This window comes from Camellia sinensis, chromosome 10 (assembly GCF_055761805.1).
Source record: "Camellia sinensis isolate YWXY chromosome 10, ASM5576180v1, whole genome shotgun sequence".
Classification (NCBI taxonomy): Eukaryota; Viridiplantae; Streptophyta; class Magnoliopsida; order Ericales; family Theaceae; genus Camellia; species Camellia sinensis.
Genome location: NC_138970.1, coordinates 156,194,280 through 156,255,227, shown reverse-complemented (window position 1 = coordinate 156,255,227; position 60,948 = coordinate 156,194,280). Strand labels below are relative to the sequence as shown.

Genomic DNA, 60,948 nt, shown 5'->3' with positions numbered 1-60,948 from the left:
TTTCTTCCTTTTTCTCCCTGTTTTAGAGAGATAAGAGAGGAAAAAAAAAATCAAAACGATGTCGTTTTGAAATTCGGGCCAGTCGAGCCTCGAAAATTTCAAGTTACCAAACTTTATTCTATTCCAAATACGATTAATGGAAACTTTGGATGGTCTTTGAATTTTATGATTAGTTGATTATTGTATGAATTGTTAAATTGTTTTGATAGGTATAAATTTTGGAGTAGAATGTTGAATAAGCTAAGGCAGAGGCTTTCTTCACAATTCTTCACAGAGTAATTTGTGAAGAAAGCCAGAGAAATTCTCTGTAAACAAAATCAGAGAAATTTGTGAACAAAGCCAGAGAAATTTCAATTTTCTCTAGTTTGAACCCAGAGTAATTCTCTGCACGTAATGAGACAAATTTCTCTGTTTTGGAAAGAATTTCTCTGGTTTGGAGAGAATTTCTCTGAAAAATCTAGAGAAGTTCTGGGAATTTCTTTGTTGGATCGAATTTTTTCTAGATCGATTTGAGAAACCTTAGATATTATAAAAATATTGAATGTCCTTTATGTTATAAAATTTTTATACCAGAGATCCTAAAAAAAAATCCCCTTTAATGTATGAAATGAATAATAAAAAAAGATAAATATATACATTAAAAAAAGATGTGCACAAAAAAAATAAATGAAATGTAAAAATAAAATTATCCTAAGAAAGGGATAAGGACTGAATCAATTTGGCAAACAACATCAAGATGGTTGAATTAAAAGCTAATAATGACCCACCAAAGAAAAAGGGCTGAAGGAAAAAAGATAAAAAAAAGATAAAAGAAGAAAAGTTGATTTTTCAAACGATCCAACAAAAACCAAAGGGGACAAACATAAATGGGCAGTTGATAGTGGAAATGCTATACACGTGGCAAAACATAGACTACCTATACCAATCACCTCAGGCCGACTTGAATTTTAGATTTAGATTAATAATAAAAAAAAAACAGTAATAACAATATGGGCAAAACTGAGGGAAAATGAGATGAAAAATTATGTACTCCTTCGGTTTCAAAATAGTAGTTCTTTTTGAAAAATTTAATTTTTTTGATAGTATAAATATTGTATTTTAAAAAAATTAATTTTTTAAAATTATCCTTTAATAATATATTTTTTAAAAAATATCAATTGTCATAATTATACTCTTTATGTTGTTAATGAATTTAAAAGAAGGGTAAAATAGAAAATTTATATTATTTTTGTCCTTAATATTTGAAAAGGGACTAACATATTGGGACAATAAAAAATAAAATAACGGACTAATATTTTGTTCCTGTAAATATAACGACTTATTCTAAGTGTGTTTGGTTTGAGTTCTTTGAATTAAGTTTTTTGAAAATTGAGATTTTTGATTTTCTTGTTTTTTTTGTTTTTAGTGAATATTTTTAAAATTTCAAACATTTTTTTTACATTTTTAGATGCACCTTACTTGGATGTTTCTAAAAAGTAAAAAATTTGTGAAAAAATATTTTTAAAAATTAATAAATACATAAAAATATAAAAAATGTACTGAATTCTTGTATTTTTTTTTTGTATTTTTGGTATTTAGTAAATTTTTAAAAGGTTTTTTTTAATTTTTTTTTATACTTTTTAGGTATATTTATGTTAGGTATGTCTAAAAATTAAAAAAATTGCTCAAAATATTAAAAAAAATTTAGTAAAAACAAAAAAATATGAAAAATAAGAAAGTAAAATTTTCTGAAAAGTATTTTTGAAAAATAATAACCAAACATAGAGTCAAATCAATTCTACTCATTTTATGATTATTATTTTTATTAATTAAGAATGCCATTTTAATATATGCCAAGTTCAAACAATTTGGTGGATTGGAGACAAAATCAATTCCGTTTATCTCCATTTGGGTGGCCTCATTACCACACACATGTCATAGTGCTGCTTCAGTAATACTGAATTTTTCCCCCCTTAGATAGAAAGGTTTGAAATCAATATAGCAAATAGGCTACCATCAATATTATATATATATAAAAAATAATTATAAATACACTGGTTGAAATTTGTTTAAAATAAAAATTATCCTTTATGATTCTGAAAATTACATCCTCCCACCCATCACTTGAAGTTTTTAATTTTATAACAAATAGTCACTTTTATTAATAAATTGTCAAGTCATTTAACAAATTTTAATGATGTTAGAGATTTATTTAAATTAATAATTCAGTTAATTTTATTATTATATAATAGAATAGTTAAGAATTTTATTTTTAAATTAATTCTGTTAAATAAAAAATTTTGACAAAGAAATATTTATAATTTTTTAAATCACAAAAAACAATTTATAAATAAATTTCAAAAGATATATTTATAATTTACCCGATCAAAAAATATTCAAATAACTACTCAATAAATGAAATTTGTGGAACACATTCATTTAGGGATAACCCACCCAACGCTAAATTGAAACTATATATTTTTAGGGCACAGCTTTTTCTAGTAGGCCACATATTTGAGTGAGGTCAATAATGCTAGCACAAAGATGCAAATCATATTTACCAAAATAGTAATGCCCCTGAACATTATAAAGAAAACAATGCACTTTTGAGCAAATAATTGACTATATTTAAACCAAAAACCTTTACTCTTTTAAAGTAAATGCATTTTCATGATTCAAAGGCCTAATCTCCAACTGACTAAAAACATTTTTAGACAAGCTCGAAATAAAAATCATACATAATCCAAAATCAATTATATGCAACACATGGACTCCAATTTTGTTGATAAATTGTTTCCATATAATAATAAATCAAATCAAACCAAGCCTTAAGTCTCATTAAATGAGGTCGGCTATATGAATCTTTCTTCTCCATGCGACTTTATCAAATAATATTTCGTTAGTCAAATTAAATAGATTCATATCTCTAAATAATAATAATAATAAATAGTTGGATATTGTCATCCACATTCAACCACACATTGGTGTGATGGACATCAAGCACATTCAACCACATGTTTTTGGGCTTTAATTCCATCGATCCATCTTCATAACAAAATCGTCAAAACATTCATCCATAGTTCGAAAAGTTTCATCTGGATAGAGATTGCTCACTTCAACTTCATTTGGACCATCAATTGAAAAATTAACTTGACAACCCTTGATGAAAATGTCGTGTGTGAATGATGCAACGATACTTTGTGGTATGATATTCTCTGCAATATAATTATGAAAAGATAATAACAATGAGGCAAAATAAATTCACAATTATATATCACACCAAAGAAAAAATAGAATTTGTAAAAAATTGGTTTTCGTTGCTTGAAATGTTATTTATTTATTAATTTGCATGTATTATTTTTATCTTGTATAAAAAAGGATAGGCGGGGTGGCCAACGTGTAGCAATATTATTTTGGCGTGATGGTAGAAGTCTCTATTGCGAGGAAGTTGGAAATGAGGAATCACGATCCTCTCCTCGATTTCTTTCTTTAACTTCTTACTTATTAGGCTATTGGATCTACTTTTGAGCCTCATTTTAATAATCCGAACCGTTCACATTTTAAGATTTGTTGAGTATATCATACTTGTAAAAAATTAAGTTGATCAGATATCAGAAACTATGTATTCGGATATCGAACTACAAACCATTTTTTAAAAAAAATTTAATAAATAGTTTTCTGAACACAAGTTTTTGGATATCCGATCAACTTGATTTTTTACAGATATGATATACTCAACAAATCTTAAAATGTGAACGGTTCTAATTATCAAAATTGAGCCCAAAAGTAGGCCCAATGACTCAGTAAACAAGAAATTAAGGAGAGAGATCAAAGAGAGGATCCTGATTCGGAAATGGGGGGTTTAGAGAGACTTGACAACAAATTTTGCAAATGTGGGTAATGTTAGGGATTATGAAAAAACATATAATAAAGATGATTATGAAAGATCCTTCACATTTAGATTACACATATAATAAAATACTACACTTTAATTAAAGAATGAGAAATTTTCATGATACATTTTATAATATTTTTTTCATAATTCTTAATATTATTCTATAGTTTTCGTAAAAGTTAATTATAGGTCTGACTTCTCTCAAATTAAACAAGACATGTAGTGTGGTTTTTGTGAGTGAGCCCATAAATCTCACAATGGACCCCAATGTAGGACTCAACTCATCGTATCACAAAAATTGAATTGGATACCTAGTTCAACGGGAGAGAATCCTATTCCATTGTAATTAGAAACATGCGGTTATATTTTTGTTGTAATTAATAGTAAGAAATGGAACCTGCAGCTGCAGCAAGGAGGTCATCTTCAGTGACAGTGAGCCTGGGGAGCATATATCCAATCTTCTTCTCCCACAAAGAGGAAAGCTCATTCATGTTCAGAAAATTGCAAGATGGTCGGAAATGAACCGACTTGTTTAGGGTACGAATGTCGTCCACAACTTTCATTGTGAATTTTCCAATATCAGACCCATCAACAAAGTAAGCTACATATACATATAATACAAATATCACGAAACTTGAATTAAAACAGACTCAAACATTGCTAGTAAAATAAGTGGGCATATATATGGGTAACAATATTGTTGATATTTCCTTAAAACGTGGTAGGTTCAATTTTGGTCTCACTAATCTCGCGTTGTAATTTTATCAAAAATGTTTTGTATCTCGAATTTGTGTGTCCCGAATTATCCGAATGTATTACAACGTCGTCGTTTTATCTCAAAACGATATTATTTTGAGACATTCAGATAATGAAATAGACTACCAACCATGATTGTAATTTTATTATGTGGGTACTTTTTGTAAAAAATTTATGACCATCTGTATCAAGGACAGAGTACACAAAGGGGAAAAAAACAGGAAAAAAGAAAAGAGAGAAGGACGTGTTTTCTTTCTACCCAAAAGAGTGCTATAAATTACATCTTTCTTCTTGCATATTCTTGTGCTAGGATAAAAATTTAAAGATAAAATCACTTTATAGGAATAAAATATTTTTATTGTAAAAGTGTTATTATTATTTTTTTAGTAATGAAATCAGGCATTTAGTGATGAATAACTATTCTTTTGGATACAATTTTTTTGTCTCAAAAAAATAAACCTTTTTGGACAAAATTATTTTGTATTTATTGGCGACATTTTTAAAATTGTCACTAAAAGTTATTTTTTGGACAAATTACAAAATAGTCCAGAGTTTGAGCTGTGTAACAAAATAAATCATGAATTTTCAATTTTGTTAATTTAAACCTTATACTTTGAGTTTGTTTTCAATTTAAACTATTTGCCTATTTTTGTTAAGTAAAATCAATAGAATGATAGATATTTTAGTCATTAAATTCATAAAAAGGTTACTTTAGACATTTTATTTATACCTACATTGAGTTTAATGAGAAAAATAAGCGAGTGGTTTAGATTGAAAACAAATAAAAATATTAATGTTTAAATTGATAAAACTAAAAACCCAGGGTTTATTTTATTATGAGCTCAAACTTTGGAATATTTTTTTTTGTTGTTGTAATTATCTCTTTTCTATTTTTTTTTTTTGAGATAATCTTTTAGTGACCATTCTTGCGACTACAATAATTGGTCCTCAAATATTTTTTACAACAAAAATTTTACTTTTGGACACAAAAATGGTTTTCCCTAAATTTCTCATTTGTTGTAATGGCTTTATCTTGGTTGTGTTTAGATTTTAAATTTGTAGAGAGATAAAAAAAGATGAAAAAGTGAACACTAAAATTAACAAAAAAAATAAAAAATTAAGATCCAAACCCAGAGAAAAAAGGTTAAAGGAATAATAAATCAAAGGAAAGTAATTTTGAGAGTCCTAATCAATTTTACCATATTATATTATTTATGAAACTTTATATGATACAGTCGTGAAAAGGACCCTATGTCTTATTTATTGGATTAGGTACGATATGAAAATTGTAGCAAAAATAAATAAATATTTATTGTGAATAACAAATGAAGAATATTAAACGATAACATATCACTTTAGCGTAGGAAATTTGGTCGGTAATGCTTATGAACATATATTATTATGATGGTTTTTTTTGGGAAGAGTAAAAAAAAGAAATTAAAAATCAGTTTTTTTTTTTAAAATATTATTTCTTATATTTTTTATATGTTTTTAAAAAAAAAATTAAAAAATTATTTTTTGACCATTCCTAAAATTGACCGATGTTGTGGCTCTCATTCAGGTTTGGATTCTTTGAGTCTGAATACTCAAAATATGTCAAATTTGCAGTTTGACACGTCAATTAATGTGGATTCAATGTATGCTATTAGTGACATTCACTTCAAAAGTCTAGACCACCACATAAATGGGAAAATTATGTTTAGTTAAAATATAATAAATTTTAAAATTATGACTAAGTTAAATTATCTTATTTAGGTCCCGTTTGTTTTGAGAGATGGAGGTGGGACCTACTATACGTTGTATTTGTTTTGAAAGATAGAGAAGGGATTCATAATTTGATAGGATTAGGATAAGCCTTCGTGTTGAGATTGAGATGGAGAAAGAAAATGTGGTATTAGAAGATTAGTCATCTAGCTTAGTTGTTGTTGTTGTTGTTGTTTTTATTATTTATTTATTTATTTTTACATATTGGGCATTTTTTTTAATAACGTTAATGTTTAATATTTTTGTATTTTTTGTTAAGTAAAAATCATAATTTTATTTGTTTTAATATTTTATATTTTTTTATAAGGTAATAATCTAACAATCCCTACACTAATAACTATCATCAAAACAAACACAATTTTATTTAATCCCCTCGCTATCACTCCCCTCATTATCAATTCCCTAAATTCTATCTCTGAAAACAAACGGGCCTTAGTTCAGTGGGTTTAGAAAGTGAATTAGTGTATCTTTTTGTGATTTTTTGACTTTTTTTTGTCCTTTCGTAATTTTTTAGCCCAACTCAAAAACTAAACAATCCTTTAGTTCAATTTTATCAATAATTCGTTAGTCATATAGATGAAAAAATGATAGCATCATTTTTTTTACATTACATTTAAATGTATATTTTATCTTATCTATCATTGTGATTTCATAATATTTATATTAATTTCAATCACTTTAGCCTTAGGAAAAGAAAAGTCTATGTAATTATAGGAAAAGAAAATGGTGTGTATACTTCTTATAATTAAAGAAAAAATTGACATAATTTCATATTTTTTGAGTCATAAATATATATAATAAAAAAAGAAGAAGAAGTCATAACTAAACATCACATGAGGTATAATTAAAAATTTCACGAGTCATAACTAAAATAGTATCATAATTAAAGAAGAAAATAGCAAACTAAAGGTGCATATGGTACAATTCTTTTCAAGGGATGTGTATAGTAGAATTTCCCCTAATTATATGAAAACTGTTGGGTTAGAGGGGAGGTTAGTGTAATTTATCCTACATATAATAACAATAATGTCCCTTTAATTTCATATTTTTGATAAAATTTTTATTTTGTTGATAAAAAATATATATAATAATACAAAAATTTAACCAAAAACTTTATTATATCCATGAATTTCACAATTGATTCCAAGATAAAGACATAGGATTGGATTGTTAATCCTATTAAATTTATATTTTTACCTTTGGATCACATAAATGACATCGGCTTAATTATATGTAGGACTCTTAATCTTACAAAATTATAATATATTTAATAGCAAATGAGAGTAGATATTAATAATCTTATACATAATTATCCTATGAAATTATTTATCCCATCACTAATAGTATAAGGAATCAAACAGGGCCTAACTGAATGTCACCGACGCATATTCAAACAGGGCCTAACTTGGCAAAACTACGAACAAAATTATAAGCATACTTTCAGGGCCCTTTAACTTTTCTGACATAATAAAGTGAATCAAAAAGTGTATAATCTTTCGGCTAAAGCAAATTGTCCATAATGAGCCTAATGTGAGGGTGTGGTTGTTAATGTGATGAAATATCAGAGTATGAGTTTGAATAATTCATGAATTTTTATTAGTCTAGTGTGAGGGAGTGGTTATTAATGTGATTGAAATATTAGAGTTTGGCTTGTCATTGCATCATTAGTTTACCACATTCTAAAATATGACTACAAGATTATTGGGCCAAATCCAAGTCACTATTTGCTATTTGTTATGTATTATCTTGTGATACTTGCACTTTATTATGTTTATTCTCTCAAAATTTGGAGACTTTTTACATATACACAAAAGGTTTACTTGTTACTAATATAGTCTAGTCTTTGCTCTTCTTTAGATCCTGTGTTTCACTTCGATAGTATCATAGATCTTGTCAATGCATAGGAAATAAATACATTTTCATATTATTCAATCTTAAATAAGTGAAATAGACATAATCATATTACTTCAAAGACACATAAAATAGGAAAATTTTCACTTCAGGATTATTTTGGAAAAATAATTATAAATAAATGATAAATTTTATATTGAAATAGTAATAAATTTTGGAAACAACCCTTGGTTGGTAATTGTTTTTCTGTAAAACAAAAGCTTGTTTGGTTTCGTTTTTCTGAAAACAGTTTTCAAAAAATTATACTTTCTTATTTTTCGTATTTTTTGCTTTTAATGAATTTTTTTAATATTTTAAGCAATTTTTTTACTTTTTAGGTATATTTATGTTAGGTATATCTAAAAATTAAAAAATTTATGGAAAAAATCTTTTAAAAATTCACTAAATACCAAAAATATAAAAAAAATACGAGAATTGAGTACATTTTTTTTTGTATTTTTATGTATTTATTAATTTTTTAAAATATTTTTTCATAAATTTTTTTCTTTTTAGACACATCTAAGTAAGGTGCATCCAAAAAACTAAAAAAAATGTTTAAAATTTTAAAAATATTCACTAAAAACAAAAAAACTCAATTTTAAAAAAACTTAATCTAAAAAACTCAAACCAAACACACTGATTTTTATGCCTGGAGAGAGAATTGTCTTGGATTGGTCACACCTCCTAGCCTTTTTGATTGAGAAAAAGAATAGATAAAAACTATTTTGAGAGAATAAGAAAATACTATACATAATTACTGTCACAATTTATATTAGAAAGGAAAGAAGTCTTGTCCTCGCTTAATTATTTTGAGAGAATAAGAAAATACTATACATAATTTGATTTTATTATAAAATATTTTTATTAGTACACACATATTAAGTAATAAGTTTCACATATATTTATTAATGTTGATCCTTTTATTTTCATGTCTAATGGTAAGAAAACAGATAAAAACTACTTATATAAGCATTAATTACACCTACAAATTAACATTAATGTTGAAAAAGAAAAAGGAAAACAACATAAAATTGTTATCCTTTTGCATGAAACAATTTGGATTGTGATGAAAAAAGGGAAAAATAAAATGGGAAGTTTGGAAGTTTTTGGATTTGAAGTTTGAATCTCGAGGGGTAGGTTATTGTTTGAAAATTCTTTACTCTCATTTGAGGCACCCTAATAACTTGAACCTAATAAATACTTGGTTTATATGAGATGCGACATTACAAATACGTTGTCACTCAACTACATAGAAAGAGGGTAAGGTTTCATTTGGTGGAGGCAAAAAAGCTAATTTATTAGTTAAAAAAGTTTATTTTGTTAAAAAATCTTAACATATTTGCTAAACTCAGTTTTTATAAAATAAAAAATTCAAATTAGTCAAATTTACTTGTGCTAAAAAGCTATTAGAAAAAGTCAATTTTTTTTTTTATAAAAAAATATACCAAATAAACATTTTTTTTAAATTAACCTTTTTATAAGTTAGTTTTTAACTAACAAATTAATTATTTTACTTGCTAACTCCGAACTAGAAGAGCATTTTAAAAATTTGAGTTATCACATGTAATAAAGATGAATTCTCATTCATATAGTAATGTCCTTATCTTAGAAATTAAAGCAGGTTCAAATCCCTTGTCCTATCACATTTATCGAATTTCAAACTGTCGTATACCCACCATGGACATTATTGGTTTGAAAATTCCAAGTAATTATTGGAATGATAAAAAAAAAGTTATCTAAAAGTAAAAGTTCACAAATCCTAGTAATATTATTTGAGATCCCACTTTTCTTGGTCATTTTTGTCACTACTTTCTTCTTCCATACGTACCGAAGTGGCAAAACAGCCACATAAAAGCATTGAAAGTATATCATATTAAATATAATAATATTACAGTCCTCCAAAAAGATTTTATCAAAATCATTTAGAAATCGCTGCTTATCGACCCACCGGTCAATTTAAGAGGTTGTTTGGAATAACTTAAATAAATGTATTTTTTATCTTTTTATAAAAAGATGTACAGAAAAGTAAAGAGATGATGTGATGAAAAAAAGATAAAAAGATAGATTATTCACAACTTCCCAAACTTGACCTCTAAATCTTTTTTGACTGGCCGGTTAGTCAATTGCCCACGATTTTCATAAAATATTTTTTTGCAATCTGTATCATTTTTCTAATATAAATATATGGCTGTATTCTTACCTTTGACAGTGCCATCACCATAAATTTGGAAGCGATCCAAAGGAGGAATGACCTCAGAAGGGTGGGTGTTATCATAGTAGGGCCAAGAAGCAATGGAGTTGCAGCATATATAAGTGTAGGGCACCCCTGACTCCTCTATCAACCTCCGGACCATCCTCTTCTCTTTGTACATGGCTAACCCTGGTTCCACCGGATTCGCCCTGTCCACGTCATGTCCAAACTCTGATGGCAAAAATCTCTGCGCAACATAAATTTAAGAGTGCTGTTAACCTGTGTACACTAAATTAAATCACAAAAAAGTAATCAAAATATTTATATGTGGTGGGACTCGGAAATCCACACTCGTGCGAGCATTCTAGATAAGATATACAAAAATATTTAAGTGTGAGACTCACAAAAAAATTCAAATCAAATTGAGTACAGCAATGCTAGGTATCATGAAAAATCTTTCATGAAAATGATCATGAAAGATTTGTGACCTTTAGATTACACTTAGAATAAAGCACCACACACTAATCAAGGTAATCTAAGGGTCACAAATCTTTCATGATCATTTTCATGAGAGATTTTTCATGATCCCTAACATTTCTCAATTGAGTATTGTGGATATTTTTCAAGGTAAATTGTGTGTAATTAATTTTTCTTTCCCACACACATTAATAAAATAATAAGGGTAAATTATATTTTGCGTCCCTACACTTGCACCAAATCTCACTTTGATCCCTACACATGAAATAATGACAGTCAACTCAATGCGCTTCTGCTTAAATCCCACTTTGACTCTCCCGTATGAAATTATGACAATCAACCCCTTGTACTTTTGGTCAAATATCACTTTGATCTCTACACAAGTATCAGTGTTCCATTTTTGTTACTCAATTATTTAAATGTTTAACAGAATCTAGTTATATGATAAGAATGTGATTACGATATGAGAGTAAAAAAGAAAAATCATTTACATTTTCCACCAATACACTTTATGCTAAAATTTACATTAAAATGTGACTGTAGTAGGTTAAAACAAAACGCAAATTGTGAACAATTAAAAAGATGAATTAGGATTTTGCATAAATTGAAATCATGAAATTATGTCTTTTATGGTAATACAATCTTCTGTGTATTCATCTTTCTTTCTCTTTGATTTCTTTGTCGCATTTTTTATATTTTAAAAGCTTTATTTTCTTGCTTTTTCATCTCAAATTTTACCATACGAACATATATATATATATATATATATAGTATTATATAACTCTCATGTGCTCATTATGTAGTAAAAAGTTTATTGGTGAAAAATATGAATGATTTTTCTCTTTTACTCTCATTTTGTAATCACATTTTTGTCACATGACTAGATTTTGTTATAGATTTAAAAATGAAGTAACAGAAGAAAAGACCAAAGTGGGATTTGATTAGAAGTGTAGGAGGTTAAATGTCATGATTTCATATGTAAAGATTAAAGTGAAATTTGATGTAAAATACAAGAGTGTAAAGTATAATTTACTCAAAAAAAAAAAAAAAATGTTAGATACACTACCAATTATATCAATATATATATATATATATATATAATTAGATACTATGTTGAGTAGACAACACGTCAAGTGATAGAAGCTAAGAAAAATTGCATTTCAATGGGAAAAATACTTCGGACCCTCACTGGGGGTCGACCCCCAGTGAGGTGGCAGTCTGTGATTGGGCAAAAAAAAATTGTTTTTTTTTTTTTTTTTTTTTTGGGTTTCGGCCAGTGGGGGCGCGACACCTCACTGGGGGTGCGACCCCCACTGGGGGTCTGTAGCGGAATTGTTTCAATGGAAATTTCTTAAAATAATCTCAATTGATGGAAAATTTATAAATTTATTTTTTAATGTTGCAAAATTTTCCACTAATATGCAATTATTTTTCCCAAATTTCACTGAAATGTAATTTTTCCTAGAATTAGGTGTAAGTCTTGTGTCTTGATTCATATATTTATTGATATATTGTTAGTATTTCTGATACTACTGTTAATAAAATGGACTTCAGTGATGATAAATTGATTAAGGGTAAATTACATTGACACTTCCTGATATTTATATTTGTTACAATTCTTCCTTCACCTTTTGAAAATTATATCTTCCTTCCTGAGATTTAAAGTTTCATTACAGATTGTTTCCTGAGGTTTAAAGTTTTATTACAGTTTCCTCTTCACTGTAATGATCATCATACATAAAATTAAATTAACAAGAGGATCAGTGTAATTTTCCAAATGTAAGGAAGAAAACTGTAATAAACATAAATCTTATGGGGTGTCAGTGTAATTTCCCCATTGATTAATTATAGCACTTGCATGGAGGAGCCCTTGATAGAGGTGTTTTTGTTTTTTTTCTATTTTTATTATTATTATTATTTATAATAATAAATATTTCAAAAAAATTTCACCTTGATAGTTCCGACAGCTTTGATGGCTTTGACAATGGTGAGCTGGTTCAATATATTAGCACCACCCACAGCTGATATTACTATATCTATCTTATGATCCTTCAGTATCCCCTCCACGAATTCTTGATCTTCAATAACACCCTGCTATTAAATCACAACCCAATTAGAGACAGTCAGGTGTTAGTGCATTGAGACAGAAAAATAATTTAAATACGAAAACCACGTATGATAGTGTATTGAGGGGAAATTATTCAATAATTTTGGAATACTATCTGGTCATATTCTAAATCAATCACTAATTATTTAGTCTCATATTGTTCTCCATCCCCACATAAATCGTGGGTCATTACTCTTTTCTACTAATCAAAAGGGTAATGATAGGGATACCAAATTTTCTACCAAACAAATGACCAAATGTCTCACATGGGTGTGGGGTCCGCAATTTTGTGGACCCCACACCCATGTGAGACATTTGGTCATTTATTTGGTAGAAAATTTGAGACCTCTAGCATTTTCCTAATCAAAATCTTATGGAGCATTACGTGTCCATACTTCGAGAATAATAAATAATCATTCTTAATGGAGATATATAGAAAAATAAAAAGGCATGTGGTTGCCGTTATTATGAGGTTTTGTGTGGATTTGTTTTCATTTTATTTTAATGATTTGAATCATTTATATTGTAAGATTCACTGAATAGATCATTCATAAAAAAAAAAAATTAAACTGATGAAAAATTTATAACCACATGATCATATTCTGATTGTTTTCAAAAATAAAAAAAGATAGTGATCTTGTTATGTAGTTTCAAATGTTTAATTAACTTAATTTTTCTAATGAATGATCTCCTTAAATCAAATAAACTCAAGATAAGCACATCAGGGACAACGTAGCAAGCAACAACCCCTCTTTCATAATAGAGACATTTGAAGATAGAGAATCTCGGACTGATTGGTTGATTGATTGATTGAGAGAGAGATAGAGAGAGAGAGTACATGTATTAGGATAGCCCCTTTGTCATGGAGAGAATTGATGGTTTTGGACTTGGAAGGGATAGCCCCTTTGTCAAGTGAGCGGACGAGAAGAAAGGTGGTTCGACCGGAATCAAGGCTGGCTTGAGCAATGAACTCGCCAATGAAACCACTGGCTCCGATGATCAGCACTCTGCCCTGTCCTTCTCCAACACAAGGGCTTGACACGGTCATCTTTCCTAACTATTGTTTGTTTACACTTCTTTAAAATTTGTGTGTGTAGGTTTTTTTTTTTTTTTGACAATTCAGAACCAGTGTTGAAATATGTATTTATATAGGGATGCCAAGGCCCAAATTATGGGGATGCTGAAAAAAAAAAGTACCAAGTATGGTGATTAAAAAACTAATAAATACATTTCCTCCTAACCTTCAAAAGAAGGGATTCCAACATTCTTGTAATGTTGATGTTTTTTTTTGTTTTTGGGTGGGTATTGTGTTGATGTTGTTTGTATTTGACAACAAAATTTTATTAAAATTTGTAAAAAAATACCGTTAGTTTTATATTTTTAATATAAATACATCAGTTTTAACTGATGTCTTAATTAATTCACATAAAATTTAAGTTACTTTTTATTAATAATTCATGTGTTGTACAGATCAAAAAATGATTGCTATATATTTTTTTAACTAAAATGTATGTTTATTTTCATTTATTTTAACGGCGATCCACCATTTGCATTAGTTTTGATCGTTTTAGCTTTAAAAAAGAAGTCAATATAATTATGTCAAACTTGTGGGACTAACTATATTTTTCTCAAATCTTAGGGCATTCGTTAATAACTAAATAGTGTTTAAAAAAAATTAGAGGTAATCACATTTTTGGTCCCTGAGAGGGTGATTTATGATCTGGAGTTGGGCCGAGATATCGACCGATCAGGTTGAGAGCCCAGCAGTGCATTGGGCCGAGATGATCCACTGTTCGCCCAGAGAAGGGCTGCCAAAACTTGGGCCGGGCAGAGTTTGGACCGAGTGTGTGCCACCCCGGACCGTACAGAAATTGCTCGGCCAGGAAGTGACCGGTCAGACCAGGATGCTCGGTCCGAGGATGGTCGAAGCCAGACAGGCTGAGAGACCGGCGCCCGGAAAGGCGCGGTCAGCCGAGGTAGTTGATTGACCGGCAGGAAGGCCAACCAAAGGAGGTGCCCGGGCTAGGCTTTGCCGAGATGCCGCCTAGCCCGGTCATCCACGTGTTTGTCCGGCTAGGCGCATGAGTATGAAGCATGACATGGCCGAGGAAGAGCAGCTCGGCTGCCGAGCTCCAGCTGCGAAGTCAGGCAGTTGAGGTTAGGTGGTGAATGACATGGTTTATGCTGACAGATGGGATAGCAGAGCCACGTGTCAGGAGATGACTGGGAGTGGATATGGGGCTCAGAAGGTATAAAAGCATGCCTGCGCCCCCCATACGCAAAAAAAAAAAAAAACACATCTGTAAGGATTTCTTACACTCAAACACTCTCTCCCTTCTCTCTATTCCCTCTAAGGTGTGTGCTAACTTGACCGTCGGAGGGTTTTTCCGGCCACACACCGCCGGGTAGCTCACCGTTATTTGCTCGTAGGTGATCGGATATCGACGGAGCTAGGAAGAAAGGAATACGGGCACGTCGGAATATTTGCACCCCGTACAGTCCCTAAAGTGTGGCTTTTGTCTCATTTTAGTTCTCAATATTTAAATAAATTATGTTAATTTGGTTCATAATGTATATAAAGTGTTTCAATTTTTGCTTAATGTTTAAATTGCGTCACTTAATTAATCCCTAATGTGTAAAAGTGTTTCAATTTAATTTTTCAATCTAATGTTGTTAATAGATGCCGTTAAAGTAAGTGATAAATTGAAAATCACTTAAAAATTATACTTTTACCCCTATAAATATGTTATATGTGTCATTTAAGTGAAAACTCACTTTAAAAAAAAAAAAATACACATTATGCATATTTTTATTCATATAATTTTACATATTTATATATTTCAATATACTTTTACACATATATTCAACGTTAATATTATTATAATTGCATTTTTTTTTATCATATTTTACTTATAATCACATACATTAATATTGTATTAATTTAATAAGTCTCATAATTTATATTTATTATTAATATAAAATAATAAGCAAAAACATGATAAAAGTGATGATCATGAGATTATTGTTATTATAACACGCGGGTTACAAGTTAAATTTTAAAATTTTAGGTCAACATGCCATCTTTTAATCGTGGGAAGCAAGTAAGAAAGATATTTATTTATCCAAATTCTACCTATGTTTATTTATTTATCTAATATCATCTATTTATATATAATTGTATAAATATTCCCTTTACAACCACCAACTACCACGATTAACAACTTTTCAAATCAATATATAATGACTTTCTGATGCCGACACTTTTAAGCATGTCCTTATTATTAAAACAAATTAATTCTTAAATTTATCGTATTTGGTGGTTTCGTTTTTTCCTTTTTTGGGCCTTGACTGGTGGCTGAGAAAGTCCTATACATGTGAGAGAGAGGAAGAGAGAGAATAGTAGTGGTGGGTTGATTAGAAAAACATAGAAATAAAATGAATTGGGGACTGTGAAAGACAGATGTTCCTACCACGTAACACGTGCATTTTTGCATATGTAGTCAACACAATCCTCGTACGATAATTTTGGCCTCTCTCTCGTCAGCATATATATATATATATATATAAATATACTGCTGTGTGTCATTATGTAATGTGTGTATAATTTAGATAAATAAACGTATAAATAAATAATAATAAATTAATATCAAAATATGTATTGTCTAAATAGTAAGAGTGTTATTAATGAAATTGAAAGTTTTGGATTTAAATTTTACTCACATTTTTTAAAAATATTTTTTAATTTTAGGATAGAAAAATTTGTCACATGATAAAAGGAGAAATCACCATACTAGTAGACACTAAGGGATTGTTTGGGATGACCTAAATAAGTGGACTTTTTGTCTTTTTACAAAAAGATGTGCAAAAAAATAGAGAGATGATGTGATGAAAAAAAGATAAAAAGTGTGTACTTATTTTGAATTGCCAAACTTGACCTAAGTCATATACTTTGATATATGATAGTATATATATATATATATATATATATATATCCTATACATGTGTAAGAGAGAGAAAGAGAATAGTGTTTTAATTTTAGTGGTGTGTTGATTAGAAAAACATATATCTCTTTTGAGAAGTGGGTTAAAAATTATTTTCTAGTTTTTAACTTATTTTGAATTACAATAGTGTGTTTGGTTTGACTTTTTTAAATTAAGTTTTTTAAAAATTGAGTTTTTTATTTTTCGTATTTTTGTTTTTAGTAAAATTTTTAAAATTTTAAGCATTTTTTTAAAACTTTTTTAGATGCATTTTACTTAAATGTGTCTAAAAAGTAAAATATTTATGAAAAAATATTTTAAAAAATTAATAAATACATAAAAATATTTTTGATATTTAGTGAATTTTTTAAGGATTATTTTCACAAAAATTATACTTTTTAAGTGTATTTATGTTAGGTGTGTCTAAAAATTAAAACAATTGTTTAAAATATTAAAAAAATAAGTAAAAACAAAAAAATACGAAAAATAAGAAGGTACAATTTTCTGAAAAGTGTTTTTAAAAAATTCAAACCAAACAAAGTGAAATCTCCACATTTTATATATATATTTTTTAAAGAAGATTAAAAAATTAACTTTCAACTATTTTCTCAAGCATTCAGCGTGTCTCTGGTTGGAGATAAAAATTGGACCGTCCAGTCCGGTCCGTGGGTCCATTTTGGGCCCTGTTTTGACAATCCGAACCATTAAATGTGTAGAACTCGTCGAATACTGTATTCTTGTAAAAAATCACATTGATTGGATATCGATAGCTATTTGATCAGATCAGATTTCTGTCAACCGTTTATTTTTTTACCGTATTCATTTTTTTTTATACAAAACTGATCTAATCAAATAGCCATCGATATTCGATCAATATGATTTTTTTACAAGGATATAGTACTTGACGAGTTTTACATATTGAACGGTTTAGATTATCAAAAAGAGACCCAAAAATGAGTCCACGGATCGGACTGGACAGTTTAATCTTGATTTTTAAGTGGAGACAAGCTAGACTGTTTCCCAAAACACTCGATGGAAATAACAAAAATGCTTGAGAGCTCGAAACTCCTCAGGCTCGAATGGCCCGAAATTCAAAACGTCGTTTTGAATTCTCCCCCCCCTCTTTTATCTGTGAAACGAAATAGAGTGAGGGAGGGAGAAAGAGTGACAGAGAGAGAAAAGGGAGAAAGGAAGCTGATCTTCCTTTTCCACTCCGTCGCCACCGTGTGTGTGTGTGTGTTTCATCGATTTGGCTTCTAGATCTGTATATGTGTGTGGAAGGGGGAAGGGGGTTTGATTTATGGGTGGCTTTTGATTTTCCAGATCTTTGTGTGTGTGGGGGGGTTTGATTTGTTGATGATGATGTGTTGATGTTGATGATGATGTTGTTGTGTTGATGATGATTTGTTGGTTATTGATGATGATGATGCTGTGCTGATGATGTGTTGATGATAATGATACTGTCTTCTTATTTCTTCTTCTTCTTCTTCTTTCTTCTTTTCTTTTGTGAGTCAGAAACGAGGAAGAAAAGAAAAAAAAAAAAAAAAGAAGCCAAAACAATGTCATTTTTGGATTTCGAGCTATTCGAACCATGAAAAATTCGAGTCACGTAATGGAATTGTAGAAATAAAATGGGTTGGGGACTTTGAAAGACACATGTTCCTACCTCATAATACGTGCACTTTTGTATTTGTAGTGAACACAATCCTTGTATGATAATTTTGGCCTATCTCTCGCCATCATATATATATATATATATATATTATTAAAAGTGGTCACTATTGTGGGAGCCAAAAAAATATATACATATCCACTTATTGGGGTTAACCCAAACAAGGCCTATAATGGGTCCTTCCCAGACAAATATCACACCTTCTCATTTATATAAAGGGGGGGTATCCCAGAAGAAAAGTATGTTCTCTTTCCCTACACTACAAACCAAGCACTCGACACTTTCTAGACTTACATTCTGCTTATCAGGTGACTGACTTCATCATCGGAGTGCCTCCGGCCGGCAACCTCGGTTGGGTGGCGCCGATCATGCTCATCTTTGCAGGTCTACCAGGACCAAGTTCATCTCTTCGTTGGATTTCTACAATCCATGTGAGAGGATATTTCATGGTCTCACAATTGGTACGGTCTGTGGGAAACGACTGAACGAGATCAACGAAGAACACAGCAAACATGTTACTGTAAGTAAACATTCAACATCAACAACACTTTGATGGTTGAGCCACATCTAAGCTTTGAATTTTCTCTCTGAAAAAATTTATTATAAAATTATTGTAAAATCGATTCTTGAATTGTATACATATATCTGTGTATACTGACAAACTCCATAGAAACTCTTTTCTTTTTTCATGGTAAATCTTGATGAAAAGTGTTACAATAAAACAAGTGCTCATGGATTTACTTTTGCATCTTTACTTTCTCTCTTTAAAAATGGGTTTCAGATTATGTTTGTGGGAGCCTCTTTTCGGCATTATTAAAAGGGTTGCTCGGCCAAACCCACTCCCAGGATTGTTTATTTAGTTTTTGCCTCAAAGGAGTTTATTTTATAATTAATTCTTGAGATATACATATATCTATACTAACAATTTTTATGGAATCCACGGCTGGGTCTTTAGGGTTTCTCTCTCTAGAATTATTCCCAGCAAGAAACATTGCCATAGGATAGACCATGAGTTATGATAAAAGAAAAAAAAAAAATTATTATTTAATTAATTGTGGTAGCTGGCAGGCTATATATATATATATATATATATTTATATATATCTGTATATAAATTCAAACAGAGGCAACTTCAATTGTCATGAATGGGTCATGTTAATGCCGACCAAAATCTCGACAAAACTGAAGATATCTAAATTCACCCCTCACTACAACAAAAATAGTCTTTAGAGACGAAAACTAATGACGAAAATAAATTTTGTCACAAAATACGTATCTTTTAGTGACGAAAATAATATTTCGTCTCCAAATGTACAACTTTTAGAGACAAAAATAAAATTTTGTCACCAATCTAAATACATAATAAAAAAATTAGGTGACGAAATTATTTTTCGTCATTATTTATATTTTTTTGTCACTGAAGATTTTCCCGCTGTTTTTCGGAGGGTATCAAAATTTTGAGACTTTTGGTGACGAAACAATTGGTCACCAATTATAAAATTATTAATGACGAATATATTTTTGTCACCAATAATTTTTAATATTTTAATATCATTTAGTAACAAAACTATTTTTGTGGCCAATATTTTTATCTTTGGTGAAGAAATAATTTTGTCACCAATAAATGATTTAGTTGCTAAATATTTTAGAGGGAAATGAAAATATATTGGCGTCTATGGAAGCAGATCTAAAAAAAAAAACTACTGTTATGCTTGGTTGTACACACAGACCTCACAGACACACACACACACAGACACACACAATAATTTCTTCATCAAACCTAATTTCACACACACACACACACACCTTATACTCATTCACGGGATTGAGTTTCCTCACTGCCGCTGCTAACATTTCATCGATTCACACACATCGCCGGTGTGTCGATCGGCTCACCGCCGACAGCCTTTCACTATAAAATTGATTTGATCACATAACTATTGATATCCGATCAATGTGATATTTTATAGGTTATATAGTACTCGACGAATTTTACAAATTAACGGTTCGAATTATCAAAACGAGATCCGTGGTGGGTCCCCACGAACCTAACAGTACACTCCAATCCTAAAGCCTCATCCTATTTTTTTCGTTTTTGTTAATTTGCGACGACCTTTCAAACCGTTGCAAAAAATTAACCTGCTAATATTCCACCAGTACTACAATAATACATATAGGTAACACCTAAAAATTTAAAACCATCCCACTTTTAATTCAATGTGTCATTAAAAAAAAAAAAAATGTGTAAAGTATCTTTTTTATTTTTTATTTATCCCCCCCCCCTTAACAAAGAAACAAATCATTTTTTATTTTATTTTATTTTTGAGATTCCAAACATATCTCTCAATCCTCTCTCCCTCTCTCTCTCTCTCTCCAAGCGCTAACCCTAGTCTTCTGCATATCCTTGATCGCCCGGCACCCGTTCGACCAGCTGAGAGTGACCAGCGGCAGCGATCGGCGAGCGGCGGCAATGGCAGCAATCGGCGAGCAACAGCGGCGACTGAGGTATTTTCTTCTCTTCTATTTTCTTCTTCTCTTATCTTCTTCTATTCTTCTACTATTTTGCTAATTCGATTTTTGTTGAAATCAATCCTTGATTTTCGATTTTTGTTGAAACTAGCCCTTGATTTTTGTTGAAATCAACCCTTGATTTTTGCTCTATATAAATTTGACAGAACCCCCTTCTATTTGAATGTTCTGTTTCCTAATGATGGCATTGCAATTAAACATGTAGGATTCACATTGGAATTACCCAAGTATTTAAATGTTTCCTAATGTTTTGTTTCCTATGCAACGATCAGAAAATTGGTAATGAGATCACTTCGGATGCCCATCTACTTCCAGCAACCAATGTCAATTACATAGATGGTCTTGCTATTTTTGAGACCCCTATTTTACATAGAACATGGTTTGATTGCACATGGTTTGCTTTTTAATTTTTTTTTCTTTGATTGCGTTAAGTATAACTCTTTGTGAGAAGCTTGATTTTGAACTATTTTCTGGGAGACTTTTTCTTCATTAAAATCCATGGATTCTGTCTTGGTTCATTTGATACATTTTTGAACTGTTATCATGCAAATGGAGCAGTAACAGAAAACATCTAAAAAAATTTGTGAGAGAGAGGTAGAGGGTTGAGTACTCTTTCTTTGGCATGATATGCATACCTTTCTTGAACGTAATATATGTCTAGCTTGCTGTTATAATATATTAAGTTGTAACAACAGTCATTTTCGAGATTCAATGAATAAAATGTATTGATGAGTAATGCTAATATAAAACTTATTTTTTCTTATCAAAAGAAAAACAATAGTGTTATGGATCTCTTTTCCTTCTGGTAAGCTATTAATTATTTGTACAATTGACTAAAATCTCTGAACTCTGCTTCAAACATATGCATTCTGTATTAGTTGCGAGTCTTGTGACTAAAATGTAAAAGATTCAAAATGCTTAACCTGTTAGAATGTAGTGTATACTTTTGTCACTTGGTTCCATAGTGCATATATGTCTCCAAATCAATAAAATTATAAGGTATTTCCAAGTCTGGTTGTAGTTTTCAAAATGATGTATGTGTATACACATGGAGACTATAAAGTTTTACTCATGTTGTTTACGTTGTTTCATATTTTCTACTCTATTACCAATTACCTTTCTGGTGTCTTGTGGAACTCCTCTTTACCATACCATTTTTTTGTTTATAACCAAAAAAATACTCTTCATACATACAGTTATAATTGATATTGTTACTGATGGTGGTGTGGTTATTTTTTGGCTGTGAAATTCAAAGTACATATGGACTTTATCCTAAATCTTCTAGCACTACAACTATATGCATTGCGTTCGAGATTGGTTTTTAAGCCAAAATTGTCAGCAACCTTTTATGTTAGAACAGAGAGATAAATATATTATTTAAGACAGCGAAAATGAGGAGGCGGTGTAGACAATTAAAGGCAAAACAGAAAAACCTACATGGGTGATGATGGCCAATAGAATCTTCAATCTTTCAGATACAATACAATTATGCTAAAGACACCGCAGTAGAATAAGTATCATGGTTGTTTTTGATTATGCAGTATTGAGAAGAGAAGGAGAGTAGATAGATTAGAACATAACGAGGGAAAATGAATTATAGAAAGATAATCTAGGGCGTTACACTTTCCTCAGACAAGCAGAGATTATCTTGGTCCTTTCACAGTTACGGTTCTTAGGAAACCACACTATTTATAAAACCTTATATAACCAATGATTAACTTTCTGATTATTGACAGGAAAAGTGGTTGGAGGTTCTGGGTTGCAGAGTGACAGAGCAGGAAATATTGAAGCGGAGTGGCAAAACAAATAATGTTGCTTGGGCTTTTGGACTTGGATTGGAGTGTTTGGCCATGGTCCTATTTGACATCCCAGATATCCGACTTTTTTGGTCATCTGATGAGCGGTTTACATCTCAAGTAATTCCTGAATCCATTAAAAACCACCTATACATGCTATCACCCCCATGTTAGAGAGAATTTATTTCTAAAGATTGCAACTCTTGTCAGAAAATCTGTACCAAGGAATTTTTAAGGGTTTATAACCATCTAAAATCTTGTAGTAACTTGTTAATTTTCTTTATCATTAATTTTGTTTTTGAATTTTTATTAAGAATCCATTAAGAATTTTTATTGATTTATGTTTTTGAAAACAGAGAAAAAGGAAACTAACAGAAACTTTTTCCGAAAATTGTTTTCTTACTACTTTAAAAAAAAAAAAAAATTCTTTCTTGTTTTTCTTTTTGTTCTTTTGAACAATTTACTTAACTTTAGTATTTCATGAAGTGATATCTTAAAGTTGTATTAAATATCATTCACGTAATAATTGCATTTCAAAGAATGAAAAATAATTGTAGAAAATTGTAATACACATGACACCTCAAAACATATTTGAAATGTAGAAATTGCATTTCAAAGAATGTTGAACATTGTTATTGTGAAGAGATTCATCACATAGGTTGTGATATGAAGGTTAGTGCAACTGATTGATCTTTTATTTCATCTTTTGAATTCATCTTTTCTTTCCAGGTGCAACTGATTGATAATTTTACAAACAAGAAAGGAATGACTAGTCATTGTTACAGGATAGCATATCGATCCATGGAGCGTTCACTTACAGATGATGAAATTAATGAGTTACAGGTATTTTCCTTGAAAGGGCCCTTTCTTCTTGTTTGTTCTATCAAATGACAAACCCTAACTTATTTTTCTTCTTTTTTTTTGCCTTTTTTTCTTTTGTGGGTGCAGTGGAATGTAAGAGAACAGGTGCAAAACAAGTTGAACGTTGTTCTAAGGTGAGATTTGCCACATGTCCCGAAACTAATAATGTGACTCTCATCGTGTAAAATTTTTCCCAAATTTTCAAGTTATAGGTATTCATTTCTTCTTGGTAGTTGTGGGTTTTGCCATATAGAACGAGGGGCTTTTGTTTCTGATCTTCTAGTCCCCTATCCTGAAATGAGAGCTACATTTCTCATTGAGATCTAGCTATGTAACTTGTCCTCAAGGCAATTATTTTCATTTAAGTGGACATGGATTATATTTTAAGCTAAGGATTTGTGCTTCTTTATGCTATGTTTGGATCATGGATTTGTCAAAGGAAAACTAAATGGAAAAGAAACGGAATTACTATATATATATATATATATATGTATATATATATTATGGGTAATTAACCGAAAAAAAAAGTAAATTTTGAGTTGGCCATTTGCACCCCCATACACTAGAGCCACACTTGAGCCCAGCTTTGTTTTTGGTGGAATGTGCGAATATCTCAATTTACCTATAACCACATACCAAGCCAAGCCCAACCTGTCCTGTGTTTTTACATAGATGGTTTCAATTACATAGAGTGTTTGACGCAGAAAGGTATCACGGGAAATTTTGAGAGTGGGGAAAGTTCAGATTCTGATGGACAAGCTTCTTGGTTAGTATATTATGTTTATATGTTAATTTAGTAGAACATTTCTTCTTCAACTAGGGTAGAATAAAAAACTACTTTTGACATTTAGGCACAAGGTCCCGGGAAAATAGTGAAATATGCATCTAAAGGCCCGAAAAACATCACAAACACCTTGAGATTATCAGAAACTATCATGAACACTTTGGGAGGGATGAACATAAGTTGTGAAAACTTACAGAATAATCATAGGACTCTCGGTTGGAAAACATATAGACTTGAAAATAGGCCGTTAGGGAGTAAAATCTTGAACTAGTCGTTAAAAGGCCGAGAAATATCATGAACACCTTGGGAGGAACTAATGTAAGTTGTAAAAATTTACGGAACAAGCATGGTAAAATTTGGTTTAAAATTTACTTTGAAATTTTTATTTTTTCTCTTCTAGGTTGCATATTAACATATTTAGTGAATGGTTACCTTAACCTTTTGTTGTTGTCATTTTTTTTTTTTTTTTTTAAATGGCAGATTGGAGATGAACGAATTTGGTAACCTGCATAGCAAGAGTTTTTTTGTTGATATTACCAGACACATCCATTACAGTGTAGTTGTACTTTTTGTTGATATTACCAAACATGTATTTTGACTATGTTGTTGTGGGTTATGATTATATTGTGATGGATCTTATCTTTTTGTTGATATTTTATTGAATAGATTAAAAGAACAGGTTTTTGTTGATATTACCAAATGAACAGGTTTTTTGTAATGATTTGTAATGGATATTATATTCAGCAGGTTATTAAAATGCCCAAGTTATTTTGATTGTGTTGTAGTTTTTGATTTTATTAGAATAGATGTTATAGTTTGGATGTTATATATTAATTTCTTGATACTATGAGACATGTATTTTACTTGGGTTGTTTTATAATAATGAACAGTTTAATTTTATATTGATTTGTATTAGATATTTCATTTAATAGATTATTAAAATGTACAGGTGTTGTTTATTGAAAAAGATATATAAATTGCAAATATAACCCTCCCCCCCACCCAATTTTTAAAATTTATTTATTATTGGCGACAAAAAAAAAAATTGACACAAACTTTCTAATCCCAACAAATAATTTTGTCACACATTCACTATTTCATTACTAAATTAAAATATTTGTTGACAAAAGTTTTCGTCACTGAAGGGCCTTTTTTTTCATCTTTTGGTGAAGATATTTCGACACTAAAAATTCTATTGCTATTTTTAATGACGAAATATCTTGTCACCCAAAACAAATATAATAAAATTTTAATTAATTTTAGTGACGAAATGGACGTTATAGGTGACAAAATATTTAACATTTAGTGACGAAATATTTCGTCACCAAATATCAATAATAGGTGACAAAATAAATTTTCGTCATCAGGTACTTTTAGTGACGACGAATTGATGACGAACGTGGTGACGAAATTATTTCGTCACAGATCAATTTGGTGACGAAAATTTCACTATTGGAGACGAAGTGATTTTGTCATTAAAAAACCATTTTGTTGTAGTGCCTTGGTCATTATTTATTTATTTATCTCTTGGCTAAAATAAATTTAATAAATCTTCCCATACAATATGAAGTCAACATATATTGTTTATTTATTTATCTCCCGGCTTCATATATATATACATATATACTTGCATGCGTACGGAACTTTATTAATCACCTGCTGGGTCTTCACTTCTGTGTCTTGCTATATCTTGATTAGATTAAACATTATTATTTGGCACCACAATAAAGGACGACTTCAAGAGTTACATTGTTTTATCTAATTTTAACTTCTTGTTTATCACAATTATTAAATGAATATGTTTTCTGCAACATCAACAGAAATTATTCTTAGAACTTGGGCAATTATTACTTTAGTATAATTTAAAATACCTCTTAGCATTCGAGCATTTCTCTCATCTAACAAGTGCACTCGGCAAAGACAAAAGTTACCAAGCATTACCACCCAAACTCTAGGCAAAGACAACACTACAAGAACAAGCCAACCAAATGCTCCAGCAAGAAAGAGCCAAGATGAGTTGCCAACCATTGCCAGTAAAGTTCTTAGCAAAACCAAATCCAAAGAGATGCTGACCACGTGTTTCGGCACACAGCGACGCTAAGAAAAATGGCCGATCAAAAGATCGGCACAATCACAAACCCAAGTATTGCTGACCAACTTTTTGGCAAAGTCACATTATATATACGATGGACGCCAATGTTGTTTCGCAATCCACCAAGGCTGTACAGCAACCCAACATGGCTGATTTGGCAACTTTACATTTGTATCCGACGTCGGAGCCCATGCATATGCATTTCGGCAGTGCCGTAACTTATAACAAATTTCTCAGCACAACTACAAAGTTATTCGGCTGATCCTTGACGCTGAGCTCCATTCTTTGGCAACAAAAACGGCCTCGATTATTCGCCGCCCAGTGGTTAGTCAACAACGTGAACCTCCAAGCTATTTTGCCGAGTACATTTCCCCTCCAAGTACATTCTTCCACCGACTACATTTTTTACCGAGGACAAGAGCTGAACAAAAATGACAACAAAAAGAAGTAAAACCATCTTATTAGTCAACATTGGGAGGTCCGCCGGCATCCGAGCAGTGGCAGAATGAGGCGTATGACTGATGAAATGAACACTAGGCTACGAGCTGAATTCAACATCGCAAAAATAAGGCAAATTGGACTTAAAACAAGGGAGATACAAAGGCTCAAAGTTAGGAGTTTGAAGCTTAAAAAAAAAAAAAAAAAAAAATCTGCTTTTCACGTTACGTTGCATGGAGAAGATGACATAAGAAGTTATTGTGCGCATCTCGGTGCAAGGTGCGTCATTATATCTTAAAGTGTTCAGGTTAATCGGGTGGTTCGGTGACATCGGGGGTGACTACCCTTAAGTTTTTCACCGTGTAGAATTCATTTTTAGAGTCTAATTTTGCAAATTCTTAGCTGCATATTGAGATCAATACATCGGCCAATCGGGAACATTAAATGCAAAATCAACAGACAAATCATATTTGATCGGCATGGAATTTCACCAGCAGGCTCTTGGAGCTAGGCCATCAACCACCACCTGGGGTAGGACCCACAACTTGAACTTCTTCGCCATTTGTCATCTTCAAATTAAATAAATAAATAATAAAAAGCAAATCAATATATATATATATATATATATATAAATAAATATATATATAACCAAGCAATAACTCAAGTATATTTACAATTATTAATTTATTTATCTCTTCTGTAACAATCTCATAATTTAATTCTCAGAAGTGCAACCATTTTTGTTCAGCTAACTCTCCCTACTCGGCAACATTATTCAGCAACATGGCTTATTCGGCTAACTCTCCCTACTTGGCAACATTATTCATAGCTTATTCGGCTAACTCTCCCTACTCGGCAACATTATCCCCCACCATTATTCGGCGAGATAGCTCAGCCATGTTTATTATTCGGCAACACTTGAAATTATTATCACATGCAAATCATTTGGCTACCAAGTTGAATCAGCACAAGTTCGCTTTCCAAATTTCCGTGGCCATAACGTCGTTATCAAGCTCAATGGCAATGCTAATCACGGGTGGCACACGTATCGTTGATCGAATGCATAGACAATCTTGTTTGGCACTAATATCTAGGCATAATACTCGCATCTCGGCTTGTCAAAATCCACATCTGAAAATACTAGTTGATTCGTGTCAATTCAAAGAGTCCAAACCCACCGACCCGAGGAGCCAAGAACTAACCAAAGGTCGCTGGTAGTTGCGAAACTGTCCAAATTTTCAGAAAATTAAAATTTTCAAAGTTGTCGAACTCAAGCTTTGATCATCCCAATATGAAACACTCATCGAGATGAATCCAACGCAACAAACTGCATCAAAATCGGTGCTAAAACGAAGTTGTACAGGCCGATCAACGTTTGCCCAGAAAATGAATTCTTTCGCGGGAGAAGATAACCCAGCAAGCAATGAAGAAATAATCCTGTGCTTCGCAGTTGCCTTACACCCTGTTGATCTGAACCCTCATATCTATTTTGGCTACAATTACGCCATCAAGAGTTTGATCACAGCGATCCAATAGTCTTTTCCAGCTATTTGATGCATTCCGGGTCCATCCATACGGTCAGAATTTGCAAATTCGGCTCACAAAAAAAAAAACATCATTTGCGGAAGCACCCTACTTTGTCTCGGCTTCATTCTGCTATCACCATGGCACCGAACAGGGGCACGAAATCCGTTTTAAATTTTTATCAGCCTACTTGGCAATTTTGGCCCCAGTCAATTTTATTCCTTCTGAATAACAAATCTTATTCAAAAGCAATGGGGCAAATATACGTTGGACAAGCAACTTAACTTCAATAAATTGGCAACCATTGCCAACCAAGTTCTTAGCAAATCCAACTCTGAAGGGATACCGACACACTGCAATGCTAAGAAAAATCGTCGACCAAAAGATCGGCACCATCACCATTATTAATTCAACATTATGTAAGATCATTCGGCTGTGCATCAACTTTATTGGTCAACTTTATGCATTGTCAACTTTATTCTGCTAAACAACATTATTGGTCAACTTTATCCATTGTCAAACTTTATGTAGCAACATTGACCACAGTATTCGGCAACTTTATTCGCCTAACAACACTATTTGGCAAAACAATTTCCCACTGGGACATCTTAGTCATTTTTCCACTTTCCAATTGGGGCACATCAGCCGATCATCATCTCGGCACCTTTGATATGCATGCATACTTGGCCAACTTGGTACAAATATTACAACATTTACTTGAGTTACACACTCCCGTTCCTTTTCACACTGCTCCAAGCAAGTGCCAGTTTTGGGGCAATACATTACACACTTGGCAAGTGGCAATTCGCATTTTGCAGTTAGCAGTTCGCATATTGTTGTGCGCCGTCATTTTACCAAAGCCGAATCTTCCCTGCAACATAGGGCAATGGGAATCTGTAATCCTTCCGACTAACACTTGTCATTCGAAAGTAATGGGGCAAGTCTACCTTGGACTAAACGCAAATCGAGCAAAACGCAAACTGAGCAACTCGGCAATTAAATAGTTGGCACAATATTTACTTGGCAATTCCTTACAAGCGGAGCAATATTATTTGTGATTAACATGTCTACCTCATTCGGTACAGGCCATCATTGACACATGATGCATTATTCAAAATCCTTACAATATTAGCACTTGATCGCCACTTAAAATTAGCATAAGTCTCCGAGTACAGCGTAATCTTCGCACTCGGCATGGAGCGCCATTAGCAAAGGCCTACACCCTCACCCGGGGGTAATAATACCGCAGGCCTACACCCTTGCCTGGGGGTAATAATACCGCAGGCCTACACCCTCGCCCGGGGGTAATAATATCGCAGGCCTTCACCCTTGCCGGGAGATAATAATACCGTGGCCATCATTATGATTTGTTTGGAACTCATGTGATATAATTTCATCCTATGATAGACATATATACATTTATGTATACATTCAAGCATACATGCAGTCATTCATTCATACATTTTATTCATTTATCTAGAGTGTTCTTTATCAAAAACCTAATAGCTATTTGAACAGCGTAACTCGACAAAGAAAACTCTCATTCCTTCTACCGCAGACAATGAAAATTTTGAGGCAATTGTGGGAGCCAGAAAAAAATATATATATATATCCACTTATTAGGGTTAACCCAAACAAGGCCTACAATGGGTCTAGCCCAGACAAATATCACACCCCCCCATCTATATAAAGATGGGGCATCCCAGAAGAAAGGTATGTTCTCTTTCCCTACACTACACACCAAGCACTCGACACTTTTTAGACTTTCATTCTGCTTATCAGGTGACTGACTTCACCATCGGAGTGCCTCCGGTCGGCAACCCCAGTTGGGTGGCACCGATCATGCTCATCTTTACAGGTCTACTAGGACCAAGTTCATCTCTTTGTTGGATCTCTACAATTCATGTGAGAGGATATTTCATGGTCTCACAACTATGCTTGTTTGTTGTTTTTCAAATTTAATTTTTTGAAAATTTTGGTTTTTGTTCGGTAAACATTTCATTTTTAGTTTTTAGTTTATATTTACAAATTTTTTTAAAACTATCATAAAAACTTATTTGATAATTTTTTTGATTTATAAATGGTTGTCTCAGTTTATAAATTTGAGGAAAAAAAAGTAAACTCAAAAATGAGTTTACGTTGGTTTTTAAATAGAAATTTAAAAAATTTGACTAACAAATTTTTTGTTCAATTAATATTTTTTTTTCAATTATTTTTTTTTCCAATTAATTTTTTTTTTCAATTATAATGTGTATGATCCCATTGTCATAAATGATAAAAAAATAAATATAAATATTTTAGGCCTAAACAAACATATTTTTTAGTTTATGTTTTTAAAAATTTTCAAATATTTTGTTCAAATCAAACGCGTTTGTAATTTATGTTTTTCTAAAAATAAACAAAAAATAATTTATAAAATTTTTGTATACATAAATAAAAAATGCAAACGTTACCAAATGCTACCGTAGAGTATTTGTTTGGTTATTCTGAAAACTGAGTTCACTTTTCAAAATGATATGTTGAAGGATTTAAGGAAAGGAACAATTTTGAAAATGATATGTTGAGAAATTTTCAAATTTGAAGTTTCCCTCCAATTTATGAAATGAGACAATTTTGAAAAAAAAAAATTTGTCACATGAAAAAGTACTCTTATCTTTTATATATATATATATATGTGTGTGTGTACATGTTATAAATATATGAAAATATAATTTGTTATGTAGCCATTTATAAATACATATCTTACCATTAAATGTGTGACTTTATCATAAAATTTTCACTCATTTCAACCATAGAAAACGCAAACTTTTTCCCCCCCCAAGTTGGCATTAAAAAATTTCTTTCGTAGAATTAAATTTTCATAAATATTATGCAGAAAATTTTGTAAATCATGAATTTAAACATAAATTTACAATTTTTTTTTGCCAATTTGTAAAAAAATTACGTTTTCTAAAAATTTGTAAATAAATTTATGTTTTCTGCAAATTTGTAAATAAATTTACGTTTTCCGAAAATTTGTAAATAAATTTCCAAAAATTATAATTTTTTTAATGTGAATTTGTAAATAATTTTTCTGCATAACATTTATGAAAATTTAACTCTACGAAAGAAATTTTTTAATGCCACTTTGGGAAATTTTTTTTACGTTTTCTGTGATTGAAATGAGTGGCAAATTTATGATAAAGTCACACAGTTAATGATAGGATATGTACCCATAAATAGTTACATACCAAATTATGTTTTCATACATATATAGCATGTACACACACACACACACATATATATATATATATATATATAAGACTAAAATGAGAGTATTTTTTGATGTGATAATTTTTTTATTTAAATTCTCTCTCCTTAAATTGGAGGAAAACTTGAAATTGCAACGATGCATTTTTTTAAACACTGAACAAAGATTTTTTTTTCAAAATAGAGTTTTCAAATCACTTTTTGAAAAAAAAAATTCAAAAAAATGGAACCAAATATAGTGTATATTTTTTTTCATATTTAGGTAACACATTATAAGGATTTTTTTTTTCTAAGAAAATTACGTCAGTAAGTTCTACACAAACTCAAACCTAATTTAAATTATACTAACTTTACTTACTTTTATATGGACTCTATTTGATAAATATTTATTTTCTATATATTTTTCATGATAAATTGAGAAAATGCATGTAACTTGAAATTTATGATCGATCGTGATGATAACTCTTTTTCTGACGAGAGATGGATCGGGCCGGACTAAGCTTCCAACAGGTCTACTGATCCTGAAGTCCGTGGAGCACCCCTGTAAAAAGGTCCAATGAGGGAGGTAATCCCCCGACAGACACTCCGACGATCAAGTTAGAATAGGAGAGATTGACTGTGTAGAGAGACAGGAGAGGAAAAAAGGGAAAACTTAACCTTTGATGTGTCTCGGGAACTTCCTTATATCCTTTGCTCATCATTTCCTTGTCCATTCCAGCCTGTTGTGTTGGCCGAAAGTCTACATTCTAGCTTGCATTATTCATGGTGAGTATGTATATTCTGATGTGAAGAGGTCGTCGCATTTAATGCTGTGAGAGCTTCATTAATGGCTGATGTGTGGTGCAAAATTTTGCAAGATCTTTGTCTGCTTATGTGTCTAGGCCCCTGTTTGGCAACTGTTAATGTTATTGGTCCTGGCCTAATATTGGTGTTATTGGGCTTAGATCGCAAGAATGTAGACTGGGCCCTGATCTGTGGGTTGGGCCTTCGTGGTTGCCCATCGGACCCTCATGGTTGGGCCCTCTAGTGTGCCCATCGGTATCAATAGTCTCCAATTCCCGAGTGCAACTTTAGTCTAACAAAGGGAATAAGAAAAGTGGAAGAAAGGGGAGGTAGAGGGCGATCAAACGGCAAGGCTGCCGTCAGTAGGGAGGGTCGACTGCAGCAGGAGCCAACCGCGAAGGTGGCCGAGCTAAATGGCCGGCCAGGGGGGTCGACTGCGAAGGTGGCTGAGCGGCAAGGCCGAACAGGAAGAGGGCCGACCGCGAAGATGGCCGAGCGGGATGGCCACCTAGGAGGAGGACCGGCCGTGAAGCTGGCTGAGGGAGATGGCCGAGTGAGAGGAGGGCCGACCGCGAAGGTGGCCGAGCAAGATGGCAGAGCGGGAGGAGGGCCGATAGTGAAGGTGGCCGAGCGAGAGGAGGGCCGAGCACGAGGGAGGTCGAGCTGGATGACTGACCCGGAGGAGGCTCGACTATGAAGGTGGTCGACCGTGAAATAGGGCGGGAAAAAGAGGGGCGGCGCATGGGATTCGAGGGGTAAAAGCACATGCTGATGTGAAGTGAAATAGACGGGGAAGAGGAAAGACAATTAGTGGGGTGAAGAAAGGATCGTGGCCCTACACATGGTACAACAAGGACCGCTGAAGGGGAAGATGAATAGAGTGAAGGAGGGGAAGGGTTAGGGAAAATGGTTTGTTGAAAATGCGGGGATTTAAATGTTGTACGAAATTGTAAACTGGCGAATTTTAACTGCGATCCTTGGGGGATAGGTAAACCGTAGGCTTTTGGACTTGTGCATTTTAACTACTTGATTATAGAAAACCAACGCATTCCAAATTTAAGTGATTTCATCGCAAGAGATTTGCTTGTTTGGCATATTGCAAATTTTTTGGCTCCTGCAATTGAAGCAATAGTGAGAAACATGAAGGAGATGACACAACAGAAAGCGCCAGCCATGGGAGTGGATGCACTTAGGGAAGATGATGTGGTGGAGTTGGCGGAGCAGTATACGGTTGGGAGGGAGGTGGAAAGGGGGCGGAACGGCTGGCGGCCCCTGGGGTCGACAATGATCTCAGCGGTGCAACCAATTAGTCAAGTGGCGCCAGACCACTAGCATACGAAGGCGGACAAGTCCACTTTGATGGCGGAGGAACTGGAGGAGTTGCGGAGCAAATATCAGATTTTGGCCGACATAGAGTTAAGGCTGCCAACGACAAGGGAGAGGGCGTCGGATGCGTGACCAATAGAGTTTGCACTATATGAGGAGGCGTTGCGTGGGGGCCTCAGGTTGCCTCTTCCACAGCTGGTGGTGGACGTGTTAAACCACATGGAGGTGGGCCCTGGGCAGCTGATGCTGAACGCGTGGAAAATACTGTTCGCCTGTGCCATCGCGTAGCCGCGGGCGACCGGGGGTGAGATGATGACGGTAGATGAGTTTTTCTCCTACTACAAGGCATCGGGGCAACATGAGACGTGGGTGACTTTGCAAGCTGTAGTGGGAAGGGGATTGGTGGCGAGACTTTCGTCATAGGTGAAGGGTTGGTGGCCAAAGTGGTTCTTTTTGTCAGCGAGCGGCGGAAGAGGGGCGCATACAATTTGGAAAGTCCTTATGAAGTCTTGGGAGTCGAAGTCAGAAGTTGAGGCAGAGAATATGGTGAAACGGGTGAAGGACTGGAGGGAGATAGAAGGACTGAAATGGGACGACCTCATCCAGCCCTCAGCTCTGTTCGCCCTGAATCTGGGGCCGCGACCAGTCGAAGGAGATCCAATGCCGGAGAAGATGGAGGCGAGGAGGAAAGCTCAAGAGGAGGAGGACAAATGAGCTTTTGCCAAGGCGGAGAAATATAAAGAGAAAAAATTAGGCCCAGTGCCTAAGGTAATGATGAAGAGATTGGTCAGACCACGCCCCAAGCCATTGGGAGAGAAGGACTTGACCAATTTTGTCCCTTTGCGGGTGCCAGTCGATCCGCTGAAGGAAAGAAGCGAAAGGGAAGTAGAAGCGGTGTTAAAAAAGAAAAAAAGGAAGGTGGCTGCAAAAGGGGGGATGAGAGGGACCGGTTGGGAAGAAAGTGAAAGAGAGGGTAGTGGAGGTGTCCCCAAGTCGGGAGGGAGAGGCCAGGGTTGAGGGGGGCGGATGAGGGCATTGTCAAGGTACCGAGATACCAAGTGGTGAACGGATCGGGTGGTCCAAAGGAGTTGGGAGAAACTGATTAGTCGGTTGAGCTGCCCTCCAAGGATGTGTCATTATAAGAGGTGCCACAAAGTCAGGAGTTGAGGGAAGAGCAGACGGGTGAAGGAGAGACCAGCGCTGCGTTGAAGACTGCTATGCATCATTCTCGCACGGTGGTCGGTTGCTTGGCGGGGGATAGAAGTGAAGCCAGGGTTGCAGTAGACCAACTATTGGGGGTCGTGAAGGATGCGGCCGTGCGGAATATGGCACAAGTTACAGAGGTCGACCTTGTGAGAAGGCTGTGCTCGACACAAATGGAAGCAGCGACCCTGGCAACTGCCCTACTGGACAGGGCAGTGGAGGTGAAGATGGAGGCAGAGTCACTAAAGACATAATTGAAAGGAGTGCGGGCGCAATTACAGAACCTAAGGAAAGAGACGGCAGGTTAGAGAAAGACAGCGCGTAGTGCCTGTGTGAAGGGGCTGACGTATGCGCAGAGGGTGAAGAAGATGGAGGTTTTGTGGGTGGTGCAAGGGTACTTGGCCGAGCGCGCCAGTGTAAGCCAAGCTGAAGTTGCCTTCGAGCTCGCAGTCGCCAAATCTAAACTAGAAGTGGTGCGCCACAAGGCGATATCACTAGAGTTTGAGCTGGAGGGCAAGCGGAAGAAAGTAGGCGCAGTCCAAGAATCTTGCAACACTGCTCAGGAAAGGTTGGAAGAGGCCTTCGTCAACAATGAAGATTTGCACGACCAAGCCCTAAAAGACAAAGAAGAGGCAGATGTGCGCATTGCAGAGTTGGAGAAGACCTTGGGGGAGGAGAGGGCTAAGGCAACAAAGTTAACCAAGATAATGGCGTCTGAGACGGCGGCCTATCCAGACCTATGTGTGGCGGCGATGGAGCAGTTTAAGGGGTCTCCTGAATTTCAAATGGCCATCGACGCAACGGTCGCGAGGAGCTTGGTCGAGAAGGGTGAAAGGGGTGTTGGGCCATCAGGAGTGGCTGTTGCTCGGAGGACTGAGGAAGATATAATCCAAGGTTTTCAACAGTCAGACTACTATAAGCATGAAATGACCCAGTACTGGGACAGTGGCTGGATGAGCTTCAAATATAAGGCGTAGGAGCTATTCCCAGATGTGGACTTTAGTCTGGTGAAGGTAGGAGAGGATGATATTGCCCAGACTCCCCTGGATGAGGGGGTGAGAGAGGAAGACTTGGCGTCCAGCGAAGGAGAGTGAGGACTGGACGTTTGGTTTTGTTTTCGTGTTTTTGTTTGGTAGGATTATTATCTCTCTCCCTTTTTTTTTTGATGTAAAGATGTAATTTCTGTAATGAGGTGTATGGTGTTGCAAGATGTTATTAAATAAAGATGTAAGTTTTGTAACTGTAACTGTTTGTGTTTGTGTTTTTTTTTTTTTGTGTGTGTGTGTGTGTTTGTGTTTGTGTTATGTGAGAATGATGAATGGTAAAATTGGATAAGTAATTTAACTTAGTTAAAATTGGATGAATAATTTAACTTAGGTAAAAATGACTTGGGATAGGAATGAACTTAGATTTGACTAAGTATTGGCAATCTTGGTTGCCATGCTTGAATGGTCATATAAGTAGGGCCAATAGCATTGTATGGTTTAGCTTAGTTTGAGTAAGCTTTTTATGTTTGACTTAACTGAGACTATGGAAGGCCCAATCTAGCTGAGTTCTTGATGCTCAGTCTGGCTGAGTCTCATTAAACTCAGTCTGGCTGAGGCTTGTTAAACTCAGTCGGGTTGAGCTCTTCGTGCTCAGTCTGGCTGAGGCTCTGGAGGGTTTAGTCTGGCTGAGACCATGTTTAACTCAGTCTGGCTAAGTTCTTCATGCTCAGTTTGGCTGAGGCTTTGGAGGTGTCACAACCCAAACCCGTCCTTATAGGTTTAGTATCGTAATCGACTAGTAATCTGAGATTACCAAAGGCCTTCCTGTACAATCAAAATAATCGGGGCTAATGGAAGCAATATTAAAAAATATACCAATAGTCCAATGAGCTGTGCATCTATATGAACAAACATTAATCATACAAAAACGTTAATTTACCCACATTCAGTACATAACTTGTAACTTAATATCTTATACATAACATATGCACATAACGAAAATTTACTTCAAGATCAAAAGCTTGACAACGGCCTTCCAGGCCTAGCCCCAACTTAGAGGCACACAAAACAACTCGGTAGGCTTCAAAACAGTGACTCGGCTATAGACCCCTTCTAGGCTTGCCCTTCAAAATGCTCACCTACATATATATATAAAAACAGTGAGCTAAAGCCCAGTGAATAACATTAAAGTAAAGAGGTTAGTGAACGAGTTCCAAATACAATGTCCGTAAAACAAATCATATCACAATCAATCATAACAGTCTTATATTAGAACATAACGTAATGGTACATCTCACAGAACATATCACATATCATTTTCGACTAGAGTAATCGGTTCTGGATACCGATTAAACACATATCACCACAATGAAGTGGCTAACGAAATCTCGTATCACATATATGTCATGGACCCGCATTTACATGTCGTCTCCCATGACTTGGGACTATCTGTGGATGCTATAATAGATTCGCAAATAGGACATTTGTTCACATGATCAAAATAGCATTTCAGAAATTATAATTTAGCGATAACAGTTAAAACATAAGTCATATCAACATATCTTTACAAAAATGTTACTCACAGTGGGCTTCCGAAAAACACATGCTAATCGTTCGGCGTCCGACCTAAACAAATAAGTCAAGCACAACACGTTTACAATTACACTCTCACAATCTATTTAATTCGGTTACTTGTTTGTTTTTCGGTTTCTCTCATTTGATTCTAATTTCCATTCGGTTATTCCTATTTATTTTTCTTCCATTCCTTTTAAATATGGATGACTAGTATTAGGAATAAATTAGATTATTAACCTCCAATTAAAATATGTTTAGCTATGTATTAACCAAACTAATTAAATATAAATAATCTAATCATATACCAATCCTTATTAAGTTCACTAATTACATAATCAAACTTAAATTAGGCCCATACACATTAAATTACAATTATTCAGTTATGTTTAAATTACTGAATCAGAAACTCATAAATATGTACATTTTGAAATTTCAACTCCAAATCAAAGCCTAAAACTCTTAAAACATGTTGATTAAGACTTTGTTGAAATTCAATATTTAACTTGAAATAAAGATCAAACCTTCAATGTAAACTCAATTTCTACTTAAAATATCAAAACCTAGAATTTAAGTGTAAAATCATAAAACATGCAAGTTTGAGTCCCAAATTCATCTTCCATGGAACATTTTTTTGAATTTCTTTAAGCCATGCAAGGAAACATAAAAGCATGGACATGAATTTTCAACATGAAACATAATTAAAACTTTAAAACAAAGCTCAAGTGTTCAATTGAAAGATCAGAATTTTAATTAATTTGGAAAATTATAAAACATGCCTATTTTGAGCTCTAAACTAAAAATTCATGGAGTTTCCTCCTCCAATTTGAAGAACTATGCAAGAAATCGAATGTATGAACAAGAGTTTCATGAAATCAAGTCCTACATGTCAAAACCTTGAGCTAAATTCTTCAAATCTAATCATGCATATCATGTTCTTGCACTAATTCTTACAATTTCTTCTCTTTTATGTTCATATGAATTCTTAACATTAAATTACACTACTAATCTCTTATTTATTCATGGTCTTTACTTAAAACAAGCCAATGCTTAAAGGATTAAGAGGGAAGCATTTCAATTTCATAAAATTGATGGAAATTCTTATCTTAAGTTTGTGAAGTTATGGAGATTTCAAGTTCTCCTTCCCCTTCTCTTCTTCCTAACTTCTTTCTCTTGTTGAACTCCCTCACCAAGTGTTCTATCCCTTCTCTCTCTACGTGTAAGACTATCTGGGAGTAAGAGAAGTCCACTACACTCTCCTACTCTAATTCAATTGATGACTATGAAAAACACTAGCCTCAACTTAATTAGACTAATAAATTAAGTGAAACCACCTAAGGCTAAGAAATTAATTAAAATCAATTTGACTCAAATTAAATTAATCTCATCATCTTAAAATCTTAATTACACTAAATTAAATTTTACTAATGTGTATTAAGCTCTAATTCCTATTCAATTATTGAATTCCAACCTATTAAAATTAGCGAATCAGACGGAATCAATTTTTAATTAAACCTCCCGGATAACTCTAAAAATTCTAATTAACATATCTATGTACTCAATTTCGATTTCTGAACCCAGTAAAGTCGTCAATTTCAATTCCAAAGTTGTATTCTCAACAAATAATTTCCCAATTTGGATAGATATACACAAATTAAATCATATAATCTGCAATTAACACATGGATAATTCAGATAATTATAATTTTCATTTTTGGGGTGTTACAAGAGGGCTCAGTCTGGTTGAGACCATGTTTAACCCAGGCTGGCTGAGTTTTTCATGCTCAATCTGGCTGAGGCTTTGGAGGGCTCAGTCTGGCTAAGGCCATATTTAACTCGGTGAATGTCGTTTAATTTGGAGTCAAGGCACAACACAAATAATGGGAATCTTGAAGTGTTGTCATAATCCCGCGATCATAAGTACATGCATAGTATGGTAAGAGCCAAAATGGACATGTGTCCCAATCACCAAAATGAAATATACAACAATGTAAAGCTAACAAAAAGCAGGGGGTGCCACTTTACTGAAAGTAGCGTCTCAAGTGTTCGGCATTCCATGGATGGGGAAGGTCTCTTCCTTCCATGTCTTGGAGACGGTATGTGCTTGGGTGAGATTGTGATTTGACGATGTAAAGGCCTTTTCACTTGGCTACCAGCTTGTCCTCAGTTAGACTTTTGGTGGCGAGAGTGGCTTCTCGTAAGACGAGGTCTCCTACTATGAATACTCTTGGTCGGACTTTGCGATTGTAGTGTTTCCTTACTTTCTGTTGATGTGAGGCCAGTCGGACGGCGACTGTCTCTCGCAATTCCTCCATGAGGTCTAGGTGGGCTCTTCGAAGGTCGTCGTTGAGGTTTGGCTTGGAATGGAAGACTCTGGATATGGGTACGCCGATTTCCACAGGGATGACTGCCTCGGCACCGTATGTGAGGCGAAATGGGGTTTTCCCAGTTGGAGCCTAGGCGGTTGTTCGATAGGCCCAGAGGTCCTTGGTGACTGCCAACTTGGTCTTGATGATATGCAGCAGGGATTGGTTGGTAACCTCCACCTGTCCGTTGGCTTGAGGATGGCCTGAGGAGGAAAAATAGGGCTTGATGTTGAGTTCTGCGCAAAATTCCCTAAATTTGGTGTTGTCGAATTGTTTGCCGTTGTCGGAGACAATGGCTTGGGGAATCCCAAAATAACACACAATGGATTGATAGATGAACCTAGCAGTATTCCGCTTAGTAATTTTGGCGAGAGGTTCCGCTTCGACCCATTTGGTGAAGTAATCGATGGCCACAATTGCGAACTTGGCTTGACCCATGCCAATCAGCAAGGGACCCACGAGATTAATTTTCCATTTGTCAAAGGGACAAGGGCTGCTGAGCGTAATTAACTCTGTTGGAGGGGCGTGAGGGATATTAGCAAAGTGTTGACATTTGTCGCATTTCATCACAAAATTAGAAGCGTCTTGACTAAGTGTGGGCCAAAAGTAACTTGTTCGGAGAATTTTATGGGCTAGAGATCGTCCCCCAGAGTGATTCCCACAAACTCCTTCATGTATTTCTCTCATTACATAAATTGAGGCATCTGAGATATGATCGTGAGAATCCCCTCTTATACAAAGTGCCACTAATAATGACATAATTCGACGACCGAGTTCTGACTTTGGCGGCTTCGAGTTTGTTCGCTGGAAATGTGCTCTGCTCGAGGAATGCGGTTATGTCCTGGGCTCATGGGATGGGCTCATTCTAGAGTAGGTGAATTGCTCGTTGATTTAGTGAGATTGCTAGATGGGTCAGGTACTCGATCCAAATGCCGTGGCAAAGGTCCGACTAATTGGCTGAGGCTAACTGTGCCATTTTTTTGGCTTGGGAGTTTCCTGAGTGGGGAACATGTCGAATACGAAAACTGTTAAAGAGGCGGGTTAGGGGAAGAGCAAGGTGCTTGTATGATCGTATGGCTTCCTTTGCATCAAACTCGCCCATTATCTGGCCGACTACCAACCGAGAGTCGCTAAAGACTTGGAGATGGTCGACTTCAATATCTCTAGCCAATCGGAGACCCGCTATAAGAGCTTCATAATCGGCTTGGTTATTGTTTACTTCAAATAGGAATTAGAGGGCACATTTGAAAGACTCCCCTTCTGGGGCTGTGAGGATTAAACCGGCTCCGCTGCCCTCTTTGCGGGATGAACCGTCGGCATAAAAAGTCCAAGAATGGGGGTCTTCCTTCTCAATAGGGATGTGTACTGGTGGAGGCGGCGTGCACGGGGTAATATTGGTGAATTCTAAGATAAAGTCGGTGAAAACCTGGCCTTTGATGGCTGCTCGTGGTCAGTAGAGATGTCATACTGACTTAGTTCAACGGACCACTACATGAGCTTGCCTGAAGATTCTGGTTGTTGCATGATCTTTTTCAAAGGCTGGTCGGTAAGAATCACTATGGAATGAACTTGGAAATAGGGTCGAAGTTGTTTGAAGGCGATGACCAGGGCGAGAGCCATTTTTTTCCAATAGAGGGTAGTTCTGTTCAGCTCCCCTGAGTGCGCGACTAATGTAATAAACGGGGCGCTGTACTGATCCGTCCTCCCTGATGAGAGAAGCACTGACGGCGGTGTAGGACATAGCTAAGTAAAGGAAGAGGGTTTTTCTGGCAGTGCTTGGGAGAGGAGAGGGGGGTTGGCCATGTACTATTCTAGTTGTTGGAAGGCTTTCTCAGACTCGGTGTTCCATTCGTAGGCCTGCCAAAGGACTTTGAAGAATGGAAGACATTTGTCAGTCGCGCGCGAAATGAAACAGTTGAGGGTAGCAACTCTGCTTGTTAGCCGTTGAACTTCTTTGACTGTCCTGAGACACCGCATTTCTATCAGGGTCTTGATCTTTTCTGGGTTGGCCTCAATGCCTCTCTAGCTGACCATGAACCCTAAAAACTTACCAGATCCAACACTGAAGGCACACTTTTCTAGATTCAGTTTCATTTGATATTTGCGTAAAGTTTGGAAAGTCTCGTGTAGGTCTGCCAAGTGGTCGGAGGAGAGTTTGCTCTTCATGAGCATGTCGTCGACGTAGACCTCCATGTTTTGATCTATTTGGTGTTGGAAGATAACATTGACCAGGCGTTGGTAAGTAGTGCCTGCATTCTTCAAACCGAATGGCATGACATGGTAGTGATAAGTTCCTCTGTCAATGATAAAAGAGGTGTGTTCCTGGTCGGCGTCGTGCATCAAGATTTGATTATAGCCGGGGAAAGCATCCATGAAGCTAAGCATCTGGTGCCCCGCAGTTGCGTCGACTAATAGATCTATCTTGGGAAGGGGGTAGTTGTCTTTGGGGCAGGCTCGGTTAAGGTCAGAATAGTCAACGCAGAGTCGCCATTTGCTATTATTTTTACGGACCAGGACCACGTTGGACAACCATCTGGGATAGTCCACATTTCTGATGAACTTTGCCTTCAGCAATTTGTCAGCCTCAACGGCAATGAGACTGTTACGTTCTGGGTGAAAGATGCGTTGTTTCTATCAGAACGGTCGGAAATATGGTTCAATGCTGAGATGATGTACAATAAAGGAGGGGTCGATACCTGGCATGTCGGAATGGTTCCAAGCGAAGACATCATTGTGTTCGACAAGGAGAGTTGTGAGATCGGCCTTGGCCTGAGAGGACAGCTGGTTGCCAATCTTAGCCGTTTTTGTTGAGTCGGTAGAATCGACAGATACTTCGACGAGCTCCTCTATTGGTTCCCCTCTTATTAACTCTTCCTCGTCTCTAACAACGAGGCCCTCAATGACCATAGCTTCTTGTAATTTGACTTCCTTTAATGAGGTGACATAGCACTCCTGGGCTATCATTTGTCCACCCCTGACAGTGCCAACCGCTTGGTCAATGGGAAACTTCATGGCCAGATAGTACGTGGAGGTTACGGCTTGGAGGGCATTGAGGGCGGTGCGCCCTAATATAATGTTGTAAGCAGAAGGACAGTCGATGACAAGGAAAGTTAGTAGTTTGGCGGACTATCGTGGGTACTTTCCGATGGTGATGGGGAGGTCGATAGAGCCCATGGATATGACCCGATCGCCGGTAAAACCCACCAGAGGGGTTTGTAGAGGTGATAACTTCTCTTCGCCGATCTTTAGTTGGCGGTAAGTGTTAAGGAAGATGATGTCTAAGGAGCTGCTGTTGTCGATCAGAACTCTCCTGACTTTGTAGTTTGACAGCAGAACAGAGATGACTAGGGGGTCGTCATGAGGATAGCAAATGCCTGTGCAGTTTCCCGTTGTGAAGGTGATCGACTTGGATCATTGCTTGGGTTGTTTGTGGGGTCGGTCCACCGTGGCCACTTCTTTATCGGATCCTTGTCGGATTTTTTGGAGCTCAGCTCGTTGTGCCGACCGGAACGGTTTGTCGTATATGAGGTCGCTAGCGATGACCCGTATTTCACCGTGAGCTCGGGGTTGGTGTTGGGGCCGGTCATTATTTCGCTTGGGTTGTGCTAGTTGTCGGGGGGTGTGTGTTGGCAGTAATGGTTTGGGGGCCCAGCTCTAGGCCTCTGCACGGAACGGGTTGAGGTGAATCGGCTGAGGCGTCCCTGGTGGGCTAGATCCTCAACCTGGTCTTTGAGGTTGACACATTCGTCAGTGTTGTGGCCGTGGTCTTGATGGAGGTGGTAGTACTTGGATTGATCCCATCGGGTGTATGGAGATCTGGATGGTTGAGGCCATTTTAGGTTATAGTCTCGTTGAATTTGGTTCAGGACTTGTTCCATGAGTGAGTTGAAAGAGGTGTATCGCTCGAACTAACCAGGTGGGCGAGTTGGTGGCAGTCGGTCCGATCGTGCGGGCTGATTTGGGTGTGATAGGGGTCGGTATGTGTATTGTGAGGGTCGTGACTCAGGCTCTTTTCTTTTCTCCTTGGAGGGTGGCATTTTGGATGTGGAGTCTTGACGAGCTGCCAGGGAGTCTTCGGCGTTCATGTATTTTTGGGCTTTGGTGAGAAGGGAGGCCATGGTGGTTGGGGGATTTTTGGAGAGAGAGAAAAGGAAATCAGACGGGCGCAAACCGGCCATAAAAGGCTGTGAGAATGACTTTGTCGTCGTTTTCCTCCACTTTGAGGGCTTCGGTGTTGAAGCGGGTGACATAGCTGCGTAACGACTCCCCTTCCGTCTTCCGGATGTTTTGCAGTTGGGTGGCTGGATGTCGTTATCGTTGAGCACCGATGAAATCGCTTAGGAAGGATTCGATGAGCTGGCGAAATGAAATGACTAAGTTTGGAGGGAGTTGACTGAACCAAAGGTGTGCTGACCCCTTTAGCGTGACAGGGAAAGCATGACACATGATTTTGTCTAGAAAGACGTGTAAGATCATGAGTGTCAGGTATGCTTCTACATGGTTGACGGGTTCTGTGGTACCATCGAAAGTGTCGATCGATGGCATCTTGAACTTAGGAGGGAGAGCTTTATCCCGGATACAGACAGTGAAAGGAGAGTTGATGGTGGATGAAGTCTTGTGTTGCATGTTCTGTATGACCCCCTGTAGTTGGAGTTTCATGGCCCACAGTTCTTCATCTCAGATGGGAGCATTATCCCCACAGACAGGGAACGGGGGTTGGACACTGCTAGCCTCACCCTTATGGGCAGTCGTATGGTGTGGTAAAGGGTGGTTGTGGAAGGATATCTTGGCGAGGTTGCGAGCCTAACAGAGGAGGGTGGAAAGATTGAGGATCTGGTATGGCGTAGGGTGGAAAGGTTCCTTGAGATACGTGTGGTGGGAATTGATGGTGATGATGGGCTTGTTCTGGGTGCGGGGGAACCATTGGTTGTGGTGGAGATGGGATAGGCAGGTCACGCTGGAGTAGAGCATTGATCAAGGCCTAGTTCTGTTTAGTTAGTCGGTTGATGCTGTTGGTGAGTTCTGCGAAATATGGAGGCGGGTTATTTGGGTTGGAGGGCTTAGCGTCGGGGTTACCGGCGTTGTGTTGGGAAGCCATGGATCTAGTCGTGACCATCCACTTTGATGTAGGATGAAGACGGGGCTCCTTCCGGCGACAAAGAACACAACTATCTTTCTGAAATGAAGATTTCCGCAGACGGCGCTAACTGATGAGAACTCTTTTTCTGACGAGAGATGGATCGGGCTGGACTAAGCTTCCAACAGGTCTACTGATCCTGAAGTCCGTGGAGCACCCCTGCAAAAAGGTCCAATGGGAGAGGTAATCCCCCGGCAGACACTCTGACGATCAAGTTAGAATAAAAGAGATTGACTATATGGAGAGAGAGGAGAGGAAAAAATGAAAAACTTAACCTTTGATGTGTCTCGGGAACTTCCTTATATCCTTTGCTCATCATTTCCTTATCCATTCTAACTTGTCATGTTGGCCGAAAGTCTACGTTCTAGCTTGCATTGTTCATGGTGAGTCTGTAAATTCTGACGTGAGGAGGTTGTCGCATTTAATGCTGTGAGAACCTCATTAATGGCTGATGTGTGGTGTAATAACTTTACAGGATCTTTGTCTGCTTATGTGTCTAGGCCCCTGTTTGACAAGTGTTAATGTTATTGGTCCTGGCCTAATATTGGTATTATTGGGCTTAGATCGCAAGAATGTGGACTGGGCCCTGATCCGTGGATTGGGCCCTCGTAGTTGCCCATCGGACCCTCGTGGTTGGGACCTTTAGTGTGCCCATCGGTATCAGATCGTACTAAACCTTTTCCAGGAAGATTTGTCACTGGTTGTTACATGCTTGCAATCTCAGTGGCACTTCCCGAAGATCTTCAAGTTTGCAATTTATACTTCCTGTAATTCTTAAATTTTGTTCTCTCATAATGTATTTTTGTTCTGTGAAGTTGGTCGATATTTACCTTGACAATGTATAACTTTGAACCAAATTATTCATGTCTGTTACATTTTTATAATCTTCTCATCGCTCAAAAAAATTAATATATAATTTAGATTTATTTTAAGTGTAGATTTTATTATATAAGAGCTAAATTTAAACCGCAAATAATCTCTCTCATAAAATTTTAAATATAAATTCTGAGCCATTAACTTTGCCTCCGTTTGGGAAGTGGGTTGGCTTTTTGGCTTTTTGACTTTTTTGGCTATTTTAGCCTGGGGCTAAAAAACCTGGTTTGGGAAGGGCTTTTTGGCTTTTTTGACTTTTTTGGCTTTTTGGTGAGGTGTCATCTTGTTAAATGACGAAATTGCCCTTTTTCATTTTTTTTAAATTTTTTTATTTGGGTTTGGATTTGGCATATTTTCGGTTTTTTTTTTTTTTTCAATTTTGGCTTTTTGTTGGGAAAAAAAAATTTGTTTTTTTTTTTGGGTTTTTTTTTTCAATTTTGGATTTTTGTTTAAATTTATTCATTTATTTATTTTTGGATTTGGCATATTTTGGTTTTTTATTTTTTTATTTTTTTATGTTATCTTTCGATTTCGCGTATTTTGCTATTTTATTTTTATTTTTGGGGGTTTGGATTTGGCTTTTTTTTGTGTGTTTATTTTCTTTTCTTTTTTTTATATTGGGTGTCAATCTGCCGACTTTTGCTTAATTTGTTTATTTATTTATTTTTTTTTATTTTTGGTTTGAATTTGCCATATTTTGGTTCTTCTTTTTTATTTTAATTTTTTTATGTTGGGGTTTCGATTTTGCCTTTTTTTTGTTTTTTTTTGGGGGGGGGTTTTGCTTTGGCTTTTTTTGCTTTATGTTTTTTTGTTGACAATTTTTGTATGTTGTGTTTCAATCTCCCGAATTTTGCAAATCCAAATTTTTTTTTTTGTTGAGTTTGGCGGATTTTGCGTTAACTTTTTTTTCTGTTTCGAATTTTTTTATTTTACGCTTGGATTTTTCATATTATGCTTAATTTTTTATCCTATTACTTTTTTGCATTTTGGGTTTGGATTTGGGGTTTTCTGCTTAAATTTTTCGATTTTTATTTGGGAATTTATGTTTTTGTCTTTTGTATTTTTTTGTTTTTTACTATAACTATGTTTTTTTTTTTGTCTTGGATTTTTATTTTTAACTATGCCTCATTTTTTTTAATTGGTATACAATAACTTTTTTTTTAATATATTTATGTGTTTCATTTATTTGTAATTTACGTCGCCCATGACAATTTGTGTATTAGTTTTCCTTCGCATTTGTTTTTATTTGTTTCACCTTTTTTTGTTTTTCCAAAAGCAAAATTCATATGGATTGTTGTTTTTTAAAGTTAGGCACGTTAGCAACTGGAAGGGGTTACATTCCCGTGGCAACTCATACATATTGTACATGATAATATATTTGAATACAGTCTGTTCCACGTGTGTCATTACGGGACAACCATACGAAAATTATTTCGACTACTATATATTTCCTAACATTCCGTTATTACGCATGTAACATAATTTGTCACGTATGTGAAGGCGGACCAATGCCATATGGGGGTCCTCATCTCCAACCATTAAACCATCCTCGTCATGTTCAACTTCTGGTATGGCAGTTACTATTGTCATAGCCTCTTCCTCATCACAGATTGGCTGAACAGTTGTTGGGTTACCTGTGTTTCGCCGTATATAATTATGTAATGCCATTGACGCGCCTACTAACTGAACTTGCACATTTGCAAAGTCATACCGAGGCATGTCTCGAATAAACCCCCATCAATTTTTCCAGGTACCGAAAGTGCGTTCCACCACACTGCGTAAGGACGAGTGCACTTTGTTAAATAATTCCCTTGGCGTGTTTGCCATCGCGTTCCGTGCAATACGCCGGAATTCTTGTTGGTGGTAATGGTGGCCTTTGAATGGTGCTAAGTAACCAATCCGGTTTGCATAGCCTGAATCGACAAGATAATATTTGCCTGCAGATATGACGAAAATGTATGACACCAAAACGAACATTCTGCGTCATTTTCATATAACGCTTTGTCAGGAAAAAAGTATTTGTTAACAAACCTAATAACATGACCATGTGTTACCTTCGTCAGGATGTGGGAAGGGGACATTGTCATTTGTTAGTATCTCGTTGAATATGCGACTATCATGCATACTTCCTTCTCATCCGCAAGAAATGAATATGAAACACATGTCAAAATCGACAGCGGCCATTATATTTTGCGTGTGACAGTATTTCCTACCGAAATATGTTGCCGCATCTGGCCCCGTAACCCATGCACTGACATGTGTTCCGTCTATTGCGCCAATGCAGTCCTGCAAACATGGATAAATTGTTTTGTTGCGTAAATTAATAACAAGTGTTTCCTTCTTGCCAAGCGTCAAGTGCAGTTAATAACAAAAACAAAATATATTTTCTTGATTTATATGTCAATCAGGTATTTGCGTCTAGAAGTACCTTGAACGGTAGGTATTTCCGTCTAGACCGTACGTATGGATGTATACGATGCTGACTGTATGTGGGGCGGCAATGAACAACAGTGAACTCTTTCATGGAAGTTAATACGTTATGCACGTGCCTCGACACAGTCTCCCTGGAATGTTGGAACCGTTCTTGGATTTCCCGATTTTGCTTCCCTTTCAACACATGGATAAACATCGCAACGCTTTCTTCAACAGCTAAGCCATGTGGACGTTGCGGGACTTGTAACCCAAAATCATTTACTAATGTCTCACACAATGCGGCAAAAACTTCCTTCGGCATGCAAACATTTTCCTCAAATCGTCCCATATGCCCCGCATATAGTTCGCATATCCATGCATTCCCGGTTAGTATAGAAGTGCGACACGGCGTTTTATTCATGTATTTCTCGTACCATTCTGTCGCCCACTGACATGCTTGTACAAATGTGCAATTCTGTTCTTGTTGCACCTGGACTGCCATTTGATTAAGCATTTCCGTTATGTCATCATGGTTGCTTCCATCCCAGGGATTCATCGCGTCTTCGTTCACGCGAAACCTACAAAAGTGGCAGCCTTTCATTCAGTTGGCACATGAATCATTGACTTAAATTATATTGAAGTTTGCAATTAAAAAATTCCGAGAATGTTTTTAATCAAAGCAATGCCGTCACAAATGTCATATGGAACGCATGGTCATATGAATTGTACAAAAAATCAAGATGTTCAACTTATGCTTTACAGGGGGGTCATGGTGGTAACAACCACAAAAGTATCCGGCAAACTACACTAACAAATGAACTTCAGACGTATAGGCATTCACAAGCGTGCAAGTAAAACGTAATTCCCTGTCTCAAACGTAGGCACACAAAATATTAGAACACAAACATCCCATTTATTTCCCAAAAACGAAGCACAACCATGCTTCCGGTCCGTCAACCCATACACTTACCTAAAACCTGTTGCTGCCCGTAGCTACCAAGAAAAAAACAAAAACGACATAATGAAAACATTCACACAGCACCATCCTGTTTTAGTACATTGCCAACAATACCATAAGTCAACATTTTAAAAAGGAAGACAATGAGATGTATCTTAAACACTCGTAACACCGCTACATCACATCCGGCGACCCCCAAACAGGTTTGCAAAAGGCGCCGACGCAGTACACTGGAGCTGTTTCTGTGTAAGCCATCCAATGATGTGGTCGTCATCAGGCTGGCACATCATGATCTCCCGGTAATCGGCGTTATCCATAAGTGTGGAGGCAAAGTGGAATAACGGCGTACCAATCATGGATGGAATACTGCTCAGCTTATGCATGCACTCGGAAATAGTGTACAGCGATTCGTTGCCTGTGAGGTGCCTAACCGTGACCTGCTGATTCTTCGAACGAACCACATCTGTCATTCTGTCCATGCTTTCCGCAATAACGGACGCACCACTTGTTGCCTTCTTCGACTTTGAAACACTTGTTGATGGCATCTTTCTCCTTTTTGGCTTTTCAATCGGAACATGCTCGAGTGAAGAATCAGAATCCACGTCCTGTACTCTTGCGGGTATCGGATCAGCAAATGGTTGCGCTCCCAAACTACGCACTGAATCAGATGAGGCCTCATCAGCTTCAGGGAGGATCTCTCCCGGGGTCCAATGGTGCTTCCCAGTAGCTGATGCTCCCATGAAAACCGTCTCCATCAAGTCACGGTGTTCCAAAGTTTTTTTCCTGAACTTCGCACACACCTTGTTGATCTGCAGAAATGTAGATGTATAAAAGAGGCAGACGTTATATTTCATATAAATAAATTGTATTGCAGTTAAATGAAGAACTAAAAAATGCACTTCTAAAATGACAGATATGAAACTTGTTTGTACATGTACTTACTGATTCCATCTTGTCCCACCACTCGTCAGGTGCCTGAAACAAACCGGTGTCGTAGTCAAACCCTATCCCGGACACTCCCTTACTGGAATCCATCAACTTTGTCCACGCCTGCCACTCTTTTTTCAAGCTCATGTACTTATTCTTCAACTGTTTTAGTCCATGTTTTTTTCCAGTTTTTCTCTGAAATTTCCTTGACAACGACTTGTACCCTGCCTGGCTGAGGACTAAGAATGGGCGATTTCCTTTACTAATCTCATTTGCAATCAACTGGAGGAAAACTCGGACTGAGTTACTGTCTCATGAGGCCTTGTGGCTTAACTGATTTTGTGTCTCTTCAAGGCTGCTTGACTTGTCACTGAGAATGCCTTTGCTTTTCGAGTGGTTACGCGGCGAAGTACGTGTGGAAGCCATTACTAATGTACGGTTACAAAAGATTACCATCACAAATTTGGTTGTTACATACACACGCATAAGCCGTGACACATTATTAATAACAAACAGATATATATGATGCTAAAGTTAAATTTGCATATACCCATTGGAAATTGCTAACGTACGTAAACAGGTTCCATGGAAGTTAGTAGTGGCCACAAAAAATATGATAGTTAGTATTACGGCTCCCATATGCGAGAACATACTACCAACATACTACGAACGTACTAAGTACATACTAACAACATACTGACAACATACTAACGTCTTCGTACATAGTAACAACATACTGACAACATACTAACGTCTTTGTACATACCCCCATACATGGTACCGGTGCTTACATACGGCACAACAAAATGACAACCACAATGCAGAGCACATACACAATGGTCTTAAGGACACGCAAGGATTGTTGAATGTCTATGACATCAGCCCGCAATTGCATGGCAATTTCATCTCCAGGAGACGCATAGCCTTGGTTCTCTCGCCTTGGTTCTTCACACTAACCAATCCAACTGACACAGGGCTGATGAGTGGAAATTATGAAACTATTAGTTTCAACGGTTGGTCATGTTCATACAGTTATGATCGGTAAAGATTGGGTCACTCACCACAGGGCGGGGACAGACAAAGTAGGGACGCCCTAGATTTTTGGTGGACCTGGAAATCTTAAAAATACAGGGGCCATGTCCACAGTCCACAGGCACACATTCGACGTGGCCATGTACTGGAAGTTGCACTAGAGGTAAATGAAGCCATGCTATGTTTGACAAACATTCGAAAGTAACAATGAATCATAGCAGTAATTAGTTTGTGATATCCATATTTCAGGTTAAACATGAACTGAATACGCTGATGCACAAGTTTCATAGGATGGGTTTACAAACTCATTATTTTATTCATTTTATGTTAAAGAAAAACAGCATACCAGTTATGGTTTCACTGTCAACATGTTTGTAAAATGAAAATTTTAAACTAAAATAATGACAAATCCCCACATTATATAAGCTGGATATTTTAGTTCCTCACATTATCACCTTCAATTAAAATTATGCCAAAGGTCAAGCACTGAAATGTTTTTTTTTACATTTCTGATAAATATGTCAATGAAAAAAAAAATCAATTACTTTCTGCCATATGCAATCGAGTGCTCCAATGGCAAGTTTACATTCATGAATCGACAATATAATAATAGTGTAGTTGAAGTTCCATACATTTTCTAATAACAGTTTGAAATGTCCAGTGTAATAAGAAGTGAAGTTGAATAACCACAAAAAAAAATCTTTTCTATAAATATGAATGAAGCCACATATGAATACAGCTTTTTTGAAGAGACATGGAGACATTCTCAATCAAAGGAAGTGGTGTGGACGTCTGGGTTTAGGAGAGGTTTGTAGGGCTGGAAAATTGATTCTATACTTACGTATGTGTCCAACAATTTTAGGTCGGTTACATGAAGCTTGTTTTACCATCCTACTCAATCAAAGCCTTCAAAGGCCATAATCTTAGTTAAACCACAAGGTAATATGCCTTTCTTTATTATGTCAAACCAATTTAATTTGTTCTCCCTCATCTCCCAATGTTACCTTAAATGTACATAATGTCACTCTTTCTCATCTCCTAAGCAACATGATTCTTGTGTTATAACAATGAAATTGATTACATGGCAGGCTATGTTGAAATGTTATATGATTGTTCAGTTCAAAGCAAGATCAGGACATTATGATGTGGAGACATTCTCAGATTTATGACGACAAAAGCAGAGGGTTTTACTCAGATTTAAGATTATTATGAATACATAAAATTAGATTTTAGATTTCAGCAAAAAAATTGATTACAGATTCGAAATTTCATAAACAAAAATCAGAAAAAATCACAAATTCATAATTCATAATTCAGGAAAATCAGATTGCATTCACGATTCACAAATCAATAAACACTTTGATATGAACTTTTTTTTGTTCTGTAATGAGAATTATAAGAAATCAAATTAAGAATTTACGCACTCAAATTTGTTTGTAAATTCAGATTTTTTTAAGACACATAGAGACATTCTGCGATTTATGAAGATAAACATAGAGGGCAAATTCAGATTTCAGATTATGATCACTACATATATTTAGAAATTCCAGCAAAAAAAATGAATGGGAAAAAAGCAATACATTATCAATACATTATTATCAATAATTCCAGATTTGAGTTCAATACATTATTATGAATACATTTTCAGTTGATAAGGTATTATTATTATGAATACATTATCAACACATAGAGTTCAGATTTCAGCAAAAAAAATTTGATTAGAAATTCTAGATTTGAGGAAAAAATCAAAACAAATCAGAAATTCAGATTTCAGATTTCATATTTCGGAAAAATCAGATTTCATTTTCAGCATTCAAAAATCAATGAACACTTTGATATGAATTTTGTTCTTTTTTAATGAGAATTAAAAGAAATCAAATAAACAACTTATACAAAACTGAAATTTGTTATGGAGACACATGGAGACATTTGCAAATTAATGAAGAGAAAAATTCAGAATTTTTGTAAATTCAGAATTGTTGAAGACACATGGAGACACTTGCAAATTAATGAAGAGAAAAATTTCGATTTCATATTTCAGCGAAAAAATTGATTAGAAATTCTAGATGTCAAGAAAATAAATCAGAAAAAATCAGAAATTCAGATTTCATATTTCACAAAAATCTGATATCAGCATTCAGATTTCAGATTAGGCACAACAATCAGATTTATGAAGATAGAAATTTAGATTTCAGATTCTAGAAAAAATCTGATTAGAAATTCCAGATTTAAGAAAAAATTAGCAGAAACAAAGCAGAAAATATGAATTCAGAGAAATCATATTTCATAAATACAGATTTCATCTGTGAAGAACACCTCAAAAAATTGTCAAAAAAATATGTGTTTTCCACCACAAATCGGCCGTGATGACCAGTTTCCATGACTGAGCGTCCATCGGAGTGAGGTTTTGCAGTGAGTGCGAGAGATATAACACTGGGTTTCCCATTGTGCAAACCGAAATGAACAAAATGTAACCCAAAGAATTAGAGGAAAATTTTGAAGCAGCAACAACAATGAGTTTCAAAGATACATACGACCAGATCGGGTTCGAGGATCGGCTATTATGCAAACAAACCCCCAAAAAAACAAAAAAAAAAAAGAAGCTAAAACCAACCATTACCTCAAAATCAGTCGTGTTTGAGAGACTGAGGATGAGGGTCGCCGCTGATATGAACTCCGGTGGTGTTGGCCTGTCAGAAGTATCGCTGTGCTTCTTCCCCGAGCAGCGCTGTTCAGGTCACCTCCTTCGACGAGCGGCTGTGGATGACCTAACTACTGCGAAGTGTGTGTGGGGGGGGGGGAGGGGTTAGAGGCTGTGCTTTTGTCAACACAGTGCCAAGGGTAGTTTGGTACTTTCAACTCGCCTAGTAGGTAAGTCATGCCCGTGAACTCATTTTGTCGTTTAGTGGCTAATTTAGCCTATTTTGGACTGTAGTGGCTATTTTAGCCCAAAATGAAGTTGCCAAACGGAGGCAAAGACTTAGGCCTATTTTGAAACATAGGTTAAAAGAGAACTTTTTGACTTTTTTTAATTAAAAAAAAAAATGTGTAAACAAATAGAGAGATGATATGATTTTAAAAAAACTAAAAAATCATAAGAGTATTAAGATTTTTTTTAATGCTAAATTGCCTTTTTATTTTTTTAAATTTTTTTGTGTATTATTCTATATCTAATACCAATTATTATTTTATATTAGGTATTCATCTTTTAAATTTTATAGTGATTCTATATATAAAATTATACTTTATTTTCTACATTATTTTATATAACCATAATGCACATGAAGAAACACCTGTACAACAATCTCTAAAGTTTGGATTTACCGCTTAAGATGTATTTATCGTTTGGATGTTTTCATTTTTTTTTTCTTTTCGGGTTTAGATGTTGTTACGCAATTTTTTCTTAGTTAATCGTTGTTAAATTTTTTTTATATAATTAATATTTTAATTTAATTAAGAGTGTTTATTTTACAATCTTATAATTTAATATATATATAGATATCATATAAAATCATTATATGATAATCCAACTTCAACATATTTATATTTAATATTTTAATTTTTTTTATATAATTTCTATATCTATTTTTATTTTCCAAATGAATATAAAAGAAAATTAAATAGTTAGAATTAATTTTAATTTTATGTAACTAATTCTTCTTCTAATTTAACTATTATTTTTAATATCAAAATGAGTATTTATTTTATGATTTTGTAATTTAATATATATCATACAAAATTATTATCTGATAATTATAATTTTATAATACGATAGAACTAAAATTATCAAAATACACAAATAATTTAACTAAAATTAATATAATAAATATTAAAATAATAATTTTATAGAATAATAACACCAATATTATCAAAATAAATAACTAAAATTATACTATAATTTTAATTTTAATTTTAAATTTAAATTATTCATTTATAACACGCATTGTACCATTAAATATTTTTAAATAATAATAATAATAGTGCATTGTACGGGTCAATTATTATTTATATTTTAAAATAAAGTAATGAAAAATCTCAATACAATTTATTTTTTTATTTTTTGAGACAAAAACCTCATTTTAAGACAAATTATCTATACACCAGACTTTTAAAACTCAACAATTTTGTAGTTTTTATTTTATTTTGTTTTTTCATATTTACAGGAGTCTTAAAATCTATCTATACTATATATTAAGCAAAAGGGGGTTTTTAACCCAAGCCTTGTGGGAGCTCCAATCTCCCAATCTCCCAATCTAAATTTTTTGATTTTTTGATTTAAAAAAATAATAATCTTAGCATTTATTAACTTCTCCCAACTCCAAGTCTTACCCTCATAATAACACTTTAATGTATTAAGAGCAAGCATAAATTTTTTTTTTGAAATTCAACACATATGAATTCCTTGAAAAGTCCCAACACATATGATTATTATCCTTCATAATAACACTTTAATGCATTAAGAACAAAAATAAAAAATTTCTTGAAAAGTCCAACACATGATTATTATAAAAATATTAAACTTTAATATAATATAATAAAAAAAAGACATTTAATTCCTTAAAAAGTCCAACACATATGATTATTATTAAAATATTAAACTTTAATATAATATAAAAAGGAAAAAAAAAAAGAGGACATTTAAAAAAAAAACATTTAAAAATCACAATTCACAGTTCCAATCTCCCAATCTAAATTTCCTGATTTAAAAAAAAAAAATCTTAGCATTTATTAACTTTTCCCAACTCCTAAGTCTTACCCTCATAATAACACTTCAATGCATTAAGAACAAGCATAAAAAAAATTCTTTGAAAAGTCCCAACACATAATTATTATCCCTCATAATAACGCTTTAATGCATTAAGAACAAGCATAAAGTTTTTTTTTGAAAACTCTAACACATATGATTATTATCAAAATATTAAACTTTAATATAATATAATAAAAAAAAGACATTTAATTCCTTGAAAAGTCCAACTCATATGATTATTATCAAAATATTAAACTTTAAGATAATATAAAAAAAGAAAAAAAGAAAACATTTAAAAAAAAATATTTAAAAATCAAAATTCACATATATAGATAATTGTAAACACAATCCGTGCATAGTACGGGTGATATGCTATCTATCTATACTATATATTAAGCAAAAGGGAGTTTTTAACACTCAAGGCTTGTGGGAGCTCCAATATGCTAATCCTAATTTTCTAATTTTTTGTTTTTTTTTTAAAAAAAAACTAACCTCAGCATTTATTAACTTCTCTCAACCCACAAGACTTTTTGACTTCTCTCATAATTGCTGCAGTACCTTTTCCAAAACAAATAATTTGTATATTAAAAACAATTTAAAACAAATATAAATATCTATATCTATATCTATCTATTTATTTATATCTATCTCTAACCTACAAGTTTTGTGGGAGTTCCAATATTTGAATCTTAATTTATTAATTTTTTTGATTTTTTTTTGAAAAAAAAAAACTTAGCAATTATTAAATTCTTCCAAATCTTTTTAACTTTTCCAACACACACACTCTTTTTAACTTTTCATATACCTATTGCAAACAGTGTGTCTCTTTTTTGTTTTCTCTTTCTTGACTTCTTACTTCTACACTTTCAACTTCAGTGACCACGTATGCAAATTCTTTTTGTTTTCTCCTTCTTGACTTTTCCTTTTATTTACTCTTTTAATATTGTAATTAGATAGCGCATAAAAATATTTTGTGATTTTTCTAGCGAATAAAAAAATTATAATTTGATTTTTTAATATGATTGAAGTTAGATAAATATAAACCCTCACAAAGAGAAAAATGTGATTATAATTAGTTGAATGATTCTTTTTTTTTTAAATGTGATTGCAGTTAGTTTAGTAGTTCTTTTTTTTCATTTATTTATTTTATTATGGGAAAAATGTGATGTGATTATAGTTTGTTCAATGGCTCTTTTTTTTAATATGATTGTTGTAGTTAGTTCAATGATTTTTTTTTAATGTTATTTAATCTTTTTATTTACTATTTTGATTTTATTTTTAATATGATTGAATTTAAATAAATATAAACACTCACAAAGAAAAAAATGTGATTGTAATGTGATGTGATTATAGTTTGTTCAATGGCTCTATTTTTTAATATAATTGTTGTAGTTAGTTCAATGGTTTTTTTTTAATGTTATTTAATCTTTTTATTTAATATTTTAATTTTATTTTTAATATGATTGAAGTTAGATAAACATAAACACTCACGAAGAAAAAAAAATGATTGTAGTTAGTTCAATGGTTTTATTTTTTTTAATGTGATTGTAGTTAGTCAATGGTTCTTTTTTTTATTATTTATTTTTTTATTATGGAAAAAATGTGATGTGATTGTAGTTTGGTTAATGGTTCTTTTTTTTTTTAATGTGATTTAATCTTTTATTTACTGCTTTAATGGTTTTTCTTTACAATTATTTATGAAAAAAATATTTGTGATTTGATTTGATTTTTTTCTGATCTGATTTTAAAGTACCAATTATTGATAATGATTAGATTGTATTTTGAAAAAAAAATTGTAATTGATTTTTTTAACTCACTGTGTTTTTTGAAAAAAAAATTGTGTTTTTTTTAACTATCAATTCACTTAATTTGTTATTTTATTTTTAACTCACTGTGTTTTTTGAAAAACAAAATGGATTGTACTCATTAGGGTCACATAATATATCAATTATTGATGATGATTAGATTGTATTTTGACTCAAAAAAAAAAATTGTAATTGATATTTTTAACTCACTATGTTTTTTGGAAATAAATTCTTGTGTTTTTTAATTATCAATTGACTTAATTTGTGATTGATTTTTTTAATTATTGATGATAATTAGATAGCATTAAAAAAATTGTGATTTGTATGATTGAAGTTATCTCATTTTGTTTATAATTTTATTTTTTAATATGATTGAAGTTAATTTACAAAAAAAAAATGTGATTGTAGTTTGTTCAATGGTTATAAATAATATTTTTATTTACTATTTTAATGGTTCTTTTTTTCAATTATTATTTTTTTATTATGAGAAAAATATGATTGTAATTAGATAGCATTAAAAAAATTGTGATTTGTATGATTGAAATTATCTCATTTTTTTTATAATTTGATTTTTTTAATATGATTGAAGTTAGATAAATATAAACACTCACAAAAAGAAAAATGTGATTGTCGTTTGTTCAATACTACTAAATAATCTTTTTATTTACTATTTTAATAGTCTTTTTTTTGAATTATTTTTTTTTATTATGAAAAAAATGTGATTGTAGTTAGATAACATTAAAAAAAAATGTGATTTGTATGATTGAAGTTATCTCCTTTTGTTTATAATTTAATTTTTTAATATGATTGAAGTTAGATAAACATAAACACTCAAGGTGGTTTTTAAGGAAAATGAGATTTTTAACCCCAAGTCCTGTGGGAGTTTCAATATCTCAATCTAAATTTTCAAAATTTTTTATTAAAAAAAAAACTCAGCATTTACTGATTTGGTCAAAATCTCCTGATCAGCATTTATTAACTTTTTTCAATCCACATGCTTGCATTTATTGATTTGGTCAAAATCTCCTGATCAACATTTAAAATTTCGTCATACAAATAATTATAGATACAATCTGTGTATAGTTACTACAGTACCCTTTCAACTTTTCTCATATACTATGGTTAGTGATAAGATTGTTAAATTATTTTTATAAAAAATCTTAAAAAACATAATTTATATATTAAAAAAAATCTAAAACAAATATAAATATCTATAATTATCCCGTGTATAATACGGGTGATAGACTAGTTTAACATTATGTCAAATCTAGGAATTTTGCTTCTTCAATTGTTATGATTTTTTGAGAGGACAATTAGATGGTGTTTGGGAAGTGAGTTTTTATGTAGGTTTTTTTAGTTGTAGGTTTTTATTGGATAAAAAATTTTTGGTGTTTGGGAAGATAGTTGGATTTTTATGTGGTTGGATGTGATGTTTGTGAGAGAAAAAGTGAAATGATTATGGGGTTGGATGTGATATTTTGTTTGGATGTATTTTTTTTAGTTTTGTAAAAAGTTTGTCTTTTAGTGAAAAAAATGAGAAAAAAATTTGGAACCTAGGTTGTCGGCACATCCACACAATAGAAGGACCATGGTATTTAATTGACACTCCTACCATAAAAGAAATTCAGATTTTATTTGATTAGCACGATTATAGGAAAAGATTAATAATTTATGAAATTAGTGTACGATTAATTATTTAATTAAATTAGTGGGGTAAATAATTTTTTCTTCTTCATGTTTGTTTTGCAATAGATATTAAAAAATATAATCTCAATTATATATTTGTATTGTAGTATTAGTTGTAAGATTAAGGTCTCTTTTGAGAAGTGAATTAAAAGTTATTTCCAAGCTTTTAACATATTTTGTATGATATCATCTCTTACATTTTTTTACACATTTTTTCAAAAAAAAAAAAAAAAAAGAGTCAAAAAGTCAATATTTAACCATCTTCTCAAAATACTCATAAATCAACCAATCCTATTAGGTACAATATCCAACGGAATCTAATGTAATTTGGATAATAAATGTTATAACCAAACATTGGATTATGAGTATCATGGATTAATAATCTCAACCATTGTCCAATCAAATAGGTGGTTAGAGATCAAATTTTGTTTGTCCCAAATGATTTGTTTGGATATATATGAATTTCAAGTCAAATGATTTAACCTTAATCGTAACTATTTATTTGAAACAATGATATTATACACATCAATTAGTATATCAATTAGTATACCAACACATACTATAATATTATAATTTCAAAACTATGATCTCATCTATTATAGAAATTACAAAGACTTAATACCAATAAAATTATGTCACATCATTTGTTGGTATACTAATTAATGTACCAATTAATACGTATACTTTATTCTATTTAAAATCATATTAAGTATTCTCAGTCTAACTATAAGACCCTAGCTATAAGGATGTTATTAAAATGTAAATACATCTTTTAGCTAAACTTGTCTTTTTTCACTATTTTTGTATGAGAAATATGACATCAAATTGATCACTTACCCAAGCCCAACAATCACTATCAAAATTTTTGAACTTGAAATTTCACACTACAAAGTAGTACTACACAACTGGCCAAAACCTTGATTGGTGCGAAAAAAAAAAAAAAGGTCAATTCTAATTTTAAGAACAAAATAATTTTGTACCAAAATGTATATTTTTTAGATAAAAATTTTGATTTCAAAAATAATAATTCGTTACGAAATACCTAATTTCATGGTTAAAATAATAATAATAATAATAATAATAATAATAATAATAATAATAATAATACATTTGCCAACTAAAATTTTTAATCCTAAAAAATAATTTTATTTTA

At 33.9% G+C, this 60,948-nt stretch overlaps 4 protein-coding genes across 5 annotated transcripts; 1 reads left to right on the top strand and 3 right to left on the bottom strand.

Annotated features, from left to right (window-relative positions):
• Positions 1-2,756: 2,756 nt before the first annotated feature.
• LOC114323746 (leucoanthocyanidin reductase) lies at positions 2,757-14,250 on the bottom strand. 2 transcript variants are annotated; one of them, XM_028271404.2, is made up of 5 exons: positions 13,898-14,250; positions 12,903-13,046; positions 10,485-10,722; positions 4,272-4,475; positions 2,757-3,194 (listed from the first exon to the last, which is right to left on the bottom strand). In XM_028271404.2, exons 1-5 carry the CDS (start codon positions 14,105-14,107, stop codon positions 3,007-3,009), a joined length of 984 nt encoding a protein of 327 aa, XP_028127205.1. In that variant the 5' UTR covers positions 14,108-14,250; the 3' UTR covers positions 2,757-3,006. The 2 variants fall into 2 exon arrangements, with proteins under 2 accessions (XP_028127205.1, XP_028127206.1); XM_028271405.2 differs by having other exon boundaries at positions 12,903-13,043; positions 13,898-14,194.
• A 4,380-nt stretch (positions 14,251-18,630) lies between these two features.
• On the top strand, positions 18,631-24,301 carry LOC145800788 (phenylalanine--tRNA ligase, chloroplastic/mitochondrial-like). Its single transcript, XM_082890529.1, has 5 exons — positions 18,631-18,648; positions 21,003-21,215; positions 22,976-23,155; positions 23,765-23,878; positions 23,984-24,301. The coding sequence occupies exons 1-5, from the start codon at positions 18,631-18,633 to the stop codon at positions 24,032-24,034; spliced, it is 576 nt and encodes a 191-aa protein (XP_082746655.1). The 3' UTR covers positions 24,035-24,301.
• A 23,664-nt stretch (positions 24,302-47,965) lies between these two features.
• Positions 47,966-49,196, bottom strand: LOC114310562 (uncharacterized). Its single transcript, XM_082890528.1, has 4 exons — positions 48,657-49,196; positions 48,442-48,514; positions 48,283-48,357; positions 47,966-48,165 (listed from the first exon to the last, which is right to left on the bottom strand). Exons 1-4 carry the CDS (start codon positions 49,194-49,196, stop codon positions 47,966-47,968), a joined length of 888 nt encoding a protein of 295 aa, XP_082746654.1.
• A 581-nt stretch (positions 49,197-49,777) lies between these two features.
• Positions 49,778-50,672, bottom strand: LOC145800787 (L10-interacting MYB domain-containing protein-like). The gene is made up of 2 exons (XM_082890527.1): positions 50,541-50,672; positions 49,778-50,407 (listed from the first exon to the last, which is right to left on the bottom strand). The coding sequence occupies exons 1-2, from the start codon at positions 50,670-50,672 to the stop codon at positions 49,778-49,780; spliced, it is 762 nt and encodes a 253-aa protein (XP_082746653.1).
• Positions 50,673-60,948: the final 10,276 nt, after the last annotated feature.

What these genes read in the sequence shown, in the direction of transcription:
- LOC114323746 (XM_028271404.2), bottom strand. Translation starts at nt 14,107, where the DNA reads ATGACCGTGTCAAGCCCTTGTGTTGGAGAAGGACAGGGCAGAGTGCTG. An exon ending in TGGTGATGGCACTGTCAAAG is followed by an intron (nt 4,476 to 10,484) that starts GTAAGAATACAG and finishes ATGTATATGTAG; the next exon opens with CTTACTTTGTTGATGGGTCT. An exon ending in CCTCCTTGCTGCAGCTGCAG is followed by an intron (nt 3,195 to 4,271) that starts GTTCCATTTCTT and finishes ATTATATTGCAG; the next exon opens with AGAATATCATACCACAAAGT.
- LOC145800788 (XM_082890529.1), top strand. An exon ending in ATGAGCGGTTTACATCTCAA is followed by an intron (nt 23,156 to 23,764) that starts GTAATTCCTGAA and finishes TTTTCTTTCCAG; the next exon opens with GTGCAACTGATTGATAATTT. An exon ending in ATGAAATTAATGAGTTACAG is followed by an intron (nt 23,879 to 23,983) that starts GTATTTTCCTTG and finishes TTGTGGGTGCAG; the next exon opens with TGGAATGTAAGAGAACAGGT.
- LOC114310562 (XM_082890528.1), bottom strand. Translation starts at nt 49,196, where the DNA reads ATGAATCCCTGGGATGGAAGCAACCATGATGACATAACGGAAATGCTT. An exon ending in AGATGCGGCAACATATTTCG is followed by an intron (nt 48,358 to 48,441) that starts GTAGGAAATACT and finishes GCGGATGAGAAG; the next exon opens with GAAGTATGCATGATAGTCGC. An exon ending in CTTCCCACATCCTGACGAAG is followed by an intron (nt 48,166 to 48,282) that starts GTAACACATGGT and finishes TCATATCTGCAG; the next exon opens with GCAAATATTATCTTGTCGAT.
- LOC145800787 (XM_082890527.1), bottom strand. Translation starts at nt 50,672, where the DNA reads ATGAGCTTGAAAAAAGAGTGGCAGGCGTGGACAAAGTTGATGGATTCC. An exon ending in GGTGGGACAAGATGGAATCA is followed by an intron (nt 50,408 to 50,540) that starts GTAAGTACATGT and finishes ACATTTCTGCAG; the next exon opens with ATCAACAAGGTGTGTGCGAA.